The following is a 72,089-nucleotide window of genomic DNA, read 5'->3' as shown; positions in this document are numbered from 1 at the left end:
TAGCTTCAATTCATTGTCAATCTTAGTCTTCCATTAATCAAAAACCACAAGTCCAAAATCCACCCTCTTGAGTAAAAAAACGACTTTAGGCAATGGCACTATTAGACCTACAACCCTCAACCTCATTACTCTTTTGCCTTGTTCCTTTGCTCTTTCTTTTCTTCATCAAATTCAACAAAACAATAACTAATACCCTTTTGTCGTCCAACTCTAGTAAGATACCAAGATCTTATCCTCTAATAGGTTCCTATTTTTCCATATTGGCAAATCACGACCAGCGAATAAAATGGATATCCGATATTATCCTAAGCACCCCTAACCTCACTTTTACTCTCATTCGCCCTCTCAATTTCCATACAATTTTCACCGCAAACCCTTCCAATGTCCAGCACATGCTCAAAACAAATTTTCAAGTCTACCAAAAAGGCCACAATTCGAACACTACTCTTAAAGACTTCCTTAGTAATGGCATTTTTAATGTCGATGGTGACATATGGAAGTACCAAAGACAAGTTGCAAGCCATGAATTTAACACTAGGTCGTTACGTAAGTTTGTAGAGACAGTTGTTGATACTGAACTGTCCGAACGTTTGATACCTATTCTTGCCACTGCTGCTGCTAACAAAACTGTTCTTGATTTCCAAGACATACTCCAAAGGTTTGCTTTTGACAACATTTGTAAAATTGCTTTTGGATATGATCCTGGTTATTTGTTACCATCACTTCCCGAGGCAGAATTTGCAGTTGCTTTTGAAGATGCTGTTCGTCTTAGCACTGAAAGGTTCATTCTTCCTTTCCCTCTTATTTGGAAAATGAAACGAGCTTTAAACATCGGATCAGAGAAGAAACTAAGGTTTGCTGTAGAACAAGTACGTGAATTTGCCAAGGAGATTGTTAGAGAAAAACAAAGGGAGCTAAAAGATAAATCATCGCTCGATTCAGCTGATTTATTGTCAAGATTCTTGAGTACAGGGCATTCGGATGAAAACTTTGTTACTGATATTGTAATCAGCTTTATATTGGCAGGACGTGACACAACTTCAGCAGCTTTAACATGGTTCTTTTGGCTAATTTCTAAACACCCTGAAGTGGAATCCCAAATCTTGAAAGAAATTGGAGAGAAATCAGAATCTTTATTACTCTATGATGAAGTAAAGAACATGATATATACTCATGCATCTCTTTGTGAAAGCATGAGATTTTATCCGCCCGTTCCAATGGACACTAAAGAAGCAACAAAAGATGATATATTGCCAGATGGTACATTTGTGAAAAAGGGCAATAGAGTAACTTATCATCCTTACGCAATGGGAAGAGTAGAGAAAGTGTGGGGCAAAGATTGGGCTGAATTTAGACCAGAAAGATGGTTGGATAAAGATGAAGTGACAGGGAATTGGACATTTGTGTCAAAAGATGCATATACATATCCTGTGTTTCAAGCGGGGCCAAGAGTTTGTTTAGGGAAAGAAATGGCATTTTTGCAAATGAAAAGAGTGGTGGCTGGTGTTTTACGGCGATTCAAGGTGGTTCCAGTGGTGGAACAAGGGGCGGAGCCAGTGTTCATATCGTATCTCACGGCCAAGATGAAAGGAGGTTTCCCTGTTACTATTGAAGAAAGGATATAGGAATATCCTATGGTCAAAAACGTCAACATGTCAAAAAAGCAGTTTTATTTTTTCTGTTTAACTGTTTTAAGTCTTCTGCTTTTTCAAATTTGCTACTGTAATTGATTGTGATATTCATAATTTGTATTTATATTAGTTTTTAAAATTTTCTGATAATCCTCAATCCTCATCATCCCTATAAGGTAAAGTTATAATCGGTTGAATGTCTTCCAAATGTCTCTAGATTTATAATTGCTTCTTAGATTCATCAACAAGGTCTTCTTAAGTCTGTTTAGCCCAGCTTTTCAAGGCCCAAAATACTCTCTTTTTTTTAAAAAAAAAAAAAAGTGTTTTTTTCCAAAATTGAAGTATTTGACAAAGTTTTTAGAAGAAAAAATAAATACTTTTGAGTAGAAACAAAGTTATATTTGGAGAAACGGAAAAAATAACTTCTTTCAAAAAGTACTTTTTTCAAAAACACTTTTGATAAAAATATACTTAGAAATATTTTTTAAAAGCAGCTAAACAATAATTGTTGTTCAGAACTGTTTTTCAAATTAATTAACCAAACACAAACTGTTCCTCACTAAAAGTAATTTTGAGAAAAACACTTTTGACAAAAAATACTTTTCAAAATAAACTGATTTTAGAAGTTTGGCCAAAAATACTATTAATTTATTGGGAAAAGGCCCAAAAATGACCTTGTGGTATTCGAAATGGATCAATTATAACCCCCGTTTAAACTTGAGTCCAAAAATAACCCTGTCGTTATAGAATGGGTCTAATAATGCCCTTGTGTTATTCGAAATGGATCAATTATACCCCTCGTTTAAATTTGAGCCCACTAATGACCCTGCCGTTAAAGAATGGGTCTAATACTGCTATTTTTCTCAGTTAGTAATGATTAGGAGTGTAAATAAATATTTAAAAATCGACTAAACCGACAGAATTGTACTGTGCCGAACCAATTTTTAGGTTTCTTTTAATAAAACCGTAGGTTTTTATATAAATCTATAACCGTACCGATAATTAGGGTAGGTTTTTTATTTTATAAAAATAAACCGAAAAACTATCGAACTGTACCGAATAAATTTACATGTGAAATATATATTTATATATTAAGTTTTAAAATAATAATGTATTAAAATTTGTACATTATTTATATTAATACATTATTATTTATAAATATAAATATTAGACCCATTCTTTATAAATATTAGACTCATTATCATTTTTAAACTTAATATATAAATATCGAACTGTACCGAATAAATTTACATGTAAAACATATATTTATACTAGGTCTAATAATAGGTCCGATATATTTACATGCGAAACATATATTCACATGTAAATTTATTCGGTACGGTTCGAATATATTTACATGTGAAACATATATTCACCTGTAAATTTATTCGGTACAGTTCGATATTTTTTCGGTTTATTTTTATAAAATAAAAAATCTACCTTAATTATCGGTACAGTTATAGATTTATATAAAAACCTACGGTTTTATTAAAAGAAACCTAAAAATTGGTTCGACACAGTACAATTCTATCGATTTAGTCATTTTTAAATATCCATTTACACTCCTAATCATTACTAACTGAGGAAAATAGCAGTATTAGATTCATTCTTTAACGGCAGGGTCATTAGTGGGCTCAAATTTAAACGAGGGTTATAATTGATCCATTTCGTATAACACAAGGGCGTTATTAGACTCATTCTATAACGGCAGAGTCATTTTTGGACTCAAGTTTAAACGAGGGTTATAATTGATCCATTTCGAATACCACAAAATTATTTTTGGGCTTTTTTCCTAATTTATTTAACACTCATCGTTGACGTTTTTTGGCTCTTTGCACAATACCAGCTACGGATCTGCCTTACCTCTGTGTTAAATGTAGTTATTATTTTAAATGGTCAGTCAACAAATGAAAATTTTCTAATAAAATCATATTTAGTGTTTGTGACCAGTGAACATTACGTAAAGATACATTTATTAACTACTAAAGAGCGAGAACATGCTGGGAAGATCACTGAACATTTTTTTAGCTTGAAAAATTACCAAGTGCACCTAAATTAATGTGTTTTAATACTCAAGTTAATTACAAGTGTACCTAAATTAATACTTTTTGAACGAGTGTATCTTAAGTTTTGTTCGCGCGGCATTGGGAAATTAAAAAAGGATTGTTCGGGTCGGGGAGTAGGACGGATGGGTCCTATTACGGTCCAAATCTATTTTTTGTGTTCTTATAATTTGCCTTCTGTTATAAGAAAATTGTATTTATGGTGACGTCTACTCTTTCTCCATGATCTTCTCAAATGCTTAATGACATATTCAATGACATATTTCTATGTTTAATAACATATTCAATGACATATTTTTCTTCACTTTTCAAGCCTATATAAAGGCCTTGTAATAGATAGAAAAATACACACAATTGAAGAAGAAATAAAAATCCCTCCTCTCTTTCTCTCTATATCTCTTAGCTTATTTTTTCTTGTTTTATATTGTTACTTTGAGTTATATTTCATAACACGTTATCAGCACGAAGTCTCTAACCTCAAGGTTGAATTTCACTTCTGTGTTACAGGCACGTCTTTCTGCTACAGCAACAAGTCCGAGCTTTAAACCATATAAGTTTATACCAATATTTGGAATAAGCAATGACCCGATTATTAAAAAATTAGTATTTATGTGGCTGCTAAGGATGTCACCTTGTTAAATTTTCATGAACTAAATAATAGATGGCAAGCGGTATACTAAATAATCTACAAAACTAAAATTATACTTTATTATGTATGCTTATGGTTTTACCTTATAATACGATTTTAGTATGCCTAGTATAATGATTATACATTAGTTTACTGTCAAATATAATATAATAATAATAATACTCGTAACTATTTTATTTTAATAAGATAAAATATTAGTACAAGAAGTATGTACTACACCAAATTTTTCATTTGTGATAGTTCTTATCAAATTAACATGTTGAATCATTTCTATATGGAAAACATATAGTAGTAGATAGTAGACAGAGATTTGTCCACTATTTTTTTGATTCCCTGATAGACTTAAAGGTTCTGCTATATCTTTTTGTTTTTCTAGAGAACATAGTACTTAGTTTCCACAAAAGTACATGGTAACTAGTAGTACTATTATTCTATTTGATATATAATTTTTCCTTAATGTTCTGGTCATATCACTTTCATCTTGAAGTAAGCTTATTGCAGCAAAGACCACATGTGAATTTTCAATATTATTTTATATTTTCATATATCTGTTTGACACTAATTACTTAGCTTATTTGAGTAAATGAAAATCTATTGTTGAGAATTATATCCAAATAATATTATGAAGAGTTTAACTCAAGAGGTAAGCATTTCCTTCGTATTTGAAATTATTTTTGTCCTTTGCTATTAATGATATCAACTTCAATGAGTTCAAGTCGCAATGCACCATGAGGGTTAGACATCAGGATCAAGTCCTGATGCTCCATGATGATAAGAGTTGGGTTTGAGTCCCAATTCATTATGGTCTAACATGTCTTTATATTAGTAAGACATTGGGTTTGAGTCCCACTATACCATATTGATGATATAATAATAACTAAATAAAAATAATATATTTTTCATGAAAAGGCATAAATATTATCCTACTTGATTTGCTCCATTCTTGAAGTGGATGATATCAGCGCATAATAAGTCTAAATGAAGACAAGTGGTTGAACAATAAATGTGGGTGTTCCAAAGATCAAAATAATAAAAATCATTACTATGATTATAAAAGGAGAACAATAAGGGTTCTTAAAATAGTCTTTCAAAATGTGAAAGCAATGTTTACCATCAAATTGGTATGAAAAATAATAAAGCACGCCGTTGATTATGATCCATTCCTTGAAGAGAATGTGACTTGTGATAAGCATTGAGAATGCAAACCCATTCCTAAAGGTGAATGTGGCAATATATGATAAAAGTAATGAATAAAGACATGCAGTGCATGATTATATGAATACCACACAACTCACCTCTAAGGGAGGTTTGAGTGAAATAAAGAGAATAAATATTATTGTGTGGTTACATGAATATGTCATTGGTCGCGTACATATGATACGCCAAAAAAAAAATATATTTTGTTGTGCCTTATAAAAGGTTATTAAGGTAAAATTAAAGCAAGAAATGATTATGCTTATGGTGATTTTGACCATGATAATTTATTATGATATAATTTTCTTCGTGAAAGAGATATTTACTATATGAATGGTGTGACAAAAGATCTTGTAGTACAAAAGTTGTTAAGAGCTCCGAAAAAATTAATTTGTTACTACCTGAATGAATAAAATTATTCACGACATTGATATTGTAAAGTCTTAAAAGAAACTTTTTGAGTTTCAAATGTATAAATCAAAGTGGTTGGCATATTGAGACTATAAATGAAAGGAATATTGAATATCTTTATATTTCTATAATCATAACGGGTAAATATAAAAGGTTACCCGATTTTCTTTCTATTTGTACCACACAAATATAAGCATGATGATGGAATCATATGTCACAAGTAAGCTAGAGGTTTACAGAAACAAATATTAGTTGACATGACCAGTTGACCATCCCGGTTCAATTATGATGCGGAAAATTAATTGAGAATTACATTGGCATATATTGAAGAAATAGAAAATTCTTCAAGAATTTTCTTGTGCTGCTTATTCTCATGATATACTAGTTAAGGTTGGGATTGAATCCCTTGATTTCTGGAACAAATAAAAGGTGATAAATATATGGGCTCAGTCACCTGCCATGTGGACTGTTTACTATTATATGATTTTAATAGATGAATTTATTCTATGGCCACATGTGCATTTGTTATCAACTTGCAGTTTGACTTTTGCAAGATTGATTGCTCAAATTATTAGAGCACAGTTTTAGAATATAAATTATGATGATTTATCTTGATAATACCGGTTTAAATCCAAGTCGTTTTAGCAGAAATTGTATGCCTCCAATTATATCTAAACCATTGATTATGAGAACAAAACTGCCAAAATAAAATTTGGTATGTGATGTATTATTTAATATACAACAACACTTGTACGCATCTAGCCAAGTTATGATAAGTTCTCCCTATCACTATCGGTTCAGGGTCAGGAACAAATAATTTCCATCTAGAAATATAAATGTGCTATATGATCTAATTGTTCCACCATAATACACAAAGATGAATCCCCAAATAAGGCTAGGGATATGTATTGGTGATCCCAATAATAGGGGGAGAAAATGGACAGCTGAAAAAGTAATGCATGTAATAAATTATTATGAGTACATCTAGATCGTCGTACGAGAAAATGTGAACTTGAAGTTCAAGTGATAATTCATTTGCAAAATATTGCCAGGCATATTTGCTGACCCAAAGCTAAATGTCATATTCAGCTTCTAATGCTCCAAATAAAATAAAGTTTATAATGAATAGAATCAATGTCATGCATGAAGCATAATAGACTAATCGGTTCCAAAGATAAAACTCCTTGAAGAAGGAGAGGAGCAAATGTTCAAGATGGTCATAATAAGGAGGCAAGTGCTCTAGAAGACCGCCACGACATAACACTTCATAAGACCTCATGGGAGAGGCCCAGGTACCTGAAAATAATAAGATAAATATATCTCAATAAGTTATGTCTTTATTGGGTAATAGTAGAACCGATATAAAATGATCGTCGACGATATTGTTAATATAATGTAGCGCTCAATATTATTAATATTGACGAGGATCTTGAGCTCAAATCTGTCATGAAATTTGGACAGATAAATGATTGGCCAAATAAAAAATACGCAATGAAAATTGATTTCACCTAAAAAATATAAAGTTGGACGGATAGTCCCAGCACTTGAAAGTATAAAGCCATTGGAGGTATAAATATGTTCTTGTGCGAAAAAAAGGTCAAGTCGATAAGACATAAAGACGACTTGTGTCACAAGAAGATTTGTAAATATCCTGGCATTGATTATATAGAGACATGTTCTCGTGTGGTGGATGTCGTCATTTCAGGTTTTAATCTGGCAATACAAGAAAATCGTGGTATGCATATAATGGAAATCATTGAAGGATTAAAATTATTCTGAAGCATACTAAAATTTCCAAAAAATTTATTAAATAAGGCTTTAAAAATCCTTATACGGATTGAAACAATCAGGGCGCATGTAGTATAATCGCCTGAGTGAGTACCTGTTGAAAGAAGGGTACAAGAATGATTCAATTTGTCCTTGTATCTTTATAAAAAGATATGGATCTAAATTTATTATAATCGCCGTGTATGTTGATGATTTAAATATCATTGGAAATCCTAGGGAGCTTCCTAAACTAGTAGACTATTTAAAGAAAGAATTTGAAATGAAAGATCTTGGAAAGATAAAATAATTTCTTGGTTTACAAATTGAGTATATGAAAGATGGAATTTTTGTCCAACAATCAACATACACTAAAAAGATTTTAAAGCAATTCTATATGGATAAAGCACATCCATTGAGTACCCCGATGGTTGTAAGATCACTTGATATAAATAAAGATTCGTTCCGACCTCATAAAAATAATGAAGAGCTTCTTTGTTCCCGAAGTACTATATCTTAGTGCAATTGGTGCACTAATGTATCTTTCTAACATTACAAGGTCTAACGTAACTTTTCAGTTAATGTCTTAACAAGATATAGCTCTTCTCCTACAAGGAGATATTGGAATGGAGTCAAATAAATATTGCGGTATCTAAAAGAGACTACCGATATGGGATTAGTTTATGGCAATGATTGTAGTCCCGATCTTGTTGGTTATGCCGATGCTGGGTATTTATCTGACCCACACAAGGCTCGATCTCAAACAGGCTATGTGTTTACATATGGAGGCACTTCCATATCTTGGCGATCGACTAAGCAATCAATCGTGGTTACTTCATCTAATCATGCTGAGATAATTGCTATGCATGAAGCAAGTCGAGAATGTGTACGTGTAACACTCCGGAAAATTTCGAAGTACTCAAGCGCTAGTAAGAAAGTTGATGTGCGCTAATTATATTATTTTGTGTGTAGAAAAGGGACTATTATATGAATAATATCAATTGATCATGATAATATATGTATGAGGTGCATTAAGAATGGTTTATGGTCTAAGAAGAGCCCCAAGGCTAAGGCAAGTTGAATATTTCATGATAGAATAAAGTTTCAAGTGAGTTCGCACAAGACCTAACTTCAAACGATAATACCTATCTTGATATGACGAATTATATGTTGTATTACCTATCACATTAAATCCCTTTTAGTCTAGTTTCCAATGCTTCAAACCGTTCGTCATTTGGACATTCCTACAAGGAGTTATGACCGAATTACCAAAGGCTGGCAAAATGCGATTCTGTGACAAATTATGCGACTATTATGCGATCGCAAAATGGTTATGCGATCACAAACTGGTCGCAAAATGGTTCAGAACTGCCAAGTTTTGGGCACCGAATTGTGCGACCATTATGCAACCCACACACCAATTGTGCGATCCATTGTGCGACCGCATAGCTAAGTTTGGAGGGTCAATTTTCCTATTTTCATAACCCGACCCCATTTTGATAAATAGGCTTTGGGGCTTATTTTGGGGTGTTTTTCTGAGGGTTTTAGAGAGAGGTAAGAGCATTTTATAGAGAGAAGGAGGGAACCTAACAATATAATCATTCAATCTTGCACCAATCTTCAAGAATCAAGAAAGCTAATCACAAGATCTTCATCTAAAAGGTAAGATTCAAACCCTTAATCTTCAATTTCGAGTTTGGGATAAAAGATTGGTGATTGTGAGTATGATTCTTGGGTGTAAGAGTATTATGTATATATACTTGTACCAATAAGGTTTGTGGGAAGATTGTTGAGCTCAAATAAGTAAAGATTGAGTTATGGAGTGAAGAAAATCTTGTAGAAGAACCTTGTAGTTAAATTTGCACACCTAGTGTTTGATAAAATGCTCAAACGAGCTGAGACCATGAATATCTTCCTAATTATGGTTTAATTTTGTTATGTCTCAAAATAGATTGGAATTGCTAGAATTTTCAGAATGTTGTAGTACTTTAAGGAAAGCTCAAAGCGAGGTATGTTGGCTAAACTTCTTTAATAGAATTGAATTCCATGATGCTCTTGTAAGTCTCGAGTTATTCTTTATAAATAAATTATTCCAAATAAGCTTTATGTTGAAAGGTATATATTCAAAATATATTTCGGATACTCTTATCATATGATGTTATCCTTTGGGAATATATTCAAAGCATGAGTTAGGTATAAAAATATTATGACTCCAAGTAGCATTTGAAATGAATGCTATTATGCCAAATTGTGTAAGAAGTCTCAATGTACATAAGACTCTTATTTGCTCATAGGTGTATTAAAAGTCATGATTTGAGATTCTTTGTTGTCGATAATTTATAAAGATACTTGAAAGTGAAAGTAGTGAGTTGGGGATATAAAGTGTAGACACCGTGCCAATAATAAAAGTTATGATTGTGGCCAATAGAGCCAATGAAATGAAATGATGTGTGAAATATGATGATGAGTATTGAAAGTAATGAAATAAAAGTATGGAATATAAGATACGGCCATCGTGCCATGAATGAAGAATAATATGTATGGCAAAAAGGGAACCAATGAAATAATGATGTTTTATGTAATTGAAAGTACTAATGAAGTGATAGTATGAAGATGAAATGTGATTGTTCGCCTAAATGAGAATTATGAGGTGTTGTATGTCCCAATGGTTTCAACTATAGTTGTATGCTTCTGAAATAATGTATGTAAATGACTTCGATGTTAAGTCCTCAAGAATCATGAACTTAGCTAATGAACTCAAGATGTCAAGTGAGTGAATAACGAGATGGAAGGAAGATGTCCTATGCTAAATGATGATGAACCTTAAGAAAGGAAATTGGGCTTATGTGCCATTGAAATCGACTTATTGATTCACCATGCATGTGCTAATGTAGTGTGCTATGTTTCTCTATGATGAGCATGAACATGAAGTGTTCCAATGATCCGGGAATTTACGACCGTAATATAATGTTAATCATGTCGCTTTGAGTTTATACATGGTTATATGCATAATGATGTTTTATGAAATTCTGTGAACGGTCTATGAAATGCATAGGTGTATAATATTATATGTGAACACTGTGAATGGTCTATGAAACGCACAAGTGTATTGTGTAAGTAAACACTGTGAACGGTCTATGAAACGCACAGGTGTATTGTGTAAGTAAACACTGTGAACGGTCTATGAAATGCACATGTGTATTGTGTAAGTAAACACTGTGAACAGTCTATGAAACGTACATGTGTAGTGTGTAAGTAAACACTGTGAACGGTCTATGAAATGCACAGGTGTATTGTGTAAGTAAACACTGTGAACTATGAAACGCATATGTGTTTTGTGTAAGTAAACACTGTGAACGGTCTATGAAACGCACAGGTGTATTGTGTAAGTAAACACTGTGAACGGTCTATGAAACACACAGGTGTATCGTATGGTATATGTGAATCCTATGAACGGTCTATGAAACGCATAAGTGTATAATAAAATATGTGAATACTAGGGACAGTCTATGAAATGCATAGGGGTAAGATAAGAGAGGGATATGGACGGTCAAGTAAGACGCATTGTCAACGCAGACATTATGAGCCATTTTCATTGGCCTTATTTGTACATGTTGTTTCAATTACTTTATATTATGTGTTCCGCGTATAGATCATATGGCTCAGTTGACCCTAAAAGAAGTTTAGAATGATGCAAGTATAATAAGGCTTGATATTTCAACCTACGCGATGTTTTGTAGTCTTTTGATGTACTTTAATGAAAGAAATATGAAATGTTGTGATTGATATAAAAACAAAGGGTTTGATGTCTCGAATAAGATAGCCTAGCCGGGTCATTATCGGACTTCGTGCTGAGAGGACGGTGGTATTAGTATCGTGAATAATGGTATTGTGAACAATGGTATATTGGTGCTAAGACTCACTAATCTGAAATTATGGGAATTTACATGACACTTGATGTTTTGGTATTGTTCGAGACTTTCATTGATTTTGTGATTATTCCTCCTTGTAATATTAATTGTTCTATTGAGAGGGTGTTTAGTTATACATACTAGTACTATTCGACAGTACTAACGTCCCTTTTGTCGGGGGCACTGCATCTTTTAATGGATGCAGGTATACTTCTACAGGATGATATGGAACTTTGGTAGGGATCTTCTGTGCATCAGATTATGGTGAGCCTGCTACAATTCCAGTGGGCACTTGAGTCTAGTTGGTATTATGTACTTAGGTATCTATTATCATAGAAGCTCCATGTACACTGTGGGTCATGTACTTAAGTTTTGAGTTTCGTCATGTATTTATGTTCACAGATATTTATGAAGTTATGTACCCATCATGAGTGAAAAAGAAAAGAAAAAAAAAATTATGGGCCATTGAGCAAAATGTATTCAATATGAAAGTCATGATCTAATTATGTTTTGATAAATCATGCATGAGTTATGATGAGAGGTTGATGTAACATAGGCTTGCTCGACTGGGTTCACTCGGTTGAGCGTTGGTCGCGCTCCTCGAGTTTGGGGCGTGACAAACTTGGTATCAGAGCATGGTTAAGGAGTCCTAAGGTGTCATGGAGTTATGTCAGTAGAGTCCCTCTTATCGGTGTGTTGCCGGCCACACTTATAATAGGGAGGCTACAACGACATTTAGGAAATGTTTCTCTTCTTCTATCCCTGATCGTGCGTTAATGTTCCAAGTTAGTCTCGGAGTTCCTTTGTTAATACCAAGGAATGTAGCACATCGTGCTATGAAATGAGAAAGGCCTAAGAATTAAAGGAATGACGCACATGACAGTCATAATGTGTGAGGTACCAAATTGTCCTCGTAATGGACAAAGAAAAAGCCAATGATACGACCAAAGGTAAGAAAGATCATAACGTTGGCCTCGAGAGTCATAGTTGTTGATTTCATATATATATATATGGTGCAAAGTGATATTATCTATATGTTGTTTAGTATTTATTTTTGGGATTCTCAGACAGGTGGATAGGCCTAGTTACAGGGGAAACTCTGCCGAACTTTTTAAGAATTTATAAAGATAGCCAAATTTTAAGGGCCCTAAGTAAGTTGAGATTTTGGATAGGAAGTATAAGACCCATGTAGTCATAAGTGCCTATGTATAACGGTTGGAGGTAAAATGATGGTAACTCTATTCTTAGAAGGGAATTGTAAAATATTTGAGGACGAATGTTCTTAAGTGGGGGAGAATTTAACACCCCAAAATATTTCGAAGTACTTGAGCGCTAGTAAGAAAGTTGATGTGCACTAATTATATTATTTTGTGTGTAGAAAAGGGACTATTATATGAATTATATCAATTTATCATGATAATATATGTATGAGGTGCATTAAGAATGGTTTATGGTCTAAGAAGATCCCGAAGGCTAAGGCAAGTTGAAAATTTCATGATAGAATAAAGTTTCAAGTGAGTTCGCACAAGACTTAAATTTAAACGATCATACCTATCTTGATATGAAGAATTATATGGTTTATTACCAATAGAATTAAAGCCCTTGGAGTCTAGTTTCCAACGCTTTAAACTGTTCGTCATTTGGACATTCCTACAAAAAGTTATGACCAAATTACCAAAGGCTGGCAGAATGCGATTCTGTGACAAATTATGTGACCATTATGCGATCGCAAAATGGTTGCAAAATGGTCCAGAACTGCCCAGTTCGGGGCACCGAATTATGCGACCATTATGCGACCCGCACACCAATTGTGTGGTCCATTGTGCGACCGCATAGCTGAGTTCGGAGGGTCAATTTTTCTATTTTCATAACCCGACCCCATTTTGATAAATAGGCTTTGGGGCTTATTTTGGGGTATTTTTCTGAGGGTTTTAGAGAGAGGTAAGAGTATTTTAGAGAGAGAATTAGGGAACCTAACATTATAATCATCCAATCTTGCACCAATCTTCAATAATCAAGGAAGCTAATCACAATATCTTCATCTAAGAGGTAAGATTCAAACCCTTAATCTTCAATTTTGAGTTTGGGGTAAAAGATTGGTGATTAGGAGTATGATTCTTGGGTGTAAGAGTATTATGTATGTATGCTTGTACCAATAAGGTTTTGTGGGAAGATTGTTGAGCTCAAATAAGTAAAGATTGAGTTATGGAGTGAAGAAAATCTTGTAGAAGAACCTTGTAGTTAAATTTGCACACCTGGTGTTTGATAAAATTCTCAAACAAGGTGAGACCATGAATATCTTCCTAATTATGGTTCAATTTTATTATGTCTCAAAATAGATTGGAATTGCTAGAATTTTCAGAACGTTGTAGTAATATAAGGAAAGCTCAAAGCGAGGTATGTTGGCTAAACTTCTTTCATAGAATTGAATTCCATGATGCTCTTGTAAGTCCCGAGTTATTCTTTATAAATTAATTATTCCAAATAAGCTTTGTGTTGAAAGGTATATATTCAAAATCAGAGGCGAATGTAGTATACTATGTACGGGTTCAACTGAACCCATAACTTTCGACGCGGAGTAAAAATTTATATGTAAAAATTCATTAAAATTGTAAAAATAGTAGATATGAACCCATAACTTTAAAAATATAATGGGTTCAATGTTAAAAACCTTAAAATTGAACCCATAGGATTTAAATCTTGGATCCGCCTCTGTTCAAAATATATTTCGGATACTTTTATCATATGATGTTATCCTTCGGGAATGTATTCAAAGCATGAGTTGGGTATAAAAATATTATGACTCCAAGTAGCGTTTGAAGTGAATGCTATTATGCCAAATTGTGTAAGAAGTCTCAATGTACATAAGACTCTTATTTGCTCATAGGTGTATTAAAAGTCGTGATTTGATATTCTTTGTTGCCGATAGTTTATAAAGATGCTTGAAAGTGAAAGTAGTGAGTTGGGGATATAAAGTGTAGACACCGTGCTAATAATAAAAGTTATGATTGTGGCCAATAGAGCCAATGAAATAAAAATATGGAATATAAGATACGGCCACCGTGCCATGAATGAAGAATAATATGTATGGCAAAAAGGAAACCAATGAAATAATGATGTTTTATGTAATTGAAAGTACTAATGAAGTGATAGTATGAAGATGAAATGTGGTTGTTCGCCTAAATGAGAATTATAAGGTGTTGTATGTCCCAAATGGTTTCAACTATAGTTGTATGATTCTGAAATAATGTATGTAAATGACTTCGATGTTAAGTCCTCAAGAATCATGAACTTAGCTAATGAACTCAAGATGTCAAGTGAGTGAATAATGAGATGGAAGGAAGATGTCCTATGCTAAATGATGATGAACCTTAAGAAAGGAAATTGGGCTTATGTGCCATTGAAATCGACTTATTGATTCACCATGCATGTGCTAATATAATGTGCTATGTTTCTCCATGATGAGCATGAACATGAAGTGTTCCAATGATCCGGGAACTTACGACCTTAATGTAATGTTAATCATGTCGCTTTGAGTTTATACGTGGTTATATGCATAATGATGTGTTATGAAATCTTGTGAACGGTCTATGAAACGCATAGGTGTATAATATGATATGTGAACACTGTGAACGGTCTATGAAACGCACAAGTGTATTATGTAAGTAAACACTGTGAACGGTTTATGAAACGCACAGGTGTATTGTGTAAGTAAACACTATGAACGGTCTATGAAACGCACATATGTATTATGTAAGTAAACACTGTGAACGATCTATGAAACGCACAGGTGTAGTGTGTAAGTAAATACTGTAAACGGTCTATGAAACGCACATGTGTATTATGTAAGTAAACACTGTGAATGGTCTATGAAATGCACAGGTGTATTGTGTAAGTATACACTGTGAACGGTCTATGAAACGCACAGGTATATTGTGTAAGTAAACACTGTGAACGGTCTATGAAACACACAGGTGTATCGTATGGTATATGTGAATCCTATGAACGGTCTATGAAACGCATAAGTGTATAATAAAATATGTGAATACTAGGGACAGTCTATGAAATGCATAGGGGTAAGATAAGAGAGGGATATGGACGGTCAAGTAAGACGCATTGTCAACGCAGACATTATGAGCCATTTTCATTGGCCTTGTTTGTACATGTTATTTCAATTACTTTATATTATGTGTTCCGCGTATAGATCATATGGCTCAGTTGACCCTAAAAGAAGTTTAGAATGATGCAAGTATAATAAGGCTTGATATTTCAACCTACGCGATGTTTTGTAGTCTTTTGATGTACTTTAATGAAAGAAATATGAAATGTTGTGATTGATATAAAAAACAAAGGGTTTGATGTCTCGAATAAGACAGCCTAGTCGATCGGGTCGTGATTGGACTTCGTGCTGAGAGGACGGTGGTAATGGTATCGTGAATAATGGTATTGTGAACAATGGTATATTGGTGCTAAGACTCACTAATCTGAAATTATGGGAATTTACATGACACTTGATGTTTTGGTATTGTTCGAGACTTTCATTGATTTTGTGATTATTCCTCGTTGTAATATTAATTGTTCTATTGAGAGGGTGTTTAGTTATACATACTAGTACTATTCGATAGTACTAACATCCCTTTTGCCGGGGGCGCTGCATCTTTTAATGGATGCAGGTATACTTCTACAGGATGATATGGATCTTTGGTAGGGATCTTCTGTGCATCAGATTATGGTGAGTCTGCTACAATTTCAGTGGGCACTCGAGTCTAGTTAGTATTATGTACTTAGGTATCTATTGTCATATAAGCTCCATGTACGTTGTGGGTCATGTACTTAAGTTTTGAGTTTCATCATGTATTTATATTCACAGATATTTATGAAGTTATGTACCCATCATGAGTGAAGAAGAAAAGAAAAAACAACTATGGGCCATTGAGCCAAATGTATTCAATATGAAAGTTATGATCTAATTATGTTTTGATAAATCATGCATGAGTTATGATGAGAGGTTGATGTAACGTAGGCTTGCTCGACTGGGTTCACTCGGTTGAGCGCCGGTCGCGCTCCTCGATTTTGGGGCGTGACAGTATGGTTGAGGTCTATGATACACCTTATTCGATCCAAATGTGGTTTGAAGTGTGACAAACTACCCACAATTTTGTATGAAGACAATGCAGCATGCATAGCCCAATTGAAGGGAGGATTCATAAAAGGGGATAGGATAAAGCACATTTTACCAAAGTTATTTTTCACACATGATCTTCAAAAGAATAGTGATATCAATGTGCAACTGATCCGTTCAAGTGATAATATGGCTGATTTGTTCACCAAATCTCTACTGACGTCAACATTCAAGAAACTAGCATACAAGATTGGGATGCGAAGGCTCAAGGATGTGAATTGATGCTCTCATCAGAGGGAGTTAATATGCGTTGTACTCTTTTTCCCTTACAAGGTTTGTCCCACTGGATTTTCCTTGCAAGGTTTTTAACGAGGCAACCAAAAGGTATATTTCTAAACATGTGTACTCTTTTTCCTTCACTAGGATTTTTTTCCCATAGGATTTTTTCCTAATAAGGTTTTAACGAGGCATATTATCTATGGACATCCAAGGGGGAGTGTTATAAGAAAATTCTATTTATGGTGGATGTCTACTCTTCCTCCATGATCTTCTCAAATGCTTAATGACATATTCAATAACATATTTTTCTTCACTTTTCAAGCCTATATAAAGGCCTTGTAATAGATAGGAAAATACACACAATTGAAGAAGAAATAAAAATCTCTCCTCTCTTTCTCTCTATATCTCTTAGCTTATTTTTTGTTATTCTATATTATTACTTTGAGTTATATTTCATAACACCTTCAGAATATGTGCGCTGCGTCATTGAATTGTTTTTTTTTTAACCCAAAAATATACACTTTCAGGCTATGATGACCATGAGTGTAAAATTAGAGACGGATCCAGAATTTAAACTCTATGGGTTCAACTTTTAAGATTTTAAGCATTGAACCCATTATATTTTTAAAGTTATGGGTTCAAATCTATTATTTTTACAACTTTAATGAATTTTTATATATAAATTTCTACTCAGCGTCGAAAGTTATGGGTTCAATAGAACCCACACTATATCCGCCTTTGTGTAAAACTAGTAAAGTAAAAATGACTTTTGCGTTAAAAAAAATAATTTTATTAGATAATTTTCATTGACTATTTAAGTAATTAACTCTTTAAATGTTCATTTTGGCTTTTGTGGTGGATTTCTTATTTAGAAGCTATTGAGATTTGAGGTTAAAACTCTCTTGTAACCGAATATAGTATTTTCTATCATTTAATTTGGTCAATGGAGGCTTGGTTGAAGCTAGTTTTCTTATTCAATTTTTAGTTTTTTATTAATATGTTCACCTAACGAATAAAACTAAGACGAAATACAGAAATACATGAAAAATAATTTGTTCTTGTTGAGAGTCGAATTCAAGACCTCTGTTAATTAAGCATGTACTCTAACCAACTAAGCTACGAGAGCTTATTCCTCTCTAATTTTAGTTCAAAACAATTAATCTCTTATTTCATGAATTTACTAAAATTCAAATATATCTACGAATTATAAATTTGCTGAAAGTATAGCTACCAATAATAAATACAATGTAAATGTTTGATATATCGTGTAATTTTTCCTAAAATTATTATCTGTGTTTTGGAGATTGTGGATTTTTATTTGATATTTTTACCTCCCTATACTACATATGAAACTTAATTACCCGCCATAATCAAGTTTTAACTTAATTACATGATCATATAAAATTTACCAATTGTATACAAATTAGTTTTAAATGAGTATCCCTTGATTGTAGCCTTTTAATTTAGTAAATCCCTAAAGATCCTCACAATTCCTTAATTACCCAGACAAACCCCAATCTTTCTAAAGTATTTTCTTCTTTCTCTCTTTGAAATCAACCCTCTTTCTACACCAATTTCTAAAAGGTTTTTTCTTCTAAAGCTCATAATTTTCTCTAACAATGGCGAAGAATGGGATTAATTTTTTATCGATTTGAATTTTGCCATGGCTGGAGTTTGGAGCTTTTTCGGGCTTCCCCTTTTCTTGTTGGTGTTCCGATGGAGGGCTAGCAGTAGATGTATATTATCTATTTGGTTGTATTGTTCGAATTGAATTTGTTAATTAATAAATTTGAAGGTGTTTGACTCTGCACCATTGACAGCCATTAAAAAGTTTCAAAACTTTGAATTACAATTTGGATTTTTAAAAAATATTATTTGTTTGGATTGGGTGTTATTGCAAAGGATTGAGAATATTCTATGGAGTTTATATCTCGATTTTGAGGATATTTGATGAAGATTAGATTTGATTTGGCTGGATGTTTAGATTGAAATTCGAAGAAGAAGTATATACAAAAGACATATTGTATAAAATTTATATAAAAATTATATTTAAGTTGTATGATGTTATAGTTGTATTTAATTGGGCAAGAATGATGTATGAAAGTTGTAGATAAGTTATAAAAAAGTTGTATACTGTATAATTAGTTGTTTGAAATTTATGTTTAGTATGTATGCAGTTGTAGATATATCAATTTTATATTAAATTTGTATAAAATTTATTTTTATTTTGTATGTTGTTGTACCATAAATTATTCTTTTCTTAAAATAGGCAATTATGGCAAAGAGAGAGAAGAGCTGCACTAATTATGACTTAAAATAGGTAACACATAACTGGAAGGAGGTTTATTTAGATGGAAAGACAATTTGAACTTCGTTCCCTTCTGTTACACCATTTTTCAAGCAAAGAATCCCCTAATTTAAGGCACTAATAATGGATTGTATATAAATTATAAGAAAAACTTATTTAGGGCGGGTAATATATAAAACTTGGACAATTTTAATAAATAAGTTTTAAATATTATATATGAAGGAAAAAATCTCTTTCCATTTGAGGGTTGGGCTTATATTTCCATTTATTTGTTTAGTGGGCTCATTGGGTAGCGCGTAGTGAGGCGTATTGGTAGTGGGCTTTACATTATAAAGTTCTGGTTAGTGTTCGTGCTAAAAAAGGTTTTTTAAATAAATAATCGCCCGGATTCACATTTATTATACATATATTATACGTTTGTCGGCTATTTTAATTTAAGGGATCAATTGGAGGGCTATTTAAGTTAGGGTCCATAAATGTTTTGGTTGTTAATAGGATAGCTCTCAATCTAGCAAGGAAATGTAATATAAGAATTTCTCCAAAAACTGTGTTTGAGTACTTCCATAATTTTGTTGTAAGGAAAAATTTGAGCTATTAATTTTGCATGAATAGGCCAAAATCTTTGGATTCGGATTTTGAAGAATTAACTCAAATAGCAGCCCACTCAATTACTTAAATTAAAAATAGTTGGTGGAGATTAATATATGCATAATTTATGTATTATATGTGTATAATTGTGTATAATCTATGTATATGGCTAAAAAAGGTAAACAATGAATATGATCGGCTATTTGTGTAAAGATCCTATTTGATCTTCGGCCTCTTGGGCGTCAGACTCATACTTTTCTTAAAGGTCAATATCTCTCTTTCAGAAATCCAAAATCGAAATTCATTTTTTTGGATTTTCAGATTACGGATTGGATTTGAATTTACTTTTTAAAATTTTTGGATTTCGGATTGGATATTGGATTTGGTACTCCGAAAATTCGAAATTTTTATACTTTATATTTAGTCCATTATCCATATGTCAATAGTAATAAGTTCAATACCCTACCCATTAGGTATTATCTCATCTATTCAATATTAATTACTAAGTTATTGTCAGAATATTTTTTATTTGGACATGATTTTACTATTGCTACTTCTTATCGGTCGTATTAATGTCTTTGTTATATTTTTTTTATAATAATTTTATTACTTGAATACTTTATTTGGATGATTGCGACAAGAATGAGAAACTTTTCAAGCAATTTAACATGAGTACTTCATTTGGATATTCATTTTCTGTAAAAAGTAGAAACATCTCAACTTATACGCTCAAAACCGAAAATCCATAATATCCAAACCGATTAATCCGAAACCAAACTTAAAAATCCGATCCAATCCGATCTGATTTGGATTGTCATTTCTTCGATCCGAAAATCGAAAATTCAAACCGAAATTCTCATATTCAATCCGAACTGAACGCCCCCTAGTGGTAGCAATGCTAAATAATTGCAGTTTAGTTTGCAATAAACAGAAATTGTAGGACAACCGACCACTTCCTACCAAAAGAAAAAAGGACAAACCACTTGCAAAGTCATATCCCAATTCAGTTGCTAAAATTGCAAAGTGAAATGATATTCTTAACAATTTGGTCTATTGCCCATTTTGGAGAAAATAGATGCACTTACCGATATAGATGAATGAATATCTAAAGAAAAATTAGCTTAAAAAGCTACATAAAATCCCATTTTCCAACAGTATTAGTATAAAACTAGGCCATCAGATGCACAACTAAATGAGCAGGACAAATAAACGCATAGATTTTAGGTACTAAAAGCTAAATTTGCTCTTTAAGGAAGAACTATCTGTTTACTTTATTTTGTTACAATAAATTTTACTACTATTATTTGGCTTGTGCAAATATACAGCTGGCTCAACCTCCAATAGTTTCTTATACGTTACATGCTCATCCACCAGAATATATTAAATAGAGTATCATTAAATTATAGTTGCAGCTTAGATATAAATAATTTAGGATTGCAGCAATTGTCCCCTAATTTAAAATGAGATTTTGCATGTGCATGAACGTGTGCTGTGGCGACGAGTTAGGAGTAGATCAAGCTATTCGTTTATCTTAACATAAAATTTCACAAATATATATTTATCTCAAGCTAAACCCCAGATCTAAACACATCACAAACAAGATTCTCTATCTGTTCAAAATATTTATAAGTGATTTTATCCTGTGGCTTTACATATGATCTTAGACATAACTTATAGCTGAATTATTGGATGGTGTCTCCTTTTGATTTTAGGTGATTTGTAAATTGTCTTAGGTCAGAATTTACACATTTAATATAATTTTGGATTTAAAGCTGTTAAATTATTTGAGTTCCCGACAATGTAAAGAAGTTTTACACTGTCAGATCATCTTTACCTTTTAATATTATAACTAGTATTAGTACTCGCGCGATGTGCGAATAATATTGTGATCCTGTTTAACTTTATAAACAAGCAAAAAAAAAATCATATGAATAACTATTGTCAGAAACTCAAATATTATAACCCCATATATAATTAGTGATACAAACAAATAAAAGTATAATATGATTCAATTAAATAATATTATAAGGAGTAATAATTAATAAAATATATTTATTGATATTTTAATTTAAATTACAAAAAATATATTCTATTATTATCTTTAATGGAGTACATCTCAATAACATAAACTTCTACCAACCTAGAATTGCAAAATTACATTTATTACATTTAATATTTTAATATTGAATGACAAACTAATATATTCATATATGATTATTTATTGACAACCAACATATTTTCACTTTTGAGAGTTACCAACATATAGAACAATTGGATCGGGATTTGCTCAACTATTTTGATGTTGCTTCAATTTTAACCACATAATTAGAGTTACTTTACTTTTAATAATTTACTTCACTATTTGTAAGTAAGGATATTCGATAAAACTCTTCAACTTTATGGGTGTCAATTTTACCTAGCAATTTATTTTAGAAGAATCAATCATTTTTCCAATTAGATAAACACGTACTTCTAATATTTTTCTTCTATCTTGCACATATCTTAAACAAAGATGAGTTCCTATTGCTTGACTGGTAATTCTTAATTAAATAAATTTTATCTTTAATTTTTGTAGTTGGCTTTATTTTGTGTAATAACAATCTCAGATAGTGCAATTATACTCCTCTATATGTTTATCCCGCTCAATTCTATTTCATTCTAATTTACATGTATATACCGATCCCAACAACTGCTTAATCGATTGGCTCAACTAATATTGGAGAACATAAATATCAATAACGGACTAAAAGGTCACGGTCCATACATGACCCATTAGAGAAGAATCTATACTCCTATTACTATCTATTTTTAGCATAGCAACTACAAAATAAATAAGAAAAACCAAAAAGAATATGTATTGCTTCCAAACAATTGAGATATAAGACAAACTATAAAATTTGTATAATTAGTTTCACCGTAAGGTAATGTAATTGACATTGAATTCAATTGATGTCTAGTAGTTTCATACTTTAAAATATTAACCCGATAAAACACATTGATGTATGTCTTGCCATCAATTTCTCTTATTCTTCTATACATCTATAATTGATTTAACTCTCTTTCAACATCATTGGATTTGCTTTATAACGAATCTTATCAAACTGCATGCACATGATCATTTTCTTTTGAGAATCACTTTAAAATTGTTCGAATCCAAACTATATAAATCACACATCTTGATTCTCAAACTTTGAAATGCTAATTGAGCAAGAGATATGATTTATTTTTCAAATTAATTCAAAGTATAACTTTTCTCATACTATCTCTACTCCCCCTCCCCCCCCCCAAATACTATTTTCCCTACTATAAAATTTTATATAATTATTTTATCTATACATAAGTTTGATTTTTAATATTTTTAAAATTAACTACATAAAAATTAAAATTATATACTTATATTTTTAATTTGTTTCTTGGAATTATGATAATTATCTCTCTTTTTTTTTTTGGTAACTAAAGATTTCATTAATTGCTAGAATGATTACAATGAAGATCCATAGCCAGACTACATCACAGTCTGCTATCTAATCATGGCCTATTGCAAACAACAAAAAATACACAGAGTAAGACAACTACTAAGCTACCAGAACTAACCTAAATAATAACCTGCTGGACCTGAGCTTTAATTCTTATAGACGCCCCGATGTTACAAACATATGCTATCTCCCTCACTAACTAAATGTGATTCTTTGCTATTTTCTCAAATCTTCTTTGATTCCTCTCAATCCACATAGTATGCACCCATTAAGTATAAGCTAATTTGAAAATTTGAGCTCTTTGTGATTTGCCCTTTGATTCTTTGATGATCTATTTCTCCAATTGCTCCCATCGCGAAGTCCTGAAGAGAGAAACTTGCAGCCATTTCAACACTCCTTCCCATGCCTTGATAGAGAAAGGACACTCCATGTATAGGTGGTTTCTCGTTTCATTGTGATTGTTGCATAGACTGCAAATAGGAACTACAAAAATCCCCCAGGAAGCAAGTCTATCAACAATCATTAACTTTCCATGCATTTGCAGCCAAACTGTGAATTGAGCTTTTGGTCTAGCATCATTTCCAAATCTCAAAGTCTTCCAAGGTATTCTCTCATTATCACCAATAAGCTGAAGGTAAAGTTGTTTGATTAAGCTGCCTGAATTGGCATCTTGGAGTAGTGCCATTGTGTCTCTTGGTTCAAATATTTTCCTCACCATCTATCCTGCCTGCTGAGAAATAGGAATTTGACTAAATTATTGGTTCTTGATGTAATAGGCATGTAACCACCTGATCCACAACCTATGTGCCTTATGCTCAATGTCCCAGCTTGCCTTAGCTATTGCTGCTTTATTCCATAATCATATGTTAAGCAAGCCTAGACCCCCAACTGACTTTGGAGTGTACACCTTATCCCAAGCTATTAGAGTTTTCCTTGTAATTGTGTTTGTACTAGACCATAATTAGCTTGTACAATAGGCCTCAATTGTACTTAGTACTTTTGAAGGAATAGCAAACAATTGAGACCAATATGCTTAAATACCAAAGAGGACTATTTGGATTAACTGAGTTCTCCCAGCATATGAGAGTTTCTTTGCAGTCCAAGAGGAGATTCTGGATACCATTTTGTTAATCAAAGGCTGTCACTGTATTAGTGAGATCTTTTTTGTGGAAAGGGAGATTCCAAGATATTTGAGGGGGAGCTCTCCTTTTGGAAATCCTAGTTGATGTAAGATTTGTTCTTGAATGACCTGGGTGAAATCTCCAAAATAAATGGAGCTCTTCTCACTATTAGTTTGAAGTCCAAAAGCAGAAGAGAAATCCAAGAAACGCCTATTTAATATGGAAACAGATTCAACATCTCCCCTGGAGAATAAGAGTAGATCATCTGCAAATAATAAATGAGTCACTGCTAGTTTAGAGCACTTTGGATGATAATTGAACTAATTATTCCCTTTTAACTCATTAAGCTTCCTGCTTAAGTATTCCATGGCTAAAGCAAAGAGAAATGAGAGGATTGGGTCTCCCGATTATAGTCCTTTAGCCGCATCAAAGGGGGCTGTTGATTCACCATTAATCAATATAGAGTAATTGACTGTCTTCACATGTTCTAAGGTCCACATAGTGAATTGTCTAGGAAAACCAAGTTCATCTAGGACCTACTCCATAAATATCCATTCCACTGAATCATAGGCCTTTTGAAGGTCTATCTTTGTCATACATCTAGGGAAAATAGTCTTCTTTGTATAGGACTTTACCAGTTCTTGAGCAAGGAATATGTTATCAGATATCTTCCTGCCTGGAATAAAGCCAGCATGTGCTTCACATACTACTGATGCAATAACTTTTTGTAGTCTTGAGGAAAATACTTTTGATATAATTTTGTACAGAACAGTACAACAAGCAATGGGCTTATACTCTTTCACAGTAGCAAGGTGATCGGTTTTAGAGATTAAGGTGTGCGAATTACAATTAAAAGCTATATTCATCTTACCGTTCTCAAACAATCTTCTTACAGCAATGATAATCTCTGGACCTACTATACTCTATGCCCTCTTAAAAAATAAGCATTGTACCCATCCACCCCTGGAGATTTATCATTTTCAATTGAACTAAGTTCATTGAGTATTTCTTGGTCAGTAACTGGAGCACACAAGGAAATTTGTTGCTCATGACTTAGCTTGGGTCCCTTGCTCATTGTAACTTTGTTTGACAGCCTTTAGTGAGGTACTAGAAGTCCTCAGTAACCCCTTGTAAAATGATACAATCTCATCTCTAAGCTCCTTAGGATCAGTTAGCTTAGCGCCTGAAAGGGATTTGAGCTCCATGATTTGCTTCCTTTGGCTACTTTTTTCATGACTGCAGCAAAATACTTGGAATTGAAGCCCCCCAACTGTATCCATTGGGCTCTAGATTTTTGCTTTAAGATACTCTCCTCAAACAGATTCTATTTTTCAAGATTCATCGGAGCTTCATTCTCCTTAGTCACCAGAACATCATCATACCTAGTTACAAGTGCAGCTTGGATACATTGTAATTCATCTCTTGCCTTCTCAATTCCCAATGATGTGGATTGAAACTCTCTTTGATTCAGCTGTCTGAAGACTGGTCACAGAGCCTTTAGTTTGATCCACACATTCTGCATAGGATCTCTAGCAAACTTATTCTTCCAGTTGGCATCTATTAGCTCCAAGAATTATGCATGATCATTCCATATGTTGAATAATCTGAATGGTACTCTAATGTTATGATTCACAGTATTCAATATCAGCAGCATTGGGGCATGATATGAAATGTTAGGGAGGTCATATTCTAGGACAATATGGCCCTAAATCATCATCCAATCACAATTACCAAATGCTCTATCAATTTTGCTCCAAACCCTATCAGATCCTTGTTTGTTTGTTTGAGCATGTGAAGAATTCTCCTTTCCATTATAATTCACTTAGTAGAGTGGCAGTAATGCAGTCTGAGAAATCCTTCACTTCATTGAAACTCACTGGATGGCAGCGCATTCGATCAGTAGCATACAATATTGCATTAAAGTTCCTACACACTAACCATGGGCAGGTACAATAATAACAACCCAGTATAATTTCACTAGTGGGGTCTGAGAAGGGTAGCGTGTACGTAGACCTTACACCTACCTTGGGGTAGAGAGGCTGTTTCCGATAGACCCTCGGCTCTCTCCCTTCAAGAACTCCCCACCTTGCTCTCGGGGTGACTCGAACTCACAACTTCTTGGTTGGAAGTGGAGGGTGCTCATCACTATAGCAACCCACTCTTGTCAAAACCATGGGCAGGTAGTAGTGTGTGAAATATTTTAAAGAGTGTCCCATAAAGATATCCTTTCCTTCACAGTGTTGAACCCATAGACAACTGTCAGAACACATTTGAATTTAGAGGAGAAACCCCTAACTTCACAATGGAGTAATTCGGCTTCAATTTTCAGCACTGTTACATTGTAAGTCCTTGATCCTACATCAGCCAGATTCTTCCATTAGCAGCAAAATAGTAGTTATTAAGTATACCCCAATTAGGAGAAATAGTATTAGCAATTTGTGGACATCTGTGATGCTTAACCATGGTTTTCAGCAGCCCTATTAATTTGATATTTTCTTACTTTATATACTTCTTTAACTCTCTCTATCTGTACACTTTATTTACACCTCTAATGTTTCATATAAGCCAAGCCATTGAGAATTTGTTTTACCTCCTAAGTCTGGAGGCTTAACTTGTCTGGTCTCCGATCCTCTCTTTGCAAAGTCTTAGTCTTCTAGTCTTAGATTTGCTAGCTATAACAACACTCAACTTTGGGAAGTTGATCAGGTTCAATTCAGGGCTTGACATTTGCTGCTTGCCTTTAGAAACATTCCCAACTATTCCATCTGGCGTTGCTACTTGGAGTTGTGAATCAACTTCTTTTTGTTGATATTTGCCTTCATTAATAACTAGTCTAGGTTGAGCTACCTCAAGATGATCTATTTATTGTTTGTCCACAGGTTGGCTAGTTTATGGTACTTCTTTAGGCTTCCATTCTTGTACCACCTTTTTTTGTTCGCCCCTTCTCTTATTGTGTATTTGACTCTCCAACGGATGTTGTTCAGGTTTCTTCAGGGAGCAGACATGTCCTATAGTTAAGCATTAAGGACAAAATTGGGGCTTTCATTCAAATTCCACCTCCTGTTGAAAATTTTGTCCAATGGGCCCCATAACTGTGATTTTGTCAGGTAGTGGCTTGGAAACATTCACTTCAATTAGCATTCTGTCATATGAAATCCTAGTTTTCTTAGTTGTACACTCATCATCAAACAAAGGTTTTCCTAAAGCATTATCTATTCTTCCCAAGGAACCACATCCCCAGCAACTCATAGGCAATTTTGGGAACTTAACCCATAATGGGATCTCAGTCATAAACTCCTGGCTAAAATCAAAAGCAGGAGTTCATGGTTTCAAAATAATTGGTCGATTTCGAATAGTGTAAGGTCCAGAGAAAAGGATCTCGCTCATATCCTTAGCATCTTGAAATCGAACCACATAGTAACCTTCCTCATGAAGATACAAATCCGGTGTAGCTATGTTATTCCACATATGGGATATATCCCTATGCATTAGGGAATACCCTGGTGTCTCGCCCATAACATAGACAATAAGGGCATTCTTCCATTTTTCCGCTTCCTTTTCTACCTCAGATGTATCTAGTTGCACTATAGTTTCTCCATTAGCAATTTGAAGGGAAAAATAGGTTAAGGTCATACCATTTTTCGCATCTCTATTTTCGGCAAATAAAGAGTTTGATTTAGGTTTGTTCGTAGGTGGCTCTTGCTATGTAGGAATCTGGTGATTTGCTTCCTTAATTTCTAGGTTACTCTATACTGGGGTTTTATCACCTCATGCCTGAATAGGCAGATTAACTATCGGAGCCTCATCTAAAATCGAGTTTGTTTCACCCTCTGTCAGAGATCTCACTTGATCTGGTGTTTTATCCCCTTCCACCGGCTCCATCTATTGTCGGATCGTGACTGTTGAGCTCGAAGATGGTTCCAATAAGGGTAACTGCTCTATTGGATTTATAGTAGTTGTTTGTTTGGATGTTGAAGCATTTACTTTGGATTGAGCATGCACAACACTACCAAAAGCAATTTGTATCTTTTTCTTAGGTCTTCCTCTTCCCCGACCTCGCCCCCTTCCCATGGGACTCCAGGGTGCACGTCAGACTAACCAGCACCTAGAGAGAAGCAGGTCTTTAAATTTGTTTCTTATAATTGTGTCAATTGTCTATGTTTTTTATTTTACTTTTATCTTTTATAATATTTTTAAATACGTATCTTATCCATATAGTATGACTTCTCTCGTTATTATTTACAAAATTTCTCTTCTCAAAAGTCAAATAAGTCTTATCCTTCTATATATCTCTACATTAAATTATTTATTTACATATTTTATCTTTTTTATAATTTCTTGTCCATGTAATTGTGTTATGCATAACGTAGAATTATTCATATCCATGTCAGCTACACCCATTATAATATATTATAGATAAATGTGGTCTTTTATAATAAATTTTTTATATATTTTATTCTTTTATTCTACTACCCAGATTAATGTTTAAATTTATCATATTTTTGAGTATTATTTACTATTTATTTTTATTTTTTTTAACTTAATTCAAAATATAAATTTTCTAACACTATCTCTACCCCCTCTTTCTATATTATTTTCCAAATATAAATGTTTATATAATTAATTATTTAGTATTAATTCAATAATAGATAAAAAAAATAAAAATGCATACGCTCATACTTTATACCTCACCAAAAACTCAAGGTATCTTTTTTGTCCTTGTAGTTTTTTTTTCCTATTCAAAGGCTTAGCTAAAATTTGATTTGTTTTGTTTATCAATTCAAAAGCTTGGATAATATTTGAGTTGATTTGATTTAACAATTAAATAAGAAGATATATAAATTATGTCTCTTATTATTATTACTATTATTATTGTTGCTGCTGTTGTTGTTGTTGTCCTTATTATTATTATTATTATTATTATTATTATTATTATTAGTAGTAGTAGTAGTAGTAGTAGTATGTGTTGATAGTACTTCCATTTGTATCTTTATAATTATTAGTTAATATAGGGGTATTATATTTATCTTTCAATTCAATTTCTTTCTAAAATATATCAGTTAAGATATGGCAGTAGGCTGTATCTTTAGAAAAATATTTATATTCTTTACATTCAAATTCAAAAGAATCTTATTTACTATTTTTCCATTTAAATTAAAAAATATTCTTGCCTTTTAATTTAAATTAAATGTTATTAAATATTATCTTAAATTGCCAAGTAGCTTTATAATAGCTTACCACTTGGCTTAACCACAATGCAAAATTTATTTCTTTAGTAGTAGTAGTAGTAGTATTAGTATGTGTTGATAGCACCTCCGTCTGTATCTTCATAATTAGTTAAGATAGGGTGTTATATTTATATTTCAATTCAATTTTTAAAAAAATATATATATTAGCTAAGATATGGCAGTAGGTTGTATCCTTAGAAAAATATTCATTTTCTTTACATTCAGATTCAAAAGAATCTTATTTACTATCTTTCCATTTATTAAAAAATAATCTTATCTTTTAAATTAAATTAAATGTTATTACAAATATTATCTTAAATTACCAAATGACTTTATAGTAGCTTGCCACTTGACTTAAATACAATGCAAATTTTATTCCTTTAATATATATATATATATATATATATATATATATATATATATATATATACCTTTATAGTAAATTCCTAGTACTTTTTAAGAAGGATAATCTGCACATATCATCGCCGGAGTATATTAGTTAAACTCAAATTATTTTTACGTTGCATATTATACTATGACATACTAGATGGGAACTGTAACGACCCAACTGGTCGTTTTGAATATTATAATCCTGTTCCCTTATTTACTGCTCAAATTATGTCTTGCAATTGATTTATGACTTATCGGGTTAGTTGGTTCGGGTCTGGAAGGAATTCGGAATGAAATAAGACACTTAGTCTCATAATTAAAAATTTAAGTTAGAAAAATAGACCGGATATGGATCTATGTGTAAACGACCTCGGATTTAAATTTTGATGATTCTAATAGCTCCGTATGGCGATTTTGGGCTTAGGAGCGTGTGCGGAATATTATTTGGAGGTCCATAGTGGAATTAGGCTTGAAATGCCGAAAGTTGAATTTTTGGAAAGTTTGACCGGGGGGTTGACTTTTTTATATGGGGTCAAAATCCGATTCTGAAAATTAAAATACCTCCGTTATGTCATTTATGACTTGTGTGCAAAATTTAAGATCAATCGGACGTGATTTGATAGGTTCCGAAGTCGTTTGTAGAAATTAAAAATTTCAAAGTTCATTAGGCTTGAATCTATATGTGATTCGTGTTTTAGTGTTGTTGGATGTGATTTGAAGGCTCGAATAAGTTCGTATGATGTTTTAGGACTTGTTGGTATATTTAGTTGAGGTCCCGGGGGCCTCGGGTGAGTTTCGGATGGTTAACGGATCAAATTCGGACTTAGAAGAAATAGTTGAAGTTTCTGCCCTCTGCTGCAATCGCACCTGCGGAAATTCCATCGCAGGTGCGAGCTCGCAGAAGCGAGCCTGGCAAGCGCAGATGCGCAAATGGACTGTGGGGCAGTGGTCGCAGGTGCGAGGGAAATTTCGCACCTGCGTGAGCGTAGATGCGGAGGGACGCGCGCAGAAACGGCTTACGCAGGAGCGCAAATAGGGGCGCAAATGCGAGCAAAGGTGCATATGCGGGACTTTTTCCAAATATACGGTTGGCGCAGAAGCGGCCAAGTTTTCGCAGGTACGAAAACCTCTTGGCAGTACAAAAATAGAGGAGTTCCGAACTTTTGCCATTTTTGGGCATTTCAAGCTCGGGTTGGGCAATTTTGAGCAAGGTTTTCACGGGAAAACTTGAGGTAAGTCCCTTGTGATCATTTCTACTCCAGAATATTGAATTATCATCGAATAATTCGACTAGATTACATATTTTTGAGGTATAAATCGGGGGTTTTGAACTTAGGGATTTGAAATAAGATTTGATGATTTGGAGGTCGAGTTGATGTCGGATTTTGGTAAAATTAGTATGGTTAGACTCGTGGTGGAATGAGCTTTCGAATTTTGTATCTTTTGTCGGGTTCCGAGACGTGGGCCCCACGGGCGAAGTTTGAGCTAATTTTTGAATTTTTATGAAAAATCATTATTTTCTTATGGAATTAATTTCAATGAATTTTATTGATTGAAACGAATTATTTATGACCAGATTCGAGGCGTTTGGAGACTAATTCACGAGGAAAGGACATTGCAGAATAAGAATTTCACGGCTTGAAGTAAGTAACAGTTTTAAATCTGGTTTTAAGGGTATTAAACTCCGGATTTTGGTATCATGTAATTATTTTGGAGGTGACGCACATGCTAGGTGACAGGCGTGTGGGCGTGCGCCAAGGGGATTGTGACTTGGTGCGTCCCGGGAAACCGTAAAGTTGAATAAATTGTTGTTAGCTATATGCTCTCTATGTATTGATAAAAACTGTAAATCATATTAGAAATCATGCTTAGGCTATGTGATAGTACTGTTGGGACCCACAGAGGTCGTGTACTTATTGAATTGCCTGCTAAATGCTATATTTGCTCAGTCTCAATTTTTACTTGTACATTTCATCTCAGTCTCTGTTATTATTATTGATACATCATATCATTATTGTTTGGGCTGATTTCATGATTATTGAGAGCCCGAGAGACTGGAGAGATTTATGACTGAATGAGGCCGAGGGCCTGATTGTGAGATATTGATACTATGGCACGTGAGTTGTCCGTGTGGATCCTTATATTATACTATAGCACGTGAGTTGGCCGTGCAGCATGTGAGTTGGCCGTGCGGATCCTTATGTTATACTATAGCACGTGAGTTGGCCGTGCGGATCCAGATATTTATATTATGGTACGTGAGTTATTCGTGCAGCATGTGAGTTGTCCGTGCAGATTATAGCGCTTGGGCTTTAGGAGCCCCTCCGGAATCTGTACACCCCCAGTGAGCGCGGGTACCCATTGAGAGAGTGCTGAGGGTTGGGAGCCCAGGGAGTGATTGTTGTCCTAAGAGGTTGTACTTGATTTCCATTTGTTGTTGCACTTAGTTGCTATTTGTCATTCTTGAAAAATCTCTGAAAGATTGTTGATATACGGATTTCATGAACAGGAACTGTATAAAAATTGATTTGACATTAATCTGCCAGATTTAATAGCATGTCTATTCTTGGCTGGAATTACTCGAAATGAACCATAACTGTGTAGCTCGTTACTATCTTTAGTTCCTTATTTATTATTGTTACTAGCTAAGTTGGTTGTACTCATACTACACCCTGCACTTCATGTGCAGATCCAGGTATTTTCGGACATAGCGGGTGTTAATCCTTTTGCGCGGTTGATTTTCAGGAGATTTTGAGGTAGCTGCCGTGCTCTGCAGACCTTGTCTCTCACTCTCTATCTCTTTGTTTACCGTATTTGGTCTCAGACTATTATAGATTATATTTTCCAGACTTAGTATTCATATTAGATGCTCATGTACTCAGTGACACCAGGTTTTAGGGAATGTTTGTATTGTATTTAAATATTATATTTTCAATCTTGAGAGAAATTGTGGTTTATTGAGATTTTCGGCTTGCCTAGTATTGAGATAGGCGTCATCACGACGGGTGAGATTTTGGGTCGTGACAGGAACATGGATATGATAGTCTTTAAAGTTCTCACTAGTCTTAAATTACACTAGTGAGAACAAAAACAAGTCACTATATATAAGTTAAAATCCTCTCAAAAAGAGTATTGTAACAATAACAACAGCAACAATCACCCAATGAAATTTTACAAGTAGGATATGAGGAGTGTAGTGTGTACGTAAACCTCCTTCAAAAAGAATACAAAACAAATTTACACCGCCACTTACCCAAGGGAATACTTTGTCAACGTTTGCATTGATTTTCGTTTGCAACAATCCCATGAAGAGGAAGATTAAGTGAAGACTCATTTAATAAGATTCTCTCTCTCTATTTCGAGCAGTTAATTAATTCATTAATTAGTCTATATCCCCACCTTCTTGACCATCTATTCATTTCATCTCTCTTAAATCCTTTATATCACTTTCATAATATCCCTTTTCTTCTTTCTTTCTCTATCTTGGTTTGAGATTAATTTTGCTAGTAGCCATGATTAATGGGAAAGACATATATGATGTTCTTGCTGCAATTATACCATTATATGTTGCTATGATCTTAGCTTATGGCTCAGTCCGTTGGTGGAAAATCTTCACACCAGATCAATGCTCTGGAATCAATCGATTCGTGGCGGTTTTTGCCGTTCCATTGCTTGGTTTTCACTTCATTTCTACCAATGATCCTTATGCTATGAACTACCATTTCATTGCTGCTGATTCACTTCAAAAAGTTGTGATTCTTAGCGCACTTTTCGTATGGCAAGCCGTGACCAAAAATGGTAGTTTAGAATGGATGATCACTCTTTTTTCCTTATCAACACTTCCAAACACTTTAGTTATGGGAATTCCTTTGCTTAAAGCTATGTATGGTGATTTCTCAGGGAATCTTATGGTTCAAATTGTGGTTATGCAAAGTGTAATTTGGTATACACTTATGCTCTTTATGTTTGAGTATAGAGGTGCTAAGTTATTAATTGGTGAGCAATTTCCTGAGACAGCTGCTTCTATAACTTCATTTCGTGTTGAATCAGATGTTGTTTCTCTTAATGGTCGTGAACCATTACAAGCTGATGCTGAAATAGGAGATGATGGGAAATTGCATGTTATTGTAAGAAGGTCCTCTGCTTCTTCTATTATTTCATCATACAACAAGTCACATTTGCAGTCAAATAATATGACTCCAAGAGCTTCGAATTTAACTGGTGTTGAGATTTATTCTGTTCAATCGTCCCGAGGACCAACTCCTAGGGCATCTAGTTTTAATCAGACTGATTTTTATGCTATGTTTGCTAGTAAAACAGCAAGTCCAAAGCATGGTTATACAAATAGTTTTGGAGGGGATGTTTTCTCTTTGCAATCATCTAAAGGGCCAACTCCAAGAACCTCAAATTTTGAAGAGGATATGTTGAAGACTGGAACCAACAAGAAGACAAGGGGAGGTACGTAGTATTAAACTGTGTGATCATCTCATTTACAAAGATCATACTTTTAATTAATTAATTTATATTATGTCTCGACAGGTAGGAGTATGAGCGGGGAGCTATTCAACAGTAGTAGTACTGCTTCTGCTAATGGATTAGGAGCACCACCTTTATATCCACCACCAAATCCAATGTTTGCAGGGCAAAGGAAAAAGGAAGTGGGAAGTGGGAGCGGAGTGCCACTGCCAGTGCCAGTGCCAGTGCCAGTGCCGATGCCGAATAATAACAATAATAATAATAATAATAATAATAATAATAATAAAGAGCTTCATATGTTTGTTTGGAGTTCAAGTGCATCTCCTACATCTGAAGGTAATCATAGAAATGCAGTTAACAAATCTGGTTCAACTGAACTTGGGATTCTTGATGCATCTAAGGCTGTTCTTCAACAAGAGATAGCTGCAGCAAGAGGTAAATTAAAGTCCTTTTTTTCATCTTCAAAATTTGTCTCTAGTGCATACATACAATTAATTATTTTCTGTCCTTTTTGACATTTTTGGCTCCTATTTAGTCCTTTCTTCTTCACTTTTTCTTAGTTGACCTTCTTCAATCATTAAGGATTTACCTTATAATACAGTTAAAATATTATATACTACTACATATTTATTAATATGTTACAGCACTTAATCTGTTATGTTTTGCATGTTACTAATTTCACTTTCTAAGAACACATATATCTACCTGTAGTAGCTTTTAGGTGACTTAATTGTGTAAAAATAATTAAAGTGTCGGTATATAAAAATTAAAGCTTGAGATTGAAGAGGGCTATCCCTCTTGCTTAATGAATCTAACCGCTTGGTTTAAAAGGACGGTCCGGTGGACGAAGCATTCTGCTTTCACGCGGGGTTCGGAAAGGACCGCACCCAAGGGTATAATGTAGGCAGCCTACCTTGATGCAACCTTACCGTTGCTACAAGGCTTCCCTTCTAACCACTTAGCTTGGGCAACAAAACATTTTATGTATATGCTAGACTGAAGATTTCTTTAAGTTTATCATCTTTTTACATTGTCTTTTTTCTTATTTGATAGAGAATGCAAGTCCAGTTGGGAAAGCAATTGGAGATAAAGAAATAGAGATTGAGGAAGGTTCCAAGTATTCAGGAAATGGCTCTCCTTTCTCTGGCCAGAAGAAAGTAGACATGGAATTAGAAGGAGAGAAGAAACAACAGATGCCTCCTGCTAGTGTTATGACAAGGCTTATACTTATTATGGTGTGGAGGAAATTGATAAGAAATCCAAACACATATTCAAGTTTGTTAGGTCTCATTTGGTCTCTGGTCTCATTCAGGTCTACTTCTTTCTCCTTCTTCTACCAATTAATTGAAATGTTTCTACATATTTTAATGTATGAAATAATTAAAACCATCTGAATTGTCTTCATTTATTTTGTATTGCTGGAATGAGTTTGGCCACCTAAGGGTGTCTCTAATCCACTTCATGACTTAATAGTTCCAAGTTGTCTAGATTAACAATAATTCCTTTTTCTTAAAAATAAAAGAAAAATATCACGGAGGACCCGTGAAAACAGCCTCTTGCAGAAATGCAGGGTAAGACTACGTACAATAGACCCTTGTGGTTCGGCTATTCCTCGGACCCCACGCATAGCAGGAGCTTAGTGCACCGGGCTGCCTTTTTTATTACAACCTTAATGTTGGTGTCCAAAATGTGCAGATGGAATATTCAAATGCCTTCCATAGTGAAAGGATCAATCTCAATTCTATCAGATGCTGGTCTTGGAATGGCTATGTTCAGTCTAGGTAAATATGATTGTCTTAGTATAATATTTTTTTTTTTTAAAAAAAATGCACACTCTTATAAACTTTACATTATCTTTTACTAATTGCTTTAAAATATAGGTTTGTTCATGGCTTTACAACCAAAGATCATAGCATGTGGGAAATCTGTTGCCACATTTTCAATGGCAGTAAGGTTCTTAACAGGACCTGCAGTCATTGCAGCTACTTCAATCGCTATTGGCCTTCGCGGTGTATTATTACATGTAGCCATTGTTCAGGTACATTAATTTTTCCTTATAATCTGAAATCTGCGCATATATTTTACGCGTTTAACTTCTATGCACTGATAGTCTAGTGATCAAAACGTTTCAAATTAACATTGCCATTATTATAACTTGCAGGCTGCTCTTCCCCAAGGCATTGTTCCGTTTGTGTTCGCAAAAGAATACAACGTCCACCCCGACATCCTTAGCACCGCGTAAGTTTCTACGATAAATTTTATCAAAATATTGTTATGTTAGACTTGAAAGGGAGCCTTGACGAACTGGTAAAGTTATTGTCATATGTCTAGAAGGTCATAATTTCGAGCCGTGAAAATAGTTTATTGCAAAAATGCAGGGTAAGACTGCGTACAATTAATAGACCCTTATGGTCCGACCCTTCCCTGAACCCTGCGCATAGCTGGAGCTTAGTGCTAGAGAATCATTTTATATAGCACAATTTTTTTCCTTTTTGGCTTCCAAATGTTTGCAAAGATGTTTGTAATCAACTTTCAAAAGTCAAAAGAGCATAATAGAATTACAAAGCTACATAAAACAAAAGTTATAGTTTCGAAAATATATACGAAATTATTCAAATTCTCATTTTTCTTTGTTCTTTGGCAGGGTTATATTTGGAATGCTAGTTGCCTTGCCCATTACAATACTCTATTACGTGCTTCTTGGGCTTTAAGTTTTGGTGAAGACATGGGGAACAGAGACAGACAAGTTCAATGAATCCAAGAAATAATTAAGGCAGTGGATTCAGGGAAGAAAGACAACAGGAAACAACTATGTGTTCCCCTGCATGTGGCTATTGGGACTTCTTCTTATACAAAAACTGCATTAATTTATTTTAATTCTTTTTTGTAGTAGTAATTTAATTGCTGTTACCATAGTTAGCTTAGGAAGATGAACTGGTCAATAGTAGAATTATTGATGTATTATTACTTCATTTACTAATATCAAAGTTTTAGTTTAGATCTAAACATTTGACACTATTGTCTCGCTCAAATGTTCTAGTGCAAAGGTATAGCATTAGTGCAGCTGATTAACCTGTTCATTTAGAAGAAGAAGAAGAAGAAGAAAGAAGAAGAAGAAAAGTTCTCCAAAAGTACTCTAATACAGGCCAATAGATCAAATTTATAATTAAATCACAACCTACGTTTTCTTATATACAATGGAGAAAGAAAAGGGATTGTGTTTTTTTCCCTTTTCATTTTCTATAAAGATATTAAAATTAAAAAGTTTCTACCGTGTATATATTTTTCTTCATTTGCTTTCTCACTTCTAGAAGCCCCAACGGTTCGGATAAAATTACTTACTCCTATTTAACTCGAATTAATGATAAACAAAAGCAAAGATACATTGATGTGTGTGGGTGCAACAAAGTCAACTAATTTTTTAAATTCAAGAAAGCAAAAGATGTTCTCTTTTCACACAAGCGGTAAACGAATAAAATGAAGTGGAAGTTTCTACTTCTTTAATAAAGAGATTCCCTCCAATTCAAAAAATAAAAAAGAATAGACGGTTTCTATGGTGAAGAGTTTTCTACTAAAAGTAACAAAATGTGGTAATTGAACTAAAGAAAAAAAATACTGATTGTTCTACTTTTTGTACAGTTTAAGCATGACAAAAATTTATTTTAAAATAAAATAAAATTCAAATTAAACGAGGTGGATTCTATTTCATTTTTACGGAAATTTATTCAATTTATTTTATTCCGGCTATGTTGGCTTTATTTGACCATCTGAGTTCTTAAAACTTCTACATGCACGTGAAAGCTTAAATTCAATAATAAAGGATAATCATACTAGGGAGAAGAGAAATTTAGCTTCAGAGCATTGTTCCGAGATTTGCCTCTTTAAAAAACTTGTTATTCTGAGTTTCAAGCATCTTGATAATTTTTTAATTTGCTCTATCATGTGACACTTTTAGTAGGAACGAGACAGTTGGACACTTTTGAATCTAAACCTCTACACTCAACTGAACATTCTTTTTTAATTCATTACAACCAAAATAAAAGGTAACAACGGCAAAATTATTTTCGTGTGATTTATAGGTCACGAGTTCATATTGTGGAAGCAGTCATTAATGCTTGCAGTAGGATAAGCTATTTATAATCATAACCCTTGGGATGAGACTCTTCCCTAGACCTTGCGATGTGCATCAGGCTCCTTTTTGTTTTTTAACCAAAGTATCAATTTTCTTATAGGTGTTTTCCAAGAGCGAAATTTCCTTTTACTCCGTTGAAGTCAATTGGATCTTCAAATAAATATTTACCTTGCGTATATCCACGTCAATCACCAAATATTGTACGTTCATGGCACAAAATTCATTGCAGTGATAATTAAAATATATATACCCACTGCACTTTGACATGCATGCATTTTCGTTTCTTGGACCTAATACATTCAAGTAACTACAAAAGTGATAGATAATATGCTTATTTTTTCACTTTATTAAGGAAATCATGTTATTTGAGGCATGATACAAGTCGCAAAAATCCTTTAGAGAGTATTCGTGCCTAAAATTTATGTGCTATAAGCCTGTACCTTAATCTGTACCATGTTTCAAATTCAACATTTTAGCTTCACTTACAGGTAGATTAAACGAAGAGTTAAACGTATGTTGTGTCGCAAAAAGAAACATTTATTTCGAAACGGACGGAGTAATTTAATGATAAACCTTATTAAACAAAATCTATATTCACAATTTTAAGCTTCAATCATAAAGGAAAACGAACTAATTAATGGCAAACACCATCAAAAACCATCCAAACAAGAAATGTTTTATTGATATTGACAAAACACTTAATAACATTTGGCCATAATTGGGTCAATCTATTCTTCTGATCAATTAGTTCAAAGAACAAGGCGTTTTCTGAATCAAATTATGTAGCAATTTATTATCAATTGCCTACAAACAATGCATGTGATAATGTTCCTCCAAGTCTGAACAAAATGGATCTTACCAGCACGACAACAGCACACTTTTATAAAAACTCGTTAAGACTTTGTAACCGTTAGAAGAAAAGGATGCATTGTTCCCTTCTAACTTAAACAAGTAAATTAAGTAATGTATAATGACGGTAACTTACCATCAATTTAATTATTTAACAAACAATAGCAGGTTATTATATTATTATATATGTAGGTTATAGTACTATCAGTTTGTTACGAAGAGTTATACGGTGTTGTAGGTTAATATAAATTGATGGTATACAATATTTGTGCACAGAATTTAAATCCATTGTGCATGCAGTTTCTTCTTCGACGTTACCAAAAGATTTAGTGACTCGATTCTGTTTATTAAAAAAATCCAGTACGTACGTCCCCTTAAAGACTTAGGAAATTGCAATATATTATTATCACAGTATTTTACAGCCTCACGTGGACAGCGAAAGAAAGGCTTAAGATTATAGCTTGAGTACAGATTTGTAAAATGATTGTCAGTGAATATTCTAAAAGAAAAGCAGAAGTGCATTCAGATTGAGATTTTACCCAGTTCCTGCAATCTCTGAGACATGTCTTCAATAAAACTCAAAGAAGAGAGTTTGTGTAAACAGGAGAGGTGACAAATTCCAAATAGCAGGACCTCTTGGCCATGTGGTTAAATACACACTTTGCAACGAGAGAAGTTTCTTAGTTAGTAATTCAAGGAAAATATTTTGTGTAATAAGTACACATAGGCTGTCTATAAAATTCTACTATGGTTGTTGTATACTGGCCTTAAAATTTTAAGTTCCTTTCTAACTACGAAAAGACTTTTTTCTTTTAATTAATTTCTATTATATATATTGGAGAAAGGGGAGGGTGAAGAGGAAAAGAAAGCAAATATGGAACTCAGGGTTGAAAAATCTTGAAAATTTTGAAAAAATCTCACGGTTCCTTCAAGGTGAACTCTAGAAAAAACTGGAGTAAGAACTTGAAAATTTTGAAGAGAGATTTTCTATTTTTATTATGTCAACATATGTACAACGGAATAAATTTTTTATTATTTTGTATGTGAAGGTGTTTGATGGAAAAGTTGTAATCGTCCTTCTTGTTATTTGTCCTTGTTATTTGGTACTTTTACTTCCATGTAGGTTATACTTCTTTTTATTTCCTTTTTGCTTCATTTTTCCTTCTTTCATTTACGATAGATAGTTATGCATCAACATGTGACTATGAATAGAAAAAAGTTGGAACTTCTGTGATCTGGGCAATATATTTTTTATTTTTTTTTTGAAAATGTCCTGAAGTACACATTTAGCAGTGCAAACTTCAGGACACAGTGTCCTAAAGTTCATGTGTAGCAGTACAAACTTTAGGACACAATATCCTAAAAGTTCACGTATAGTAGTGCAACTGCAAACTTCAGAGGATAATATCTTCATTAGAAACAGTGGCTAATAAGTACAGGCATTAATAGTGGCTATTTCATACACTTCGCCCTTGTTTTCGTGCCACAGTTTGCACCTGGGCTTACACAATCCTGCAACCCATGCATGTTCTCTTTTGTTGCTAAGTAAGAGATGTGAGGCACAAAGTAAAGTTATCGAGGATCAATTAACTAAAGAAAAAAATACTAAATACTGTCTCAACATCTGTGGTTTGACTTTGCGAGAAAGAGAAACTATTTTGAGATAAAGGGAGTACTTTTCAAACAAAAAATAGTATACAAGTTCATCCATATTGGTTTCTGCTTATCAGAATAAGAAAGAACTATGTGATACACATTGCTTCTGCAGAACAAGCTATTTCAATATACAACTTTTCATAGTGTTACATAGAATGCTCATGTTAGCTATCATTTGTTACCAGGAAAAATTTTCTCACAAATAATGCTACAACTGAACCGTGGTTAGTGAATTGCTCTCCAGTCACAAAACTTACTCTGTTGATATGCAGTTAACTACACAGATTCATCAGCACGACTTCCATCCCGACCATCTGCACTTTCTTTGCCGAGCTTTGACTTGGATAGAGAGAATGGAGATTGTCTGGAGGATGTTTTGGATGACTGCTGCTGTGAATGCAAGTTAAGATAAGTGTAGAAAGACATTCCAACAAGAGCCGTAATTGCCCCCAATATGCTAGTTGGACCGGGATTTGAACCAAAGACAAGAAAACCCCCAAGAAGAATGACACATGTTTTGAACTGTCCAAGTACAACATGGGTCGTTGCAGATGTTGCCCTATCGGAAAACAAAGAAAAGAAGGTACAGAATTAGAAGCATAATAAGGAAAATTTGCAATTTGCAAAGGAAGTAGCAATGCATATGAAAGATCAACTTAACTTTCTTTAAGACTTGAAAGAAAAGTCATATTGGAAGGGCATACTCCAATAATCTTTCATTGTACCAAGCAAGCACAAAGACATAGTATTACCAACACAATCTTTATCTAGTAGTTCTACCCACAATCTTTATTCTTTTTTTTTTTTGTCTGACAACCCTCAGCCTTTGGACAAGAGAGGGCAGCTCAAGCGGAAAGCACCCTCCACCTCCAACCTTGAGGCTGGGGATTCGAGTCACTAAGGGTGCAAAGTGAAGAGGGCCATTGTTGCTCGTAGGGAGAGGGGTGGAGGTTGGTACATGTAGGTTATCATATAAAAAAAAATACCCTCAGGCTTTGATCTCTGCTTCTTTTCAAGTTGGGGTTAACGAATTGGGGACCACAAGGTTGATGAGCAGAGAATCAGGTATATTGTGGGATAATATACAAAGACACTGCTCTATGTGGGAAGAATGCAAAATTACGTGGTGAAATCACAGAGGATGTGACAAAACGCTTGTGTGTTTTACGGCAGACTACATATAAGAAACTTAAGCTAATGTTTGATCTATATTGACTAATTAATTTGGCTTCTTTTCTTTGTTTGCTTCTCCAAATCTAAAACATTAGTCGATCAGTTGAAATGAAAAACCGAAAACATCAGACAAACCAAAGACAAGTTCAGAAGGTTAGAACTAAGGACACAAAGTGAAAGCGGAAGCCTGTAAATGCCTCAAAGCACATACCCGAGTGCTAAAGCACCTGACCACTGAAGCAAGAAGCCAAGAACAGCCGAGGCACCAATGATTGTGGAGTTGTAAAAGTTCCAATTAAATGAAAGGACGCCGGGAGGATCAAGTGATGGCATCAACATCACCAGAAAGAACAATGTAATTGGTGTGGTCTTCCACATTAGCCTGTGACCAGAATTGCAAATTTGACGTTAGGTGCTACGGATGTAATATCTACCAAGATACAATGAACTGATTAAAAATAATAACGATAAAAGAAGCAAATCATTCACAATAGTTTAGGAACATACGCAAGGGCAGTCCAATTCTCCTGCTGCTGGAGATTGGACCATAGTATTTTATTAACTGCACTTGGCACTATCCACGCTACTGCAATGCAAGCACCAAAGAAGTGAAACTGCAAATCTGTCACCGTAGCAACAGCAACACCTACAGATACAACAGTGAGTGCAAGCACCTGAAACATACCAGCAGGGTAAAGATCATTTTTCTTTTTAAGGGAGATGCAGATCAAAGAGAAATCATAGGGTTGGACAACAACCGACCATAGTTATCAGTTATCATAAAATGCTTACCTATATTAAATAGCAAATAGGGTTATGCCGTATCAAAGCAGGATAACTAGCAATTAAAGCACATCTATAGGTTGTAAAGCCAAGCAGGTAAATAGATGAGATTCAAATATCTGTCTCAGCTTGTGATAGACTAGGAGCTTCTATGGTGTTTGTTTTTGCCTTTTTCTTTTGATAAAAACACAACATAAAAAACAAGTCTCACCTAGCAGCATATCTCATCTATTCTAAAGTAACAGTCAAAGGGTTTAAATGAAATCTTACTCATACATTCCAACACATCCAAAAGATCAATATGCCATATTGTGCTCAAGGGCCATACAGCACACAGACAGAAAAATGGACCAATTTGACACAGATTGTTTACTAACATAGTAGTAGAAATTTGATAGATGGTTTCTGAATTGAGATGTTGACAAATATTACATAATGCTTGAAGGATACAAGCTGACATTACGGCCACATCCTTCACCTCATCTCTACAGCAGCCCTTGTCCTTCTCAACAAACTCTAAGATTGTCAAACTAAGATTGTTTGAAATATCTAGAAGCATGAAACCTTTCAGAGAGAAAGAGAACAAATTTTAATGCACATGAGTAGCAGCCCTTATGTTGAAGTGACGAACCATTTTGTCATCTAATTCACATACAGGACACCAATCAAGATATCCTTTCTTTATTTCAGCTTGTATTGCTTATGCCGCAATTTAACATGAAACTGCTACTGATTTATCCATCTGTCATATTATAAGTTAATGCACTTAATCTAATACTTGATTTTGGGTAACCTTTTCTCCTCTTCCCTCTTCTTAATGATGTTCAGTTTACATAAACTCATCAACTTCGGGTTATAGATTAATGTGCAAATCAAGGGGAAATAGATGTTTGATAATCGGAATTACTTGTGCACATCAATGAGTAATGCTTAGTTACATTAGATAGTGATATCTACCGAGTTAGTTCTCCATTTCAGTGGACTGAAACAGTTTAGTTCAGTACTAGTTGGCATTGATTAATAAAGTCACTTTAAGAAGAAACTTGTACAACCATTGGTATATATACTAGACTCTGAATTCATCAATTTTTAGGAGCTGGGATGTGAAAAATTAATATGTGAAGTATCGATGAAATGTCTTTTACTGGGAATATCATTTGCATTATTGTTAGCTTTGAAGAGGTTGGCCCCCTTGGAATAAAACTCTTCCACATAAAGAAATCAAATAGAAAAGGCAGAATTGCATGTATGGAGAGATTTGACAGAGTCAGGCATGCACAAGTAGGAAGTTTTTCCAAGAATATTAATGATATATGGAAAGAAAAACAATGCATAATGCAACTAAAACCTAGCTCTCCACTAGACTACCAGCATAAACTGAATATTAACAGCAAGCAGCAATTACCTTCAGGAAAGAAATTTTCTTCCGAAAGAGAACAAATTCAGCTAAAACAATAGCCGGTGTTACTGCAATTTTCGCCATCTGGTAAAATCCTACACTGGAAATATATTGCGCTTGTTAACTATCAGGAAACAAGACCTTTTAAGATTTTCGAGGAGAAAGCAATGGAGTAGATGCTGTAGGTCTCACCTATTATACTTCAAGCTGACATTTGCAAGCCCAGTAGAAAGTGACATAACTATACCAAGAGACAGCAACGATGAATATTTTGTTGATTTTGATGGGGTCGACAAGGAAAGGATGGATAGAGCATTAAGAATAGCCATTATCAACCAGCTACAGACATAATGTAGGAAAGAGAGGAAAATCGGATAATTAAATCCAACTGTAACAAGAACCTGGAAGGGGAAAAGGGAAAAGCAAATGTTACAATCTCCAAAAGATGTAATATCTACTTCGAATTAGAGTAAGGTTAAGTAGACTGACCAATTTGTTCATTAATATAATACTAACAGAAACAAAAAAGTTGAATGTCAGAGCAACAGTAGGCCCCCATAAGGTAGCTTGTTGACGCTTTCCACCTCCAAATGATCGTAACTTGCTAAACAAAGAGGCTCGTACCTCCTCCAATGCTCTTCCTGCGTCAAAGAAAAAGAAACATAGAAACAGATTGTTGAACAATGGACTAGACCATCTACATCAAATCTCTTGTAGAAGAAAGAGCTTAAGTATTCATAACATTTCAAGTAAAGACGGAAACTGTTCATAAATTTCAGACCAATGGTCCTTCATTTTGCACATCAATAAATGCTCATTTTCTATTAAATGAGACCATCTTAGGCACTTCGTTGGTCCATGCTTCAAAGTTCAAACTGTGATTACTTATCACAAAAAGAAGTTCAAACTGAACTACAGAATCAAGTAGCACTTGACAAATATAAGTCCAAATGCCTTTCCTGTTTACATTTAATTTAAACTATAATGGTGATGGAAGGAAGTTATTTCAAAATGCCTTTCTCCTTTTTTTTTCCTTTTTTTTTTTTTGCATTTTTATGAATCATTTACATGTCATTCAACAGTATAGGAGCTTGTCCATGCCTATAGCTCATGGTCCATGGCAACAAATTTGTTGAACTTTGCCTCCAATTGCTAGCACCATCTGAAACTCTGAGTCCATTGATAGTACCAGAAGTAACCCCATCAGAATAACCAGTAGAGACCCATTAGAAATCGGCATCAGCATACGCACTCTTTGTTACCTATTGGCCCCTACTTAAATTGAAATTTCAAAATCCTAAACAACCAAATAGCAAAAAGAAACGAGGTTTACTAAACCACCATAAAATGTTGCTATGGTATTCCTTTTTCCTCTCTCTCCCTCTCTTTAAACCACCATAAAGTGCCTCCCTTCAGATTCATTGTTACCTCAATTACCATACAAAAGTTCCTTCTTTTTAAAATACAAAGTAGCTTAAGCTCCAATTTGAATCACAGCCAGTAACATAATGATTACAGATAAGCAAAAGAAGAATTCAAGTGCAAATATACCCCTCAAAGAGAACCAAATCCCTCAACAACAGAATGCCAGAACTTTTGTCAACACTAGAAAAGAAATAACCAGAAAAAATTTCCCAAATTCTAACCACAAAAATCCCAAGCAATCATTAAATTCAAAATATTAACCAAAACACAAAAAATAGGCACAACAGCAAAAGAATACACATTTTAGCTAAATGGTAAATCCCCAACAGTAAAGCCCCATAAGGAAAAATAAAATAAATAAAAATGCAATCTTGGGTAAATAAATCTTCAAATTAGAAGAAGAAAGAATGGGAATGCAATGAAGGAAGAGGTGTACCTTTTTCCCCAGCATCACTGTCCTTCCTCTTCAGTATTTTCCTCACATTTTTGCTCATCAAAAACCCCAGCATCTCTCTCTCTCTCTCTCTCTCTCTCTCTCTCTCTCTCTCTCTCTCTCTCTCTCTCACACACACACACACTTTTTCTGTACCTGGCTTCTACACCTAATTTTCAACTCATGCACTGAATCAGGATACACCCAAAATCTCTGTTTCACTGAAGAGTGAGCTCAAAATAACAGTTTTTTTCTTTTAATTCTTTTTCAAGATTTTCAAAAGTAAAGTGGGAATGTCAAATATATATTTTTTTTACAACTTATATTTATGGACACAGAGAAAGAGGGTTTTGTCGGGGAAGGCACGTTAAGCGGAGTGATTGAGGTAAAACCAGTTAATAGAATATTCGTTAAGTAGGGAGTTAGGTGCAACTAGCAAAGCGTAGAAGTACCATCGTACTAAGGGTATGTACAACCGATATAGCGTCGGGTACTGCAGTTTTCACACTGTTAGAGAATTGTTTAGGAGAAAATCACGGGCATGCACCGACAGGACAGTTGAACACAATCATAAAAAGAGAAAGCGATTGAGATTTAAAGGCTAAAACTTATCCTTAATTAATGTGTTGTGTCCACTGTTTTAAGTGATTAGGTCAAGTGGGTCGTTACTTGTTGTAGGACCACCTTTAGATATTTTGATTGCATGAGGTTTTAACTTCAAATATGTCTAAAATTATTTCTTATGTTATGAATATATTATATTATAGATGTTCATTTAATATTCCGTTGTAAATAAGTTTTTTGAACAAGTTTATTCATATGAGACTCCGCCATAAATATGTTTATCTATTTAGTACTCTATTGGAAATAAGCCTCCTGAAGAAGCTTATCCTTTCGGTACTCCGTTATGGATAAATATTATCCATGATAGAAGATTATCTATATCTGGCCCAATAGTTTAGAGCAGCAGCTTGTAGTAGCAGCTTCCTTTCTTCTATAAATAGAGGAGAATTCAGTTCATTATGTACATAAGTTTGAAGTTTGAATAATATATCAGTTTCTCTCTATACTTGTCTTTACTTTACAGTTTTTATTTTATAACACGTTATCAGCACGAGACTCTGCCGTCTCGAGAAAATACTTTGAAAGTATCAGAGGTACGAACTTTCTTTTTCTAAATAATGTCAAATCTTTCTAAACTTGAGTTTGTAGCCCTGGATATATCGGGCAAAAGCTACATGTCTTGGGTGTTTGATGCCGAAATTCATCTTGATGCGATGGGTCTGGCAGACACCATCAAAGATAAAAATCATGCATCAAACCAAGACCGTGCCAAAGCAATGATATTCCTACGCCATCACTTTGATGAGGGCCTGAAAATAGAATATCTTACAATTAAATATCCAGTCATACTGTGGAATAATTTGAAAGATAGATATGACCACCTGAAAATGGTCGTTCTTCCACAGGCACGTTATGATTGGACTCATCTAAAGCTACAAGATTTTAAATCTATCAGTGAGTATAATTCTGCTATGTTCAGAATTATTTCCCAATTGAAACTATGTGGTGATAATATTACTGATCATGATATGTTGGAGAAAACTTTCACCACTTCTCATGCCTCGAATATGCTCCTGCAACAGCAATATCGAGAGATGGGATTCAAAAAGTATTCTGAACTTATCTCACATCTTCTTGTAACCGAGCAACATAATGGGCTATTAATGAAAAACCATGAAAGCCGACCTATTGGTTCTTGTCCATTCCCTGAAGTGAATGAGACGAACTTCCACCAAGCTAAACGTGGAAGAGGACGTGGCCCCAGTCGTGGTCATGGCCGTGGTCGGGGAGGAAACTCTAATCGTGGTAATAATAATGCACCAAAGAACCCGCCTCACCACCAGCAGTGGAAAAGGAAGGAGCAAAAGCATGAAGCGGTGCAAGCAGCAAAGCCAGAAAAATGCATGCTATAGATGTGGAGGAAAAGGTCACTGGTCACGTACATGCCGTACACCAAAGCACCTGGTTGAGCTATATCAAGCTTCCCTGAAGAAGACAGAGAAAAATGCTGAAGCAAATTTTATTTCTGAAGATAATTTAGACTTCATGCATTTGGATGTAGCTGATTACTTTGCACTCCCAGAAGGAGAAACAAGTCATGTGATCGGTAGTGAATCTGTAGAGATGTAAATATTTTAATTTTTGTTATTTGTAGTAGATAGTATGGTTATGTAATTGTTGTACATAAATAAAAGTTATGCTTTGATAATAATGTTTACTATCATATTTATTTTGTTTATGTCATTTTGAAGAATATGGATAATTCTCAAATTATGTTTGGATCAAAGACCAATCATGAAGATATTTGTGTAGTTGATAGTGGAACAACTCATGCCATATTCAAAGATCAGAAATACTTTTCTTATTTGCATAAGGAAAAAGCAAATGTTTCTACAATTTCTGGTAATATAAGTTTGATTGAAGGCTCCGGAAGAGCTATTGTATTTCTGTCTAAGGGAACAAAACTTATTATCGACAATGCATTGTACTCCTCCAAGTCCCGAAGAAACTTGTTGAGTTTTATAGATATCCGCCGAAATGGGTATCATGTTGAGACAATAGATGAAATGAACGTGGAATATATTTGTATTACAAAGAATATTTCTCGCCAGAAATGCATTGTAGAAAAATTACCAACTTTATCTTCTGGCTTATACTATTCAAGGATTAGTACAGTTGAAGCACACTCTATCGTAAACCAGAAGTTTACTGATTCAAATACTTTTGTGCTTTGGAATGGCCGTTTGGGCCATCCTGGATCAATAATGATGAGACGAATTACTAAAAATTCGAGTGGGCATCCATTAAAGAACCTGAAGATTCTTACAAATGATAAATTTTCTTGTGATGCTTGTTATCAAGGCAAAATGATTACTAAACCATCACCAATGAAGGTTGGCATTGAGTCTCCTACCTTTTTAGAACGTATACATGGGGATATATGTGGACCTATTCACCCACCAAGTGGGTCGTTTAGATATTTTATGGTCATAATAGATGCATCTTCAAGATGGTCTCATGTGTGCCTATTATCATCTCGCAATCTGGTGTTTGCAAAGTTATTAGCCCAAATAATTCGATTAAGGGCACAATTCCCAGATTATCCTATAAAGGCTATTCGCCTTGATAATGCTGGAGAATTCTCATCTCAAGCTTTTGATGATTACTGCCTATCAGTTGGGATAAAAGTTGAACATCCTATAGCTTATGTTCATACTCAAAATGGCCTTGCAGAGTCATTCATTAAACGGCTGCAATTAATAGCAAGACCACTACTTATGAAAACAAAATTTCCCACTACTGTTTGGGGGCATGCTATCTTGCATGCAGAATCACTTATCCGTCTCAGACCAATGCATTATAATAAATATTCTCCGTCACAATTAGTTTTTGGTCATGAACCAAATATTGCCCATCTACGAATTTTTGGATGTGCTGTATATGTGCCAGTAGCACCACCACAGCGCAGTAAGATGGGCCCCCAAAGAAGGTTAGGAATATATATTGGGTTTGAATCACCCTCTATTATTCGCTATCTTGAACCATTGACGGGAGATTTATTTACTGCTCGATTTGCAGATTGTCAATTTGATAAAATAAATTTCCCACAATTAGGGGGAGAGAAAAAGGAAATCAAAAGAGAAATTATGTGAAAAGTTTTATCATTATCTCACTTTGATCCACGTACCCCTATATGTAATCAGGAGGTCCAGAAGATCATCCATTTACAGAATATAACAAATCAAATGCCAGACGTATTTACTGATTTGAAAAGGATAACTAAGTCACATATCCCTACAGAGAATATGCCTATCCGAAATGATGTCCCAGCAGGGCCATCTATTAGCATGAGAGCTAGTGAACCTAAAGCACGCCTGAAACGTGGCAGGCCTGTGGGTTCTAAGGATCGAAATTCTAGAAAAAGAAAATCGACAAATGATCAAAATGATATTATGAAGGGATCTCCTGAAGAGACCCAAGATCTGATTAGTTATGAGATTCCTGAAGAAACCAATGAACCCGAGACTCAAGTGAGCGAGGAACTTTTAATAAGTTCTACTGGTGATGGAATTAATTTAAATCGATTTGAAATAGTGGTGGATAATATTTTTGCATATAATGTTGCACTTAACATTATGCAAGATAGTGAGGATTTTGAACCCCGATCTGTCGAAGAATGTCAACAAAGATCTGATTGGCCAAATGGCAAGGGGCAATTCAATCAGAATTGAGTGTACTTGCTAAAAGAGAGGTCTTTGGACCAGTAGTCCAAACACCTGCTGGTATAAAATCAGTTGGTCATAAATGGGTTTTTGTGCGAAAAAGGAATGATAAAAATGAAGTTGAAAGATACAAGGCTCGCCTTGTTGCACAAGGATTCTCACAATGACCTGGAGTCGATTATGAAGAAACATATTCACCTGTTATGGATGCCATATGATGGATGTGGTTACAGCTTATCTGTACGGGTCACTTGATAATGAGATTTACATGAAAATCCCTGAAGGATTTAAAATGCCTGAAGCATATTCAAAATCTCGGGAAATGTACTCAATCAGATTACAAAAATCTTTGTACGGTTTAAAACAATCTGGGCGCATGTGGTATAATCGCCTCAGTGAATATTTGTTAAAAGAGGGTTACATAAATGATGTTATTTGTCCATGTATTTTTATAAAGAAAATGACATTAGAATTTGTTATACTTGTTATTTATGTTGATGACATAAATCTTGTTGGAACTCCAGAAGAGCTCCAAAAGGCAATTGAATATCTTAAGAAAGAATTTGAGATGAAGGATCTTGGAAAGACAAAACTTTGTCTTGGACTGCAAATTGAACATTTAGCAAATGGGATCTTTATGCATCAATCTGCCTATACAGAAAGGGTCTTAAAACGCTTTTATATGGACAAAGCGCACCCATTGAGTACACCAATGGTTGTTCGATCACTTGAAGTGAATAAGGACCTGTTCCGACCTCCACAAGAGGATGAGGAACTCCTGGGTCCTGAAACACCCTATCTCAGTGCAATTGGTGCACTTATGTATCTTGCTAATGCTACAAGGCCTGACATAGTATTTTCTGTTAATTTACTAGCAAGATATAGCTCTTCTCCTACACGGAGATATTGGAACGGGATTAAACATATATTGCGATATTTAAAGGGAACTCTTGATATGGGTTTGTTTTATGCTAACAAAGATAGTGTAGATCTTGTTGGTTATGCAGATGCAGGTTATTTATCTGATGCCCATAAAGCTAGATCTCAAACATGGTACGTGTTTACATGTGGAGGTACTATCATATCATGGCGCTCCACAAAATAATCTATTGTTGCTACTTCTTCAAATCATGCTGAAATAATAGCTATTCATGAAGCAAGTAGGGAATGCGTATGGTTGAGATCAATAATTCATTTTATTCGAGAAAAATGTGGTTTGGAATGTGAGAAAAGACCCACAATTTTATACGAAGACAATGTTGCATGCATAGCCCAATTGAAGGGAGGATTTATAAAAAGAGATAGGACGAAGCACATTTCACCAAAATTATTCTACACACACGATCTTCAGAAAAATGGTGACATTGATGTGCAACAAATCCGTTCAAGTGACAATCCGGCAGATTTATTCACCAAATCTTTACCAACTTCAACTTTTGAGAAGATGGTATACATGATTGGAATGCGGAGATTTAAATATTTGAAACAAGATTTTCATCAGGGGAAGTAAAATACGCGATGTACTCTTTTTTCCTTATTAAGATTTTTTTTTCCCACAGGGTTTTCCTTATAAGGTTTTTAATGAGGCAGCTAGCAATGCGTATTACTAAATATGTGTACTCTTTTTCCTTCACTAGGATTTTTCCCACGGGATTTTTCCTAGTAAGGTTTTAACGAGGCACATTATCTTTTAATGAACATCCAAGGGGAGTGTTATGAATATATTATATTATGGATGTTCATTTAGTACTCCGTTGTAAATAAGCTTCCTGAAGAAGTTTATCTATATGAGACTCCGTTATAAATATGTTTATCTATTTAGTACTCTATTGGAAATAATCCTCCTGAAGAAGCTTATCCTTTCGGTACTCCGTTATGGATAAATATTACCCATGATAGAAGATTATCTATATCTGGCACAACAGTTTAGAACAGCAGCTTGCAGTAGCAGCTTACACAGCAGCTTCCTTTCTTCTATAAATAGAGGAGAATTCAGTTCATTATGTACATAAGTTTGAAGTTTGAATAATATATCAGTTTCTCTCTATACTTGTCTTTACTTTACGGTCTTTATTTTATAACATCTTCTTCTTTTTTGTAAATATTATTTTTTTTACACAATTTATCGTCAAAAAGAAAAGTGTTCCCTCGATCCACTAGCTAGATAACTCATGTTTTTAAGTTTTAACTAAGAAAAGAAAGCAGTTGATCATTTGATTTTTTTTTTTAAAACCCCTCCCAAATTAGATCATTTGAATTACAAGTGTAGACTTGTGGTGCAGAGACAAGGTCAAATCATTAAAGCACGTCCGTCCAGTGTGCTTCTTTCACGATACAATTGAAAAACGATCTCTTCAACTGCCTTCAAATCTCAACCCTTGCATATATGATATAACATACATTAAGGGGTTGTCAAAAATGGATACGGTTTACAGCTTAATTAAAAAACATAATAGGATTTGGATTAAGTTGTTGGCACAACTCTTGTTATTGCTATGGATCTTGTTGGTACTTCTAGTTGGAGCAATAGAATTGGTCGATTAGAGGCTTGAACATGACATGGGCCACAGGTTATAACAACAACATGTCCAGTATATAACTTGTTAGAACTAGCATGAAAATTAAAGATAGATATCCTCAGGGGATAGCAAAAATCATCTGAAATATAACATCAGTAAACCACTTTTCCTCTCTTACCTACTAATAAGCTATTCTCATTTACCAATTGGGAATTTGGGATATTAACTATGAGTATGAAAAAATTGCACAAATTGCATCATCACCTGACTTACAGTGGATCCCGGAAATAAGAATACAATATTACTGCCTATTTTTGGTACAGAAACTTGATAACAATGAAAAGATGCAAGTTCCGCCATAACTATGTTCATCTCTTTTTTACAAAAACTGTTACACCATTGCGGCGGGGCACTACTACATTTGGTATAATCAGCCTCTTTTATCTATTCTACACTGTTCCCAAACTAACTTGGGATTTGACGTAGCTGAAAACAGTCTGATCAGCCTGTGATGTCCTCCCTTGTTTTGGGGGGGGGGGGGGGGGGGTTTGAATCACCTGCTTGTTCAAGAACCAGAGGATGAAAATGCTAAGCTTATTGTTGGTTGACACAAGATTGTTGTTGCAAGACCAAAGTGGCATAGATTAGCTCATTCCATGCATCAGGGACCCCCGGAAGACACCAGTGGCTACAATCTTGCTTCACCTTTCTACCACCACTAGCAACCTTCCCATATACTGATGGGTGCCCATCCTTGCGGAAATTTGTTAACTTCGTTACATTCAAGAGGACCACGGGATGCTGCATTTCGTTGATTACCTCCTCGACAATCTTCATTTTCATAGGGTAGTTACCAAGGATGGCCCCAGTTGAAACAGGTTCAGTCTCTTTATTACAGGAGCCACCCGAATCCCAATCTCCGCCTCTGTATACAAAGATTTAAATAACAATAAACTTAAACCACGCTAGCCAAATTTGAAAAATACAACTTCCAGAATTGCATTAATATAGAATTACACAAACAGTAAGACCAATCCACTTGAGTTCATACAACCAAATGGAGAAAATGGCCAATATTGATCAGCGACAGCAATATATGTCATGTGACGAGCTCTTCTTTGGATAATCCTCAGCGTTAGGTTTCAAACTTTTATATGGTGGAAGCATTAATATCTTAAAGCATAAGTACCTGTAGTGAGCTGATGAGTAACCACGATATATAATCAACTTTTCATGACTCATATTTTCATCAATCCACTTAGCCCACGTCTTCAATGCTCTCCTGTAAGCTTCAACGGCATCAAATTTAGGGTAAACATGATCACTTTCTTTGTAGTAATTTTTCCTGCACAATCAAATCCTTTCTTTTAGATGCCTCAGCAGCTCCATTTAGTCAAACAAAAATAATAAAGCTGAGATAATGTATTTTTCTGGCAGCTGCAGATCAGTACTTTATTAGTTTTCTAGATAGCTAGTATAAGTTTTACATAGAGAAGAAAATCAAAAAAAAAAAAAATTATGTTAATGAGACATGTTAGTGTATAAGCTCGACACTTTGAAGTAAGCATAATGCTCTCTTATCACATTAGAAGGATAAGCCAGTTGATGCACTCGCTCATAACGAAGAGCCTCAGATAGTTCCAAACTATCTCACCCAAAACACAAGAAGTGGCGGAAGGTAAAGAAAAGAGACACTTATGTTTTAACTGCAATGATAGTTTATATGTTGCATCTCAGCAGAGAGAAAATGTAAAGCTCACACACCCTCTGGCAGTCTTTCCATGTGTCCACCAATGGCCCGTATTGAAGACCACAATGTCAGCTTGCTTCCAACGGTTAGATGATTTGTCGATGCGATCTATTGATAGAGTTGGATTCGAGTTCCCTTGAGCATTGATACGTACTCCTTCTCTAACAAGGAAATGAGAGCGCACGAATTCTACTGTGCAGTTATAATCCTGCAAAATCACAATATTTTAGTCCACTGCTGTCTTTCCTAGAATAAGCTTTTCCAACATTCATCATTTTAAGTTTTAGAAAATTAATCTACCAGACAGCAAGATAACTCAATTCTCTTGCCATCAAATAATCGACCACAGTGATAACTACTGACTCAAGTACACAAACTCTATCTCTCTCTACATATACATACAAAGAAGAGATCTTCAATCGATACAAATGCTGTCAATTTAGGTGGAATGAAATTTCAATAAATGAATATGTAAAATCACCTCAAATTTGAAAACATAGTAGCCTCTTCCTTTTGTTATCTTATATCCATGGATCTCGTACATTTTACTCTTATTAACAAGGCCTTCACGAAGAAGGCAAAGGAGAGATTCAAACTGGTTCCGGTTCATAGAGTCTCCAACCAGCATCAGCCTCTTTCCTTTCAATCTCTTCAAAAAATTTGTAGCACTAAACCTACAAATATAGAACTGGTTTCAGGATACAAATGTATGAACAAATGACAGCATTTTTTATGAAGATGAACATTAAGTTTAAGACAACATGAGCTTAGGAAAAAAGAATTTTCTCATCGCTGGGCTCTCGTACATAAGTTTCAGTCAGATCGCCTGATGAAACACAGCCAGGTAACTCTTAATTATTTTTAGTTGATATGTAGAGCACACTATTTGAAAACAACTTTTACTAAATTGAAACTCCACCCTTGATATTTTTAACTATAATTTATCTTACAACACGAAGAGAAAAAATTAGTTAAACAAACAGGATTATAGCCCTGAAAACACAATACAAAAACAAGAGTACATCCTCAGGAATGCCTCCAAGGCTATGGTCTAGTCTGAGTGTCAAATGGAAAGACTTCTACTATTAGAAACTTTTTTGTTTTACAAGTACAACAAGAAATTAGGTGGATTGATAGATAGTCTTTAGTAAAAGAGTAAGAGATGTTGAAACTTCATTCCAACCTAAATTAACAACATGAGCAATTTGGAAACTTCCTTAAACTGTTTTCCTCCAACACCACAAAAAAATAAAGCAAGAAGTGTTCATCACAACTGAGCTTTTTGTATGCAAACAAGAAAGACTTTGGAATTCAAAAGATTCAGTTTTCTGTTTTGACATAAAAAAAAAAAAAGGAACAGGAAATACAAGCAATCCTCTTTCCCACTAAGAGACTTAAAAGCTAACTCAGAGAGACTGTTAATTCTTTCTGGTTATAATAAGTAATTCACACAAAGTGAAATGAAAGTTGACAGATGATTTTCAGTTTAAAGCACCTATAGACACAGGTTTTGACTGAGAAAGCAAATTGTAGTATAAGACTATATACCGTGATCGTGTTGGTAACTAAGCATAATGAAATCAAATATGAAAAGCATTACTACTTAACATTGATAATTAGTAATGACCCTAGACTATATCAGAAATGGAAATGCAGAAACAGGAAAATATCATCAGAGCTGGCAACGCTGTCCCTATCACCAAAGAGGCAAAGATAAAGAGTTTTCAGTTACTCTTTCTCAGATCATGTCCACTGTTCCTCTTTAGCAAAGTAAAAGATCCTATAGTAAGAAATATAATCTAGCTTTCTATTTAAGCATGACAGCTGAAGGACAATAAGGGCAGGCCTTAAGGGGAATCAAAGATAGGTGTAACGTGTGAAAATTTACAGCAAATTGGTTTTAAGGAAGGTGCTATAAATGGTATAGCCATCAGAATCTCAATATTGCTATCATTTAAGGAAGATACTCTGGAAGCAAAGTTCATTTATTTTCATGGAAACAGGTTTAGTGCAACATCTTCAAACATGACAAAAGTACCAATTATGGAAAAAGAAATCATTTGAAGTATAAAAGCACTAATAAAAGAATCTCAAAATGGTTAAAATGCTTTTTTTGGCTTGACAATTATCTCATTGCTTGTTGTTTAGAGAAGCTCAGTTCGACAATAGACACATGACAAAAAACTACAGAATAAGACATAAGATATGCAGGGACTAGATCATCATTTACACACACACACATATATTATCTAATTAGAGAACAATTACAAAAAAGCAGCAGCAATTTACCTAGGAAGATCACATCCATGTGGCTTCCATCTCCAATTAAGATACTGCGAGTCAGGCCTACCATTGCTCTGGCAATCAAAAGCCTCATCAACATAAGGGCAAGACCCTGCTTTATATATTGGGTGCTTCTCATCTTTCACCCATCTTCCCTTGTAAAGATCACAACTTTGTCCTCCTACTTTAAAATCAGAGTCAACCAACTTCTCCTCATTTCTTGCAGAATCAACCACTCGTTTTGTTGTTGCATTGTATACCTCCTTATACTCTGATAAAACAGGTGCTGAGCTTTTCTCAACTAAATTATCATTGAAATCAGAAATGGGTGTTTTCTTAGAAGCTTTTAAGCCTTCAGTATCATTAGATTCTGATGAAATTGGTGTTACTTTCTGATCCAAACTATCGTCAAAATCAGATTTTGACAAAAGGGGTGTCTCAGATTTTGATGTAAAAGGTGTCTTTATATTTGTCTTTAGGACTTTGGTATCACCAAATGGAGTTGTTAGTGTATTATCAAGAAGTTCAGTATCAGCAGATCTTGGAGAAAATAGCGAAGGGGATTGAGAAAGGACGTCTCTGTAGAGAGAAAGTTTAGGTTCAAGAGCTCTTTTGCTGAAATAGAAGAGACTTGAGAGGAACAAAAGGAGAAGGAAAATTGTTGAAAGAGTATAGCGGTTGTTGTTTTTCTTCTTAGGAGGTAAAGAAGAAGATGCCATATGGAGGAAAGCAATACGGCATTATGATTTTTCTTCCGATCTATAAGGGCTTCTGCTCTGAGTATATTTAGTCATCCATTCCCTATTTGCCTGATATGCCTCTAATCTCGCAAGACAAAAATGTGGGGCCACGATGATAAGAAAAAGGGAACATAAAATCATAGAACCTTCCTATATTTTCTAAATAACTTATAATTAAATTACTTTAAAATAATTGTAATTAACTCATTTTATAATAAGCATTGATCGGTAACATGAAAAAAAGGTAGAAAACTTTATATTATGTTGATCGTGAAAATAGTTTACTTTGTCAATATATTTTATATAGTATGTATATAAAATATATGTATGTGTATCGCAGATGCAGAGTGCTAAAATCGTAGATGCAGAGAAAACATCAATGGAATAGTGGCCACCATTATCAACCACGAAGGAATGTATGAAAACATCTCCTGCTATGATTCGTTTACCGATGATTGATGGCGCGAAGATAGCTACTGAAAATCAGTTGAAGAATGCTAACCCTAGATCAAGGCGAACTGATATATATGTGAGTAATCTAGTAGCAATTAATGGAAATTTGGGGTTAATTGGGGACAGGGAAGGAGCTTATAAAAGCCAAGACAAATTACCAACTGAGAATGCAGAGCAGGACCAAAAGACGTGGGCAAATTTATTTATGGGTAATAGGTTGGCAGCGAAAGGAATGGATCTAAGTTTCATTGCACCAACTATAAAAAATGGTGAAGTAATTGTTGAACCAGGCAAAGAAGAAGTTGAAGAGGAGACACATAAATGGAACCAAGCCCTAATCCTCTATGTAGTTGGAGTAGCCCCAACCATACGAGCTATGGAACGCTTTATTGTTTCAGCATAGAATTTTACAACAAAATCAAAAGTCTATTTCCATAATGATGGGTATTTTGTGGTAAGGTTTAACTCTACAAATGACAGAGATGAAGTTCTGTATTCTGGACCTCATATGCTAAATAATAAGTCGATTATCATGAAAGTATGGTCAGTTGATTTTGATTTCAACAAGGAGGTACTGCAGAGCATTCTTGTATGGGTCAAGTATCCTAATCTCCCACTCAATTGTTGGGAGCAAAGTTATTGAGCAGGATAAGCAGTGGACTAGGGATTCCCTTATATGCAGATGCATGTACCACGCAGTTGGATCGAATTTCCTATGCTAGAGTACTAATTGAGATAGATGTTACTAAAGAACTTCCCAGAGCTATTAAGGTGACTGATCCTAATGGGAGAGAATTCATGCAGGAGGTAGCTTATGACTGGGTTCCTAAGTTTCGTCATACCTACCTGCAAGTGGGACACAAGTGCAACAAAGAAGAGCAGCCAGCACCTAAGCCCAGACCTAGGCAGCAAAAACAGAAACAAAAATGGCAACCCAAAGCTATTCCAAATGATAAGGTGAGTAATCCACCTGCAGCAACCAATAATAGTAGTGAGTTAGCAATTCCTACTGGTGCAAATGATACAAACAATAACCTTGTAAGCTCACCTACAAGGCTAGCTAGAGGGGGGGAGGAACATGCTTAGAAAAAAGCTATAGGGAAATCAGTAGCTAGGACCAGGGAGAAGCCAAGAGATGATACAGTCAGCATGATTAATGGGTTCAACATATTGGCAGAATCTGGATTGCAGCTAACGTTTCCAAGGCAAATGGGAGAGGGTATTAGTAGACAGAGTAATCAAGAAGGAGAGGAAGCACTACTGGAAAATAAACTTATGGCAACGCAAGAAAAACCGATGCAGTATATAAGAAAAACCATTGCCATAGCGGTATTGCAGCGTTTTTGCGATCGTCTCACCAATGAATCGTCTCACCAACATTTTCTTCACATCCTGTGCAATTGTCCTTCTTCATTACCAATGAATCAGTCTCCAGTATAAGAGGGTGAAGATCATGCTCCACACAATATTCCAACCCTTGAAGAATAGCCTTAGCTTCAGCCACTACATTAGTTGTCACTCCCAGGTCAACTGCCCTAGCATACACCACATCACATTTATCATCCCTCACACAAAAGCCTAGGGAGCTAGGTCCAGGATTGCCCTTTAAAGGTCCATCAGTATTACATTTGTACCAACCATGAAAAGGAAGCTGCCATGTTACTCTTGTAGTGATCAATATAGGTTTATATCCTTCAAAGTATTGAATCATATCTGGCCATAACAATGGAATATTAGGGATCCAAGCATACCTCACCCTTGCCAGTTGATGCAATGTCCTATTTATCTCATGAATCACCCTATTTGTGGACACTGAACAACCATGTTTACCTGCATTTCTTCTCTTCCAAAGCTCCCAAGTGATGATAGCTGGTACTGCTTGGAATATTGGCTTTCATTTTGGACAACACTGAGCATACCACCAATGCCTTATAATCTGCTTCAATTGAATCAATTGCACAGAAATTCCAGCAGCCCCCATGAACAAGTTTCATACCTTAGAGGTAGTAGGACTTGTGACAAATATATGCTCAATGGATTCCTCTTGGGGCTGCTGACAAGACCAACACCTAGACATCACCATTTGCCCTTGCCTCCTCCACATGTCATCGGTGGCTATTTTCTGCCTCCACAATCTCCACAAAAAGAAGGATATCTTGAATGGCAAACCTTTAATCCACATTAACTTGAATTCCTGATTAGGATCAGCCATATGCCTTAATATTTGCCAAGCACTGCTAACACTGAACTTGCCTGAAGGAGTTGGCATCCAGTATGGCCTATCCCAATATCCCTCACTGCCTTCATAATGCACATTTAGCCTTATATATTCTGCAATTTCCTCATTGAAAGTTTGATCTAGCAGCTGATCATCCCATGTTTCCCCTTGCCGCAGTTCTGCCACCTCCTGAAGACCTTCATTGATTGGAAAGTCTTCAGGTAATACATGATAAAGTGCACCCAATCCAGTCCAATTTTCATGCCAAATATTAGTTGTTCCACTCTTCAATTCCCATACGATCTCATGTTCTACTTCTTCCCTAGCATTCAGCATTTATCTCCAAACATGAGACCCTCCCCTAAAATGCACCATTGTTGGTAGCTCCTTCTTGCAATACTTATTCCATATGAAATTAAACCACAAAGATTTTGTGGTCCTAAACCTCCACCATAGTTTAGCAAACAGTGCCCTTGAGACATCATTTAAGGACCTAAAACCTAGCCCCCTTCCTCTTTAGGAAGGCAAAGATTTTGCCATGAAGCCCAGTGTCTGCTTCTCCCTTCTTCTTTAGTGCTCCAAAAGAACCTAGCAAAAGTCTTATGTAGATGCCCAGGATGCTGTTTGGTGGATCAAAGACTGATAACATGTGAACTGGCATACTTTGCAACACACTAGAGATGAGTGTTGCCTTTCCTCCAAATGACAGCAGCTTTCCTTTCCATGAATGCAATTTAGCCTTCACCTTCTTGATAAGATCCTCATAATAGTCCTTCCTCCTTCTAGTGTAAAAAATAGGACACCCTAGATATGTGAAGGGGAATTTACCTCTTGTAAATCCTGTAATAGCTCTAACTGCCTGAAACAATCCATTAGCAACCTTTGAATACATGTAGTATGAACTCTTATCTTTGTTGATCATCTGACATGATATCTTCTCATAGTTCCCCAACACTACCATAATCTTGCTCAAAGAGGGAGGATGAGCAGATGCAAAGATTATCGTATCATCGGCATATGCCAATTGGTTTAAAGGATCAGACCACTTAGGCATTCCAAATCCCACAAATGACTTGTCTTCAAAGAGCTTATTCAAAGACCTGAAAAGTACCTCAGCTGACAGAATGAACAATGCTGGAGATAGGGGATCCCCTTGTTTCACACCCCTTGTTGACTTAAAGAACCCTGAGGACTGCCCATTTACCAATACTGAATACCAGTTATTTGACATCAAGTTCCACACCATGTTGATGAAGTGTTCAGAAAATCCCATCTTCCTTAGCACATGCAATACGTACTTCTATGAAACCCTATCATAGGCCTTAGCCATATCAAGCTTGATCACCACATTAGCTGGCTTTCCCCTTAACCTTATGTCAGTGATAATTTCTTGAGTCAATAAGATGTTCTCAAATATACTCCTACCCTTTACAAATCTGAATTGATTAGGAGTTATTAGAGATGGCAAAAAACTCTCCAATCTGTCATGTAACACCCTAGACAAGACCTTGTTAATGAAGTTGCTCAAACTAATAGGTCTTAAGTCAGAGAAGGTCTCAACTCTAGGTTTCTTGGGCAGCAACACTAAATTGGTGTGAGTGATGGATTTAGGCAATGCAGCTCCTCCATAGAAGTGTAGCACCATGTTGTGTATATCAGCACCAATAACATCCCAGCATGTTTGATAAAACAAGCCAGTGAATCCATCAGGACCACTAGCACTCTCCCCACTAATCTCAAAAACTGTTGCCCTTACTTCTTCAATTGTTGGCAATCTGCTAAGTTTCAAATTCTGATCCATAGTGACCATTGACGGTACATTATTGAGCAAGGAAAATTCAGAAGCATCACCTTCATTTGTGAACTGTTTTTGATAGAAGTCCACTGCAGCTGTAGCCAATTGCTCCTGGTCTATTCCATACCCCACTGCCACTTTTGATCCTCTTCAGTTACAATTTCTTTCTTTTTCCATTGACATGATTGTGAAAGAAACTTGTATTCCTATCTCCTTCAGCAAACCAAGTCATCCCAGCTTTTTGCTTCCAATACTGCTCCTCAATACTCAAGTATTTCTTCAATTCAGATTGAGCCTTTTGAAGCACAATCCTATTCTCAGTTGTAGGCTCTTCTTCAAACAACATCTCCTTCACCCTAACAATGTCCTCCAAAATAGCCAATTGCTTGAAGATATCACCAAATGTTTCCCTACTCCATTTTGAGAGTGTTGTTTTCACCCTCTTGATATTCTGCTTGAACATCAAAAACGGATCCCCTATGAAATCAGCTTCCCAATTCTGCCTCACCACATCCATAAATGTAACATGCTTTGTCCAAAAGTTCAAGAATCTGAAAGGCTTGACAAAATTGGTTGTCTGCAACCCACATGTCATTAGCAATGGTACATGATCTGATCCAGTTCTGATTAGATGATCAACTTCAATAGTTGGCAACATGTTCTGAAATGGCAAATTCACAAAAATCATATCCAATCTCTTGAATATACACTCAGCATTGGATCTCCTATTCCACCATGTGAATGAACTTCCTTTGTACCCTTGCTCAAACAAACCACAAGAGTTTACACAAAATGTAAAATCCTCATATTCAGGAGGGTGTACTAGAAGTCCCTCTATTTTCTCATCTTCATGCAATATCACATTTAAATCCCCTCCTACCAACTATGGTAATTCCATATCACTTGCTAAGTGATACAAGTGATACCACAAATCCAACCTCTCCATTGCTGAACATTTTGCATAAACAAATGTCATCATCATGGTGAAACACTCTCACAGTCACCTGTTGCTCAGTATCCTCCACTAATTTCCATTCCACCACTGCATCGAAGAACAACCGTATTTGCCCATTAATATTTGCATAAGCAGTCTCCATATTCAACCTCCTTTTATATCTATCAATGAGTCCCTTATTTTGAAAAGGCTCCATCAATGAAACTGCACAAAAATTATGCTCCTTATTCATGTTGATCACCCTAAGAAAGTCCTGTTGTGTATTCACAGACCTTATGTTCCATATTAATGTTTTGATCATCATCATTTAGATAGAGAAGTTGCCCTCCTAGGCATTATTCTTAAAGTTGTGGTGGATCTTTACTCTGATTCTTCTTAGATTTTTTACCTCTTTTAGCACTAGTTGTGGGTGATAAATCCCCTTCCCTAGCCACTTGTTTGAAATTTTCTGCAATTGATTCATCATCTCCTTCTTCCTCCATTGGATTTTGTCTCAATAAGTCTTCATCAATTGGTGTCACATTGTGTGTAACTAAATCATGTAAATGTTGTAGAGGAGTCTTAAGTGGAACATTAAGATGTAGCTGCATAATTTGATCAGTGCCAGATTCCATAGGCACTTCCTCTATTTCCCTCGATGCTCTTGGAATAATTGCCCGCTCATCAGTCCGTTCATACTCCTTGAATTGTAGCTCATAGACACTGCCTAGCCCAGGAGTTACTGTGGCAGCCCATAGAATTATAGCTCATAGACACCGCTCATCAGCCCGTTCATACTCCTTGAATTGTAGTTCAACGGTTACTTATCATTCTACTGCGATGAGTATTTTTTGTCAAATGGAACGGTTCAAAGACGTTGCAATATAAGTTTGTGTAACAGTTATTTAATCTATTGCAACAGTTAAGTTAGGATATTACAATGATTTTTGGCCGCTTTTGCAACGGTTTAATTACTATTGCTGCGAGTTGTTTACAGTAACAACAATAAAATAAGCTCTAACGCAACGACTTGCATTATCTATTGCAGTGGTTTACAGTGCCTATTGCAATGGTTCAGATTACCTACTGCAACAGTTACCTGTCATATTGTAACGGTTTACATGGTTAAATGAGACAGTTTTTTGTTACCTATAGCAACAACTCAGGTAAGCTATTGTAATGGTTTAAGTGAAACAACAATATACTCCCTAATTATAAATAAATATTTACATTATAAAACACAATAATTTATATAAATCAAAAAATAAAACTAATCATAAACATTTATAATCCAAGTTGTAATATGCATAAAAGCAAAATATTAGAATCCATGTACATAAGTTTTACAATCCAAAAGTTAAAGAAGTTTCAAACTGTTTGATATCAAAAGAATCCTAGAACATTTAGAGTTTCAGCAACAATCCAAAAATATTCTTAAGCAGGATCTTCATTGCTTTGATCTTCCCTTTCTTCATTTTCTCCACCTACAAAAGAGGATAAATAAAATCATTATCTCTTTAAATGCTAGTTAATAATTCAAGTACACATGTAAGGTCAAGACTTTTGCAGGAGTTAAGAATACCAGGCACACAATATAAACTAAAAAGAGAACTTTCTGACTTGTGTATGATTGTCTTTTTGTATTGGAGCTAGCAATTTTCATTACTTTTGTAACTATTCTGCATCTTCTTGATGCCATCAATGAAACCAATTACTTCACAAATAAAAAAGAATCTAAAAATGCAATGAGGAAATGGTGTTGGAGATTTAATGATGAAGACAATACTTCATGGAGAAAGGTCGTCACTGTGAAGTATGTCAAATGAATGAATATGTTTCAAAGATGGGTACCCACCTCATTGAATGAGTGTTTCAGGACATATGGACATCCTCTGAAGCCTAGGCTTTAAGGGAAAGTACCTTAAAACCTTTGCAGTGATTTTAGAACTTGCATTAGTACTCTTCCATCTTGAAGACCCACAAACAGAACAATTATCAGCCTTCGCATTGTCATTCCAAAATAGCATGCAATCATTAGGGCATGCATGTATTTTTTCATAATGAAGGCCCAAATCTCTTATCATATTTCTAGCCTTGTTAAACGACTTTGGTAGCTGAGCAAAGGGAAATGCCTCTTTTATCAACTCTAACATGTTTGAAAATGCTACATTACTCCACCCATGCAAGGATTTAAGCAAGTATAGCCGAATGGTGAAACTTAGTTTAGTAAAATTTTCACACCCAGGATATAACTCTTGTTTTCCTTCATCCACCAATCTAAAAAATCTCTTTGTATCTTCAGATAGTCCCTCTTTCACTCCTTCTTCATGCCCTGACTCACCCTCTATATTTCTAAATGTATCATAAAGTAGTCCATCAATATCGTCACGCATGTCAAAATAATCATCATCATTGCATGGATTAGGTGGATTTGCTGAGGAAAATCCTTTTCAATGGAAAACCCATTTGGTGTAACCATTAACAAACCCATTTACTACCAAGTGATCCTCCACCACACTTCTATAATGCCAATTGTGATTCATGCACTTTTTGCAAGGACATAATATTTCATTTCCCTGGGAAGCTCGTTCAAATGCCTTATCAAGAAAATTATTTACTCTACGAATATACTCATCCGTCCATCTTAGGAGATTCATCCAACTTTTATCTCCATTATCCATTGAATTCATATATGATAAGAGTAAATCACCAAAATTAAAATTTATGTTAAGCTAAGTTACAAAAAAATAAAAGAGAACTAATGTTATCAAATAAACCATGACCAAGTACTTTGTTAATCTAGGAATCAAGGATAGTGATTTGCTTCTCATCAAATATCTGTAACCTTTAAATCTTTATAAACTATAAGTATTCTACAAATAAATAAGATCATGTAACGACCCGACCGGTTGTTTTAAGAGTTATAGCCCCATTTTCCCCATTTCTACTTCTGTTTATGTTATTCAACTATATTATATTATATCGGGTTAGTTGGTTCGGGACCGGAGTAGTTTTAGAGTGAATTGAGACACTTAGTCTCTTAAGTAGAAACTTAAGTTGGAAAAGTTAACTAGATGTTGACCTATGTGTAAACAATCTCGGATTTGAATTCTGATGGTTATGTTAGCTCTGTTAGGTGATTTTGGACTTAGGAGTGCGTCCGGAATGTGATTTGGAGGTCCGTGGTAGAATTAGGCTCGAATTGGCGAAGTTGGAAATTTGGCAATTTCGGTCGGCAGTGAAAACTTTGATATCGGGGTCGGAATGAAATTCTGGAAATTGGAGTAGTTTCGTAGTGTCATTTGTGATGTGTGTGCAAAATTTGAGGTCATTCGGACGTGGTTTGGTTGGTTTCGGCATCAGTTGCCAAATTTGAAAATTTAGAAGTTCTTAGACTTGAATCCGAGGGTAATTTGATGATTTGATGTTGTTTTGAGTGATTCGAAGGTTCGACTAAGTTTGTAGGTTGTTATATGACTTGTTGGTATTTTTGGTTGAGGTCCCGAGGGCCTCGGGGTGATTCCGGGTGGTTAACGAATTTGTCGAAGTTGGAAAATGCAGCTGAAGCTGCTACTTCAGCTATTTACGCACCTACGAATGGGGAAGTCACATGTGCGAGGTCGCAGGCGCGGAGGGAAGGTGCACAGATGTGAAGAAAAGAAGGTTGGTCAGTTTCCGCAGAAGCGGAGTATGAGCGCGCAGGTGCGCTTTCGCAGGCGCGAGAATTTGCTACGCAGATGCGGAAAAATGTGAGGCCAAGGCTGGAGCGCAGGCACGAAGGATTTGGCCGCACCTGCGAGCCCGCATGTGCGAGGCCTAGAGCGCAGGTGCAGAAGCTGGGGAAATTAAGTGGAGTTCGCGGATGCAGCACCTTGAACGCATGTCCAATCCCGCAGGCGCGTAAAAAGAGCTCGCAGGTGCGAAAACCTAGGCAGAAACCATAAATAGAACACTTCGCGAATTTGGTTCATTTCCACCATTTTCAAGTCGGTTTGTGGAGCTTTTGGAGTGATATTTGAAGGGTGATTCAAGGGCTATCAATGAGGTAAGTTGCTTGAGCCCTAATACTCGTATATATGGTGATTTTCCGTTGTTTAATCATGTAATTAGTGAAAATGAGGGGTTAGGGCTTGGAATTTTTGGAGAGTAATTTCAGGATTTGAAGGACCAAACGATGTCGGATTTTGATGAATTTGGTGTGGTTAGATTCATGATTGAATGAGCTTTCTAGTTTTGTAAATTTTGTCGGATTTCGAGAGGCCGGGTTTGAGCCAATTTCGGGTTTTGGTCTAATTTTGTTAGCTTTTCTTGTGGAATTCAATCCATTAGCGCGTATTGATGGTATTGTACTGATTGAGAATAGATTCGGAGCATTTGGAGGCCGAGTCCAGAGGCAAGAGCATTGCGGGGTAGAGATTTGACCGGTTCGAGGTAAGTAACGATTGTAAATCTAGTCTTGAGGGAACGAAACCCCGGATTTTGTATCATTCTACTATTTTTAGTGACGCACATGCTAGGTGACGGGCGTGTGGGCGAGCACTGTTGGAGATTGTGACTTGGTCCGTCCCATAGCAACTGTAAAGTTGCATACTTTGTTGAAACTATATGATACTTATATCTTTTAGAAAGAGTTTGTGTAAATTGGGCTGAATGCCATGTTTGGGCCTTGTGCCAGTGTTGTTTGGACCCTTAGGGGCCTTTTCTTACTATCCTCTCATTGTTTTTGATTGAAAATCTATACTCAGTCATGGTTATACTTGTTTACTGCATAACTCTATTTTATGACTCTATTTGATGCATATAAATATTGTTTTGGGCCGAATGCCCTATTTTTACTGAAATGCCCGAGTGGCTTGAGAGGTTTATGACTGAGTGAGGACGGGGGCCTGATTTGTGAGGATATTTATGGGATCGGGCTGCACGCCGCAGCATGTTGCATATTTATGGGATTGGGCTGCACGTCGCAATATGTTTGATATCGGCCGAGGGCCTGAGTGATTTATGCCATGATTTGGCTTGATATAGCGCTTGGGCTGAAGGAGCCCCTCCGGAGTCTGTACACACCCCCAGTGAGCGCAGGTACCTACTGAGTGCGAGTGCCGAGTGCTGAGTGACTGGGAGGCATGAGTGATTGTGAGGTATGCCCGAGTGGAAAGAGTGATTGTGAGGTATGCCCGAGTGGCAAGAGTGATTGTGAGGTATGCCCGAGTGGCACGAGCGACTGTGAGGTTTGCCCGAGGGGCTGTATATGAGTGATGTTTTGTCCGAGGGGCTGTTTATGATTTCATCATATTTGCTCACCTTTGCATTTTTCCTCTATCTGAAAACTGTTGAAAAATATGTTTAAATGGTTTTTGCTGGAACTGGGTTTAAACGAGATGTGTTGATTCAAATCCTGATTTTAAAAGCATGTGGTATTTTACTGAGATTTTCTGATATGAATGTTATGTGCTTTATTGCTCGTCACTATTGCTCAGTCTTTATTTATTGTTATTACTTACTAAGTTGGCATACTCACGTTACTCCATGCACCTTGTGTGCAGATCCAGGTGTAGCTAAACACGGTAGCGGTTGTTGATTGTTCTGATTGCAGATTTTCCCGGGGTTAGCAAGGTAGCTGCCTGGCGATCGCAGCCCTGCTCTTCTCTCTCTTATCTTCCTCTAGTTGTATTTAGCTATTTTCCAGGCTGAGTTAGCCTTGATATTGTTAGACAAATTGTAGTAGATGCTCATGACTAGTGACACCCAGATGTCGGGCTTTTCCTTCCGCACTTTTATTTTAATTGGAACTCCTTTACAAAGGTTTTTGTGTTAAATAATATTGAAATTATCTTTGAAATGAAAATATCGGTTTGTTTTGAAAATGAGTCGGCTTGCCTAGTTCCACGATAGGCGCCATCATGACAAGGGTTAGTTTGGGTAGTGACAGATTGATATCAGAGCCTAGGTTACATAGGTCTCACGAGTCATGAGCGGGTTTAGTAGAGTCTTGCGGATCGGTACAGAGACGTCTGTACTTATCTTCGAGAGGCTGCAGAACCTTTAGAAAACTCCACATTCTTGAATTCTTGTCGTTTGAATCTGTTGATTCTAGTAACTAAACAATTATTGTTTCATTTTCTCACAGATGGTGAGGACTCGTGCTACCGGTCAGGAGGGCCAGCCACCAGTACCACCAGCCAGGGTCGCGAGAGGCCGAGGCCGTGGTAGAGGCCGTGGTAAGGGCAGAGGTGCAGCCCGTATAACAGTTGGGGCAGTACCTGCAGATCCATCGGTTGTCCCAGATCAGGACCAGGTTCCAGTTGTTGATGCCCCAGCTCATGCACCATATGTGCCTATTGTGATTCCAGGCCTTCAGGAGGCCCTAGCTTAGATTCTGACAGCATGTACCGGCCTTGCTTAGGCGGTCTTTATTTTGACGGTCGCAGCCACTTATCAGGACAGGGGAGGCACTTAGACTCCCGTCGCTCGCACACCCGAGCAGGTTTTTCAGGGACTTCAGACACCAGAGGTACCACCAGCCCAGCCGGTTGCAATTGATCGGGATTATGTGGTTCCTTCTATACCTGAGGATGATCAGCGTAGGTTGGAGAGGTTTGGGAGACTCCAGCCACCACCTTTCAGTGGCACAGAGAGAGAGGATACTCAGGACTTCTTGGACAGATGTCAAAGAATACTCCGTACTGCTGGTATTTGAGAGACTTGTGGGGTCTCATTCACTACCTTTCAGTTTTCAGGGGCTGTACTCAGATGGTGGGAGACTTACGAGAGGCGTAGCCCTGTTTGCACAGCACCCCTTACTTGGCAGCAGTTCTCCGTGGTCTTTTTAGAGAAGTTCATGCTTAGATCCCGCAGAGAGGAGCTGCGCAGATAGTTTGAGCGGCTTCGCTAGGGTGATATGTCTGTGACACAGTATGAGATGCGGTTCTCTGAGTTGGCCCATCATGCTATTTGGTTGGTTCCCACGGACATGGAGAGGATCATGAGGTTTATTGATGGTCTCACTTATTAGCTACAGTTGCTCATGACCAGAGAGAGGGTTTCGGGTGCTACTTTTGATGATGTTGTTAACATTGCTTGGCAGATTGAGATGGTTCACGGTCAGGAGAGGGTTGAGAGGGAGGCCAAGAGACCTCATGGTCAGGGTGGATTCAGCGGTGCTCCTTTTGGGGGTCAGTTCCAACACGATAGAGGTCGTCATTTCAGACAGGCTCAGTCAGCTCGGCCATTTCATCGGGGTGCATCATTTGGTCATGGTTCTCACAGTTCTCATCAAGGCCATTCATCACTTAGTGCCCTTCCAGCTTAGAGTTCGTCCCATGCTCCACCTGTTCAGGGCTCTTCCATGCCAGGTTTTTCTACCAGTCATCCCGGTGCTAGGGGTTCCCTTCAATTTCCGCCACCAGCACCAGGGAGTTGTTTTGAGTGTGGGGAGCTTGGGCATATGTGGAGGCATTGTCCTCGTCGTCATGGAGGTCTATCTCAGCAGAGGAGTCAGCCTCCGACTTCAGCACCAGTTACCTCACCACCCACCCAGTCAGCTCGGGGTAGAGGTCAGTCAGCTAGGGGTCACCCTAGAGGGGAGGTAGATTAGGGGGTGGCCAGGCCCATTTCTATGCCCTCCCTGCCAGACTAGATGCTATTGTTTCAGATGCTGTGATTACAGGTATTGTCTCAGTTTGTCACCGAGATGCCTCAGTATTATTTGACCCTGGTTCCACATATTCATATGTTTTCTCGTATTTCGCCCATTTTTTGGATATGCCCCGTGAGTCTTTAGTTTCATCTGTACATGTATCTACTCCTGTGGGCGATACTATTATTGTGGACCGCGTATATCGGTCATGTGTGGTGACTATTGGGGGTCTGGAGACCCAAGTGGATCTTTTGCTGCTCAGTATGGTCGACTTTGATGTGATATTGGGTATGGATTGGTTATCTCCATGTCATGCTATTCTAGATTGTCACGCTAAAATGGTGACGTTGGCTATGCCGGGAATTTCGAGGGTTGAGTGGAGCGGTTCTGTAGATTATGTACTAAGTAGGGTGATTTCATATTTGAAGGCTTAGCGCATGGTTGAGAAGGGTTGTCTATCTTATTTGGCTTTTGTGAGGGATGTTAGTGCAGAGACTCCTATCATTGATTCTGTTCCGGTGGTACGTGATTTTCCGGATGTGTTTCCTGCAGACCTGCCGGGCATGCCACCTGACAGGGATATTGACTTTGGTATTAATTTGGTGCCGGGCACTCAGCCTATTTCTATTCCACCGTATCATATGGCACCGGCGGAGTTGAAGGAATTGAAAGAACAACTTCAGGAACTCCTTGATAAGGGGTTTATTCAGCCTAGTGTGTCACCTTGGGGTGCATCAGTTCTATTTGTGAAGAAGAAGGATGGTTCCATGAGAATGTGTATTAATTACAGGCAGTTGAACAAGGTCACAGTCAAGAACAAGTATCCTTTACCTCGTATTGATGATTTATTCGACCAGCTTTAGAGAGCGAGGGTGTTCTCCAAGATTGATTTGAGGTCCGGTTATCACCAGCTAAAGATTCGGGATTCAGATATTCTTAAGACAGCTTTCAGGATCCGATATGGCTATTATGAGTTCTTGGTGATGTCTTTTGGGATGACCAATGCCCCAGCAA

At 35.7% G+C, this 72,089-nt stretch overlaps 4 protein-coding genes across 4 annotated transcripts in view; 2 read left to right on the top strand and 2 right to left on the bottom strand.

Annotated features, from left to right (window-relative positions):
- The window catches only part of LOC104104438 (cytochrome P450 94A1-like), a 1,844-nt gene extending 63 nt beyond the window's left edge, over positions 1-1,781 (top strand). Inside the window, exon 1 of the mRNA XM_009612524.4 lies at positions 1-1,781. This exon is cut by the window's left edge and continues 63 nt beyond it. Coding sequence (XP_009610819.1) covers positions 93-1,625 — 1,533 coding nt within the window. The 5' untranslated portion in view covers positions 1-92 and the 3' untranslated portion in view covers positions 1,626-1,781.
- Positions 1,782-33,421: 31,640 nt separating this feature from the next.
- LOC104104437 (auxin efflux carrier component 2) lies at positions 33,422-37,617 on the top strand. Its single transcript, XM_009612523.4, has 7 exons — positions 33,422-34,593; positions 34,675-35,046; positions 35,665-35,923; positions 36,307-36,392; positions 36,492-36,649; positions 36,773-36,849; positions 37,256-37,617. Exons 1-7 carry the CDS (start codon positions 33,648-33,650, stop codon positions 37,320-37,322), a joined length of 1,965 nt encoding a protein of 654 aa, XP_009610818.1. The 5' UTR covers positions 33,422-33,647; the 3' UTR covers positions 37,323-37,617.
- Positions 37,618-41,248: 3,631 nt separating this feature from the next.
- LOC104104436 (nucleotide-sugar uncharacterized transporter 2-like) lies at positions 41,249-47,004 on the bottom strand. Its single transcript, XM_009612522.4, has 7 exons — positions 46,465-47,004; positions 45,093-45,244; positions 44,796-45,004; positions 44,610-44,703; positions 42,929-43,095; positions 42,633-42,803; positions 41,249-41,807 (listed from the first exon to the last, which is right to left on the bottom strand). Exons 1-7 carry the CDS (start codon positions 46,535-46,537, stop codon positions 41,525-41,527), a joined length of 1,149 nt encoding a protein of 382 aa, XP_009610817.1. The 5' UTR covers positions 46,538-47,004; the 3' UTR covers positions 41,249-41,524.
- A 6,497-nt stretch (positions 47,005-53,501) lies between these two features.
- On the bottom strand, positions 53,502-58,098 carry LOC104104435 (protein trichome birefringence-like 5). Its single transcript, XM_009612520.4, has 5 exons — positions 57,306-58,098; positions 55,498-55,690; positions 55,031-55,224; positions 54,456-54,611; positions 53,502-54,191 (listed from the first exon to the last, which is right to left on the bottom strand). Exons 1-5 carry the CDS (start codon positions 58,016-58,018, stop codon positions 53,861-53,863), a joined length of 1,587 nt encoding a protein of 528 aa, XP_009610815.1. The 5' UTR covers positions 58,019-58,098; the 3' UTR covers positions 53,502-53,860.
- Positions 58,099-72,089: the final 13,991 nt, after the last annotated feature.

Source organism: Nicotiana tomentosiformis, chromosome 11 (genome assembly GCF_000390325.3).
Source record: "Nicotiana tomentosiformis chromosome 11, ASM39032v3, whole genome shotgun sequence".
NCBI lineage: Eukaryota > Viridiplantae > Streptophyta > Magnoliopsida > Solanales > Solanaceae > Nicotiana > Nicotiana tomentosiformis.
Note: the sequence above shows the minus strand (reverse complement) of the source record. Positions and strands in the feature narration are given on the sequence as shown.

Coding starts and splice junctions, on each gene's coding strand:
- LOC104104437 (XM_009612523.4), top strand. CDS start 33,648: ATGATTAATGGGAAAGACATATATGATGTTCTTGCTGCAATTATACCA. Junction 34,594..34,674: donor CAACAAGAAGACAAGGGGAG/GTACGTAGTATT, acceptor ATGTCTCGACAG/GTAGGAGTATGAGCGGGGAG. Junction 35,924..36,306: donor TGGTCTCTGGTCTCATTCAG/GTCTACTTCTTT, acceptor CAAAATGTGCAG/ATGGAATATTCAAATGCCTT.
- LOC104104436 (XM_009612522.4), bottom strand. CDS start 46,537: ATGCTGGGGTTTTTGATGAGCAAAAATGTGAGGAAAATACTGAAGAGG. Junction 45,245..46,464: donor CAGTGATGCTGGGGAAAAAG/GTACACCTCTTC, acceptor TCTTTGACGCAG/GAAGAGCATTGGAGGAGGTA. Junction 45,005..45,092: donor TTATATTAATGAACAAATTG/GTCAGTCTACTT, acceptor TTCCCCTTCCAG/GTTCTTGTTACAGTTGGATT.
- LOC104104435 (XM_009612520.4), bottom strand. CDS start 58,018: ATGGCATCTTCTTCTTTACCTCCTAAGAAGAAAAACAACAACCGCTAT. Junction 55,691..57,305: donor CATGGATGTGATCTTCCTAG/GTAAATTGCTGC, acceptor CTATATTTGTAG/GTTTAGTGCTACAAATTTTT. Junction 55,225..55,497: donor ACTATGTTTTCAAATTTGAG/GTGATTTTACAT, acceptor GTGATTTTGCAG/GATTATAACTGCACAGTAGA.